This window comes from Myripristis murdjan, chromosome 5 (genome assembly GCF_902150065.1).
Source record: "Myripristis murdjan chromosome 5, fMyrMur1.1, whole genome shotgun sequence".
NCBI classification, from domain to species: Eukaryota; Metazoa; Chordata; class Actinopteri; order Holocentriformes; family Holocentridae; genus Myripristis; species Myripristis murdjan.
The window spans coordinates 16,410,213-16,482,301 of record NC_043984.1 but is presented as its reverse complement, the minus strand read 5'-3'; the positions used below and the strand labels follow the sequence as shown (position 1 = coordinate 16,482,301).

Here is a 72,089-nt window from a genome sequence, read left to right as displayed (position 1 = left end):
CGAATACAGAACCGGGGTATTTACATTCAAATGGTGTTTCGAAATTTGGATTTTGTTTTTCATAATGCCGGATCCTGGACCCAGCGGGCAGTAAGGAACTGCAACGTTGTAAGCAGCAAACAGAAATGTTAATTTGGAGGAGGCTTCTGCGAGCCCCCGCCCTCCTGTTTTATTGAAGTCAATAGCCTCGTTAAAGAATTTAGCTTAGCCTAATCAACCAGTACTTCTAAACGAAAAACAATCTGACACCCTCTCATTCCTGTAGAACGTGTGCTCCTGTGTGCTGTGCTACCTGCATGGCTAAAAATGAAAACAGGAAATGTAATGATATAATCTGTAGGCTGAAACTGCAATGTTGTGAATGCAAATCCCTCAGTTTAGCCTTTCTCCTGTTTATTCAATGGCTTGCCTGTTCTCCGGCACTAATTCTCACTGATGCAGTTTTGATGCAGGGTAGTCCTGCCTATGCCTTTGCTCATCTATTACAATTGATAAGCTATAGCTCATTGAGAAAAAAAAGAGAGAAAATCAGGAATGGCAATAACGATAACAATACCTTTGTGAGTTGTTGTCATCTCGCACTGAATCAAACCAGCGCCTACCGCTCTTTCAACAATCAATCCGGTGGCAGAGACGGAGATGAAGCAGTAGCTTTTAAAAAAAGGAGCACCGTTATTGGTTTATTATTGCCGGGGTCTAACCCAATCCATGTCACCCTCCTCTGCCTCCGACATGGCAGACAGATCCTCAGCACGATTTATTGGCTACCTATTGTCTCCGCTCCGCATATCGCCCTACGGTTTTCGCCCGGTGAAGCAGGATCAACAAGTATGCCGAGAGCCCTTTCGGACAGACTACCTGTGTTCCCAGTCAGCTGTGTGAAGGGGCGACGCATCTCCGTCTGAAGCTGGATCCATGGCAGCTCCACCATCTGCTTCCACATCTGATTAACCCTTTCAGCACCCTCCCTTCACGCTCAGCTGTACAACACCATCTCCTCTCTGGCACCAGTGAAGACGTATGAGCAGTTAGGCAGTGTTATTTAAAGCACCGACGCAGTCCCAAATAAAAAAAGTGGGTAAACTACGACCTCCAGTCATGGTGTGTGTGAGGCAAATACACGTAAATAATAAATAAAAGTAAACAGTCTTTTCAGAGGAAATGATTAAAAGACCTTTTCTTGTGGATCTTAAATTAGTTGAATGCTGCGTATCATGAAGCATAATTTGTGCCATGAGTAGTCTATTTATGTCAGCCTCATATGATTGATAGCTTATGATTTATGTTTTGCAAATACATAGGGTGGTAAACTGAGTTAGGTGGGTTTAATGTTCCTACAACATCCCTATCCATCAGTTGTATTCATCCATTTATTCATTTTCAAACTACATGATATGTAGGTCATCAAAAATGAAAAGTACAATTAAAGGTTTTCTTTGCTTGTCTTTTTTATTACAAAACTGTGCACAATAAAGTTAGAGTTAGTGTTACAGAAGCGTCAAGTAAATGCAATATATTATATATAATAAATATATAATAAATACCGCTATACATAAGGAACACATATACATAAACAGTGCTGTACATTAAAAACAAAAACAAAAAAAACAAACAAACAAACAAAAACATCTACATCTGTTATTTGAGCTGAAACAGATCTTAGTGCCATGTCCTCTTGAGTCTGTAGCGGACCTGCAGGTCTCCATCAGGCTGGAGCATCCCAAATCCATAGCGGCTGGGGTTTACTGGAGGAACTTTAGCCTGAGGGTCGCATATCTCCAGATCAAGATGGGTAAGGACCAGGAACACAAACCTAGAGAAGGACAGGACAAAAATGTTCAGACCGGGTGACAAGCCAAATACTGACATATGTTTTATCACACCAAGAGCGGCTGGGATGGTATGAGTTTATTTATGATAAAATAAAAACATATGATTAAAAATCACATTCCATCAATCAAATCAGCCAATCAGATATGAGTTAAATACTTAAGAATTTCCAATTTCCAAAGGTAGCCCTCCTGAAGGCAATCTGCAAATCAGAACTAACTACTTTGCTCCCAATTTTTCATTGTGGATTGCAGAGATTGACCATTACAACTGGATAAATAACTTTGTAACTCAATACATTGTCTGGCAAAAACCTCAACCACTTCCACACAATACAGTACAGAGTAAAAGCAATTACTATATTACAGCTAGTTGCCAATAATCATGAAGCACAGGAAAGCTGGGCTGAACAATAATGTGGGAGATGTAGTGGTTGATGTAGTGCTCAGAATGTGTTTATTGGGAATGCATTGCTCATTGGAAAATCCTCTGATTTAAAAACTCATGCTACATCACGTGATGATTTGAACCTAAAAACAGATTATTTTCATACTCACTGTTTAATGCCACGAATAGCAAACTCTTTCCCAACGCAAACGTTTGTCCCTGCGCCCCACGGCATGCTGTGGTACTTCACCCTTTTTCCATCCTTGTAGAATGTATTCTTCTCTGTCATGTCATCATTTAGGAAGCGGTCAAATTTGAATTTCTGTTGAGTGGAGACAGAAAATAAACACATGAATTGGATGCTGCATTACAATTTCACTACATCTTCTATAATACTGTACAAATACAAACTGTGAAGTCCAACCCTTTAAGACTCTTTCAAGAGAAATAATATATTGTGAACGATCAGGCTCTTTTATGAATGCTTGCCCTTCTGACCACATATTGCAATTTGATTTTTAATTGAAGACATTTACCAGCTAATCTCAATAAATAATACCACTTAAATCCTGCCTCCATTTAACAACTGCCTCGTGCATCATGTTGTACATTATAATGGCATCTTAAGATACTACACCGAAGGCAGAAAATTACATGCACTATGTGCTGATTCCATAGAGGAAAATGGTTTAATGATAAAGGCTCCATATCCCTCATCACCATCTCCTGCGCTTATAACACTGAGGAGCGGGGGTGCAACGCTTTGTTTACTGCATTAATAATAAATTCTGCCAATTCAACTGCATCAGTTCAAAGACACAAATAGACTGAATCGCTCTGACTTTGGCCTGAATTAAACTGAACTGAATGAAATTGTTAGAAAATAAAAATAATTATTCAACTGAATCACCAATTAGTGAATTGTGAATTGAATTTAACTTTTGTCAAAGAAGTAGCATATCAGTAGCATGTGCAGTTTTTAAAAACTTTACTACATTTCTTTATGTGTTGTTCATGCACTGATTCTGGCCGGCATCAGGACATCATAGTACCTGTGGTTCCTGGTGTATCTGTGGGTCCATCTGAGGGCTGAGGAATGGGAACAGACAAACCCTGTCGCCTCGTCTGAGGTGGTAATTCTGGCCATTGGCCATGTGCAGGGTCTTGTCCTGCACCACCTCTCTGGTGATGATTACCGCAGCGGTGAGCCGTAGGGTCTCACTCAAAACACTATCTGCAGAATGGAAGGGACAGCACAGTGGATGATGTCAGTGGAAGTTAAATCAGCGGCGCCCTCGGGCGTAATTTGGAAAGGCACAAACATTTGCACAGATATGAATATATGAAAAAAGCAATTATTGCTTTTCTAATTGAATAAAAGGTCAAACTTTTTTTCTGTTGCGTACACTGCACTCATCTTGTTTTTCTCAACAGGTCAAAGGAGCCTCTGTTCTTTATTTCCATCTCATTGGTTGGGTTAAGCCCTGAGGTGGGAGAGTTCAAGTGAATAATTGAAAAGACTGCTAGCAGCTCCGCCTTACCAAACACAGGTGTGCTGTGTGTTTCCAGCTTGTTGAGGGGGGGTTGCTGTAGGGAGCTGTCCTGTGGAGCGAGGCCTCTGATCTCTGCCTTTACAGCCTTCATGGCCTCAGGGTGAGTGAGCAGGAAGCCAAGGAGCCAGAAGGCAGCAGGTCCAGCATTACCCTACATAGGAAAAAAAAAACCATCCAATTCTCAGTCTTTGAGGTCAGCATGACGCACTTGTATGTGCAAAAGAGTGCAGAAGTTCTGGGCAGGTCAACATATGCTTTCAACAAGGAGTGACTTTCTCTAAATGATGATTTATTTCTAATGATTAATCTACTCTAATTGATTAAACTAATGTCAAATCTGTGTGGTGCTGTCTGAATATTGCTGATATGAGGAAACGCCACTGAATCCATCCAGGCTTTGTTGCCACTGCTGTCAGCCGCTCATGGAGAGACTCCTGAGCCTGTCAAAAAATAATTGCTGTGGGTTAAGGGAACTGTTCTTCCTATCTCTGTGCATCTCAGGTCAGCTCTAACCTGACAGCCAGGGCAAATGCCAAACAGTGAGCAGAGGCGCATCAAATTGTATCCCTGCCAGGTCACCAGACCTGCAGATCTAAAAGTGTCCCAGAGCTTGTACAGGAGTCATGGTGAGTTGGTACATGGCTTTGGCTAAATCTCAGCATTGTATTTCACACGCTCTATCTATCTCAGTCTGTTTGTCTGTAACTAATGTTTGCGTTCATTCCAACTAAATCACATACACTTTCTGGCATACATCACCAGTTTCATCTAATCCCTCCATATTCTCCAGTAGTGCTGCAGTTTCTGGCCCAGACTGGGATCATGTGTTCCAACATCCCAGCAGACATGATCACGACTATAATAAAAACGCTTAAGGACTGGCTGTCCTTCCAAAACAGAGCGCAGGGGCAGAAAGAGCCCAGAGTGAATGCTTTGGCCAAGGTCCCTGCCCACTTACATACACTAAGTTGCCTCCAGTGTCATAGAGTGTTCATGCAGTGTCCCAGTGAGAGTGGAAGATAACAGAAAGCTAAAGCTGTTGGAGCTAAAATGTAGCATGTCAGAGTAGCAGACATGAACACAGTCAAACAGCATGCTATCTCCCCCTGCTGGCAGCACCCAGCAGTGGCAGCCAATAGCTTTGGACTTGTTTGAACTAGTTGGGCCAAGGAAGTGTCTGCGGTTTCAGCTTCTCTCTGTCTGTCACACAGGCTTTAAACCTGCAATGCACTGCAGATAATCATACATTTAGTCACTTGCTTGACTAAATATATGTGCAAATTTCAAATGTATACAGTAACCATTTTCTGTACAAATAAAAGTCATAAATGTGGTTTAATTTTGCATTTCAAAAAAGAAAGAAAGAAAGAAAGAAAGAAAGAAAGAAAGAAAGAGTATTAGTGTATTGAAAATCTCTCCAAATATTTTGCACTGGATAAACAGCTGCTGGTAGAGCTGCTTACTAGAAAACAGTGAAACATTGGTTATACTGGGCAGCTCCCAAAGCATGAATATGTGTAACTGTGTGACTGTGAAGCAGAGTGTTGTTGAAAATCGGTCAGCATTCGCACCCAGCATGAATAAATGCTAAAAAAAAATAAATAAATTGCATGGGTTATACACTCCCAACCTACAGCTGGCTCTCCTCTGACCTGAGACATTCCAGCTCATTGTGCTCGGATGAGGTGATGCAACCTGAAACAACGGTATGTGTCATGGAAACTGAATCACATGATCAAAACTTGGCCACATTCCATTCTCTAATAATAACCACTTTGAAAACTGAGTCACAAGTTGAGGCATATAATTCTAAGAAACTGGTGGGGAGGAAGGCGTGGGGGTTCTCTCTTCTGCTTTGATGGAAGGCTGAGAAAAACACCATGGATGGGAAGTCAAGCATAACTTCGTTTGTGTGTTTACTTGGAATTTTGCCTACAAGTATCAGAAGCACACACAGGAAGAGAGAGAGAGAGAGAGAGAGAGAGAGAGAGAGAGAGAGAGAGAGAGAGAGGGAGGGAGGGAGGGAGAAAATAACTCTAACCTGGGTGGCCCATAGCTGTAAGAGTAAAGCTCGCTTCTGCATCTCGGCATCCACTCCCTCCTCCTGCAGATAGCACTGGTAGCTCTGCTGCCAGCAGCCGACCTCTGACCCTCTCCTCAGCCAGGTTGTGGACAGCAGCTCCCATAGTCGCTCCCGGGATGAGTTCGCTTTTCTGCTTTCCTCTGTTGGAGATTCAAAATACATGCATATTTACATACTGTGCAGTGTATGCAAAGTAAGAAAGTCAGAGCAAAATGACAATGAGAGACAAGATGGACGGTGTCTGTGCATGCATGCATGCTTACCTCGCTTGAGTGTGCAGCGTGCCATTTTTGAAAGAAGACCATCAAACTTGCGGAACTCTGTGTAGACAGCAGTGGCATCGTCACCCCTCTCAAACAATGTGAGATACCCAGCCCTAAGCAGAACAACAAAGTTGAAAAACAAACAAAAAAAGGTTTATAATGCTGTGTGCAGCATGTTGCCTGTGCTCTGGAAACCTGCTGAAGCACCTAAACCATGGCAGTCTTTTCTAGTGTCTTGCTGGGTCATGGAATATTACCTGAAGAGAAGGCTGTAGCAGAGGCTGAAGAGTCCATCCTGTTTCCACTCTGAAGGACTGCAGCCCTTCTGGTCATCCATGAGCAGTGTCTGGAGGTGGGTTTTCATGGAGCTGCTGAGCTTTGAAAGATTCAGACCATGGAAATGCCTGCGGGAATGCCATATAAAAACTGCATCTGAATGGAGATTTACTACACCCACTGAAACCATTTTTTTTTTTTTGTTTTTTTTTCTAATTTAACAATTCATACGGTCTGTCTTTAAATGATGCATTCATTACTCACCGTTCCATCCATTCCCTCTCTGATGTAGAGCTGGTGTTGGGCAGCTGCAGACTGAAGACCCTTTTGATAATCTGATTCTTGTAGCGGGTGAAATCCAGCGACTTTGTGTCATATAACACTGAATCATAGGAGTTTGGATCCAACAGTACCGTAACATAATGACCAGCAACACAGACCTAAGACAAGATCACTTCAATGAGTCATCTACTTATTGTTTTCATTCTATTTTGCATTAGCTCAGATACTCAGACCAACTTCTTTATTGCATCGCTAAGTAACAGCACTTCAGCCACACTATTTCATCTTAAAATGCACTGTTTCGATTTATTTGTCTTTTCATTAGAAGCAGTAAGGAATGGTCACCCATTTGAGTCAGTTCAACTTTTGCTCTGCAGTGCTACTTGTGGATGAATTGAGGATGATGTCCTTTTGTTGCAAGCACTTACTGTGAATATATCCCCATGTTTCTCTTTCATCCGTGTCAAAAACTTTGCGGCATCTTTCCCAAACTCCAAGGCGTGCCCCAGCCATGGCAGGAAGCCTTTGTCCAGTGGTGGCTCATTTTTCTGTCTGTCAAGTACAGGCAAAACCCATAAAACACAGCAATTCAACGGAAGAATGAAGTTCCTTCATACTCACTCATTCATGAATCTCAACCAGCAGGTTTGAAGTTAATGTGAGGTCATGCTCAAATGCTTCCTTTTGTGTGGTTTTATCACCGTGCAGTAACTGCCAGTTCAAACAGCGCAGAGTTTCAGCTCTGAAGCACATGATATTCTGCCCTTTAGTTCACCTTAGTTCATTTACAGGTGTCGACTTCCTCACAGATGACTGATGCACAGCTCCATTGAGAAAGAACGACTACAGAAATGTGACTGTGATCTAGGATGAGGTAATTTTCAAGACTGCATTGTTTGCTTTTTCCATGAGTAGCCTATTCCCCCACCAGAATATTGTTTTACATTCATTAATTTCACTGCAGCCATGAAAGTTCACACAGTATTTGATGAAAAGAGCATCAGTGAATGGCAACATCGGCAACATTTGTGCTTATCTGAAATTTACCGTCACCCTGTGGTCATTCAGAACTGAGCAATGGGTGTTACTTATTTCCTGTCATAAGATTAAAGGGAAATGCACAGAATCTTGCTTAACATCAAGTTAGCAAACACCACACAGCACTCTTCAAATACTCTTATTTTAACACTTGAATAACCACATATTCTGTCATGTTATAAATTAACTTACATATTGCTACATCATTAACTTACACCATTCATGAATTTTGCTCTTGTAAATTGTAATTTAGTCTTTGCAGAATATTCTTTTACAATATTTTTCAAGCAGCTATGACTCATTCAGGTTCAAACAGCCTAATAAATCATCATTTGTTGTTGAGGATTTATAATATACAGTAATGAACAAATGTATGCAAGACTTTACCTTGTGCGAGAGGAGTAAAGGAGAACAAGTAGGAGAAGTCCATTAAGCAGTAAGAATATTGTCCCGAACATGTTCCCGTGATACTCTGATTCATGCGCTCTGCCACAGCTAATTTATTCTGTGTGACGAGCCACACCTATGGAACTTGATTGACCAATAATCCGCTTCCCAGTGAAGTGGGCGTGGAAAGGTGTGGGTGGTGACACACAGTAGCATCCGGTGTGGATTAACTCAGGAAAACCAGAAACTCTACACCATCTCAGACAAGACAGATGAAGTCATTACTGTGAAAAACAAAATGTGCCTGGTAGAACAGTTCTAAGATCTTTTCAGAACAATGTCAGACTCGCACGGTGTATTCCTGTTACACTACACACACACAGCGCTCCCCTCACCTGCTAGAACATTCCACAGCAGTGACATCACCGAAGTGAAGGGACTCTTTGTTACGTTTGTACTGTATGGGTTCATGTGGATTGTGGTTGTTTCATACTGGTTATCAAACCCTCACCCTTTATTGGTGGTAAAATCGTCCATGACCACATTAAAATTTCGCTACAAATGACACTTGGTGCCATGTCTATTTTTAGTTACCTCAAGCACAGTCAAAGCTGTAAATATTGACAGTATGACTCTGTCACAGCGAAACCACTGATGAATGTTGATGACATCTTAAAATAAAGATGAATCAGTGAGTTCCCAAGCATGTTGAGCCTTGATTATCTCCGTAAGACAACAATACTCATCTTACCATTGATGATGATAAATCCTTTCATCACAACCAAGACTGAAAACATAGATACAGTTCAAGCGTACGTAAACAAACTGAGTGATTCATAATGCCTCTCTGTGATCCATGATGTCACTGTCTTCTGACGATGGCTTATGATTAATATTTTTTATACTTGATGATTTTTAGGATATTTTATGATTCTGTCAGTCATTTCTTATTTCCTGTAACATGCTGCATGTTAAGTGGTCATGAGCAGCTCTGCCTCAGTGTGTGTTCTTGATTGACTGGAGCTACCAGCAGAGGGGAGTCACGCACTACAGACTACCAGCAGTTGAAGAAGAACTGAATTTTTGAGTTCAAGTTACTGAACTTTGTCTCTGTGGTTTGTGGCAGAATAATGACATTCATGAAGATCCCTGGCAACACAAAAGAAAAATACTCTTCAAAGTAGACAATCTTCACATTGACAGTGAATTATTAGACTTTACAACATGTTGCAATAGAGGTTATCTATGATGTCAAAGATTCTGTCTTGTAACACATTTATTACTTAAGCTGCAAATTAATATTCGGCAAAATAAAACAAAATTATGCAATAGATATAACAAAATTCATGGAATAGGAAATAGCAAATCACAAAATTACAAGTAAATTAAACAAAGGAAAAAAGAAGAAAATTAAAAAAAAAAAAAAAAAAAAAAATGATAACATCCTTGCAATTTTCAGATGCCACAGGAATACATTATACCATTTTTCCTCTGAAGTTGATGGAATAACATTCAGCACTCCACAACATACATTCAAAACTTATGGTTAGCTGCCAAATACATGCCATTTTATGTCATTGCCAAAGTGTCTTGAGACAACCATGCTAGAGCAGCATGTTATTGAATTAAAGTTCCTGGTCCATAATGTAAGCGTGTGTTGGAATAGCTTTATGAACCAGAGGAGAAATCATGAGTTGGTCATGTTTTGTCATGATATCTGGACTCTATAGATGCTACCGATAAAACAATGTGATAATCAGACTGCCATCAAAGAGGTTTCGTCATGAAAATTGACTAAATGGAAAAATGAAAATGTAATAGAGAATTGGAACCCAAAGAAAACTGTCCAGATTCCAGTGAAGTATGAATGAATCAAGAGTGTGCGATGTGTGAATTCCTCATTTCTCTGTGCCTGCAGCTGTATAGACTGGACTGGAGTTTACTAGTTAAATAACTATGAAAAATGCTTGCAAAATGAAGTCCTTATCCATTTTGCTATTATCTATTAAATTATTATCACAGATGCACAGTTTTTTTTTTTTTTTTCTGGTGGTCACAGACCAACTGGAACATTTGGGAAATTTAACACCCTGTTCACAGGCACTGGGTTTTGAAGAAGTCAAGTCTGCTCCTCTTTCACTTAAATATTCCAAGCCTCAGTGTTGACTGAAATCCTGTGACATTATACAATCACTCTTCACTAATCTATAGCCTAATGCTAATGTTAAATGACTTGCTTACATTATCATAAATATAAGTTTTCTTAGTGGCCAAATCTATTACTTTCATTTCCTGTAATCCTCTTGACTTCCTTTAGTCCTTTTAACACCACAAATACAGATAATTATTTGTGCATTGTTATTATTTGTGGCTTCACATTTATTTTACTAATATATTAATCACTTCATGGTTTTAGTTGAAATATGACAGTAAGCAATTTTCTCACAGTTGTCTATGACTATACACCATATTGTTCTTTGCAGACGCCTGACAAATTAATGGAAAACCCGACATAAAGAGTGAGGTGATGAGTCACCACAAGCCTCCACAACAGCTTCACTGCTCCTTGGCAAAGACTGTCCAAGTCTCTGCACTCTACTGGAGGGATGGAGCTCTATTCTTCTTCTGTTTCCTAATTTGGTGTTTTCATGATGGTGATGGAGGGCACTGTCTAATGTATTGCTCCAAAATCTGCCGCAGGTGTTAAATTAGTTGAGATGAGGTGACTGTGAAGGCCACAGCAAAATATTTACATCATTTTCATCCTCTTCAAAACATTCAGAGAGCCCCTGAGCCCTGTGGATGGGGGCACTGTCCTCCTGGAAGATACCACTCCCATCAGGATAGAAATGTGTCATTACAGGATAAAGGTGATCAATCAGAATAACTTCATATTGTTTGCAGTGAAACTTCCCTCTAAAGGAATAAGTGGAGTCAAACCATGCCGGGAAAATGCCCCCACAGCATAACAGAGCCAGCAGACCCCTTCACTGTAGAAGTCCAGCATTCAGGCCTGTAGAGTTTTCTTGTTGTATGCCACTGGTATATTTGTCCACTTTTCTGGATTATGATGAAGTATGTGCATTTGTCTTTGTATCAATGGCTTTGTGCACGGCAGCCCTGATATAATATCCATCCCTATGTACAGTATCTTTTGGCAGAACAGAGCTCTGTTCCTCCAGTAGAGTCCACAGACTTGGAGAATCTATGCTGAGGTACATTAAAGCTGTTCCGGTGGCTTGTAGTGGCAAAACACCACATGGAGACACGTAATGTTGTTTTTTCTTTTAAGTTGTCATCCATCTGTAGATGGCTGGGTGGTTAGCATCCTGACATAATTTGTCTTGGTGGATCATGTGATGATCATTCCTCCAAGAAAGGCCTTATATGATATAGCATCAACATTTCTGTAGCTTAGGTGTTCTGAGTTTTTCCAGTTTCAAAACCTACTTCAAGTTTTTCCTCAGGATCACTCTACAAAGCCTTGTCAACAAGGAACATTTGAGCCTGAATTATACGTTTACGGGGAGATTCAATGATGTGACAGAGTAGTTCTCTTGCCTATAGTTTTGACAGCATGTTCTCACTCGTAAAAAAAAAAAAAAAAAAAAGACTGAAATCCAAGTCTTCCTGAAAACTGCTGACAAAGGCAGATTAGTATGTGCCCTCATTTTTTGAAACATTTAGATCAAAGTGGAATGTCTGCCTGGGTGCCCAGATGAAGTAAGCCCAGAAAGAATTTGCCCAGCAAACTTCATGCTCTGCAATCCTGTGCCAAGATGAACTTCCTTCATTAGACATACATATTTCTGAGCTATTAGAGGGGCTGGAGAAGGCAAGCTTTTGGCTCTGGCTGAGGAGACAGGACAAGGCATGGGGAGCGAGAGTCTCCTGAAAAAGGTTAGCTGCAGGGGGTGTCAGGGAGACATCTGTGTTCACTGCCCCACCACCAGGAGATGTTGATGTGTTGATAAGGAGTGAAACATCTATAACCAGTGGTCCCTGGCTGATGACCCTGAAGCCAACCAAGCAGGCACTGATGGCTAGAAGGAAGAACACCTCGCTGTGCATCTTAAAAACTGAAACTGAAACCCATTTTGAAATTACTTGGCAATATCTATCAGCAAACTAAAGTGAGCTGCACTGACAGGGCAAAGGCAGGGCAGAGTGGAATATATTGGGCAATTCTGACTTTCAGTGGAGAGGGAGGAGCTCTGAAAAGCAATATGCTGCACTTATAGTACAGGCCAAAAGTTTGGACACACCTTCTCATTCAATGCGTTTTCTTTATTTTCATGACTATTTACATTGTAGATTCTAACTCAAAGAATCAAAACTATGAATGAACACATGTGGAGTCATGTACTTAACAAAAAAAGGTGAAATAACTGAAAACATGTTTTATATTCTAGTTTCTTCAAAATAGCCACCCTTTGCGCTGATTACTGCTTTGCACACTCTTGGCATTCTCTCGATGAGCTTCAAGAGGTAGTCACCTGAAATGGTTTTCCAACAGTCTTGAAGGAGTTTCCAGAGGTGTTTAGCACTTGTTGGCCCCTTTGCCTTCACTCTGCGGTCCAGCTCACCCCAAACCATCTGGATTGGGTTCAGGTCCGGTGACTGTGGAGGCCAGGTCATCTGCCGCAGCACTCCATCACTCTCCTTCTTGGTCAAATAGCCCTTACACAGCCTGGAGGTGTGTTTGGGGTCATTGTTCTGTTGAAAAATAAATGATCGTCCAACTAAAAGCAAACCGGATGGGATGGCATGTCGCTGCAGGATGCTGTGGTAGCCATGCTGGTTCAGTGTGCCTTCAATTTTGAATAAATCCCCAACAGTGTCACCAGCAAAACACCCCCACACCATCACACCTCCTCCTCCATGCTTCACAGTGGGAACCAGGCATGTGGAATCCATCCGTTCACCTTTTCTGCGTCTCACAAAGACACGGCGATTGGAACCAAAGATCTCAAATTTGGACTCATCAGACCAAAGCACAGATTTCCACTGGTCTAATGTCCATTCCTTGTGTTTCTTGGCCCAAACAAATCTCTTCTGCTTGTTGCCTCTCCTTAGCAGTGGTTTCCTAGCAGCTATTTGACCATGAAGGCCTGATTCGCGCAGTCTCCTCTTAACAGTTGTTCTAGAGATGGGTCCGCTGCTAGAACTCTGTGTGGCATTTATCTGGTCTCTGATCTGAGCTGCTGTTAACTTGCGATTTCTGAGGCTGGTGACTCGGATGAACTTGTCCTCAGAAGCAGAGGTGACTCTTGGTCTTCCTTTTCTAGGTCGGTCCTCATGTGTGCCAGTTTCGTTGTAGCGCTTGATGGTTTTTGCGACTCCACTTGGGGAAACATTTAAAGTTTTTGCAATTTTACGGACAGATTGACTTTCAGTTCTTAAAGTAATGATGGCCACTTGTTTTTCTTTAGTTAGCTGATTGGTTCTTGCCATAATATGAATTTTAACAGTTGTCCAACAGGGCTGTCGGCTGTGTAGTAACCTGACTTCTGCACAACACAACTGATGGTCCCAACCCCATTGATAAAGCAAGAAATTCCACTAATTAACCCTGATAAGGCACACCAGTGAAGTGAAAACCATTTCAGGTGACTACCTCTTGAAGCTCATCCAGAGAATGCCAAGAGTGTGCAAAGCAGTAATCAGAGCAAAGGGTGGCTATTTTGAAGAAACTAGAATATAAAACATGTTTTCAGTTATTTTACCTTTTTTTACATAACTACATAACTCCACGTGTTCATTCATAGTTTTGATGCCTTCAGTGAGAATCTACAATGTAAATAGTCATGAAAATAAAGAAAACGCATTGAATGAGAAGGTGTGTCCAATCTTTTGGCCTGTACTGTATAATTTAGGATCCTGTGCATCAGTGGAAGGACTAACCCTCCAATGAATGTCATTGTGTTGTCATTTCAAACAGCACCTAAGATCACTTCTTCATCACTTCCCTGATGAAGCTCTGACAGTTTTATAAATAGTTTCAGAGAAAAAGGAAATAGTTTACGCAACATTTAATGACATTTGCTGCCACACACGCAATACCCCCCCCCCCCCCACCCCACACACACACACACTCACAATATTAATAATTTGTAACTCTATCGTTATTATGAAGTTTAAGATAAAGCCAAAGCTGTAGGACTTTGAATTTGCTCACTTAATTTTATAAGTCATTATATGCATTTTCTTTCATATGTCGAATGATTTAACTGATAATCGGATGATTAATGACTGATTAGGTCATTTAAATCCAGACTTACCCTACCCTGATCTCTGTATAAGCACTGTGCAGTCACTTGCAGTCGTATTTCACAAGTGATGTTTATCCATTTGGCCGCATGATTTTCTTGAGCATTCTTTGGCTGGCAAGCCATCAAACGCTGATCATCGCCAGGCTACATCCTAGTCGACTCAGTTTGCATATCAATACACTATAACGAATCTTAAATCATCCGCGGGAAGAGAAGTGCTGGAGAAGGGAGGGGTTGGGGGAGGAGTCTCAGACTGACTTTCACATCCATTCAGCCCTTTCTGCTGCAGCCTTGAACTTGCATAGGAAAAAAGGCAGACTGGATAGTCCTGTGGGGAAAGAGCACAGTTTGTTCACTGCGCTGAGGCCACGGTACACAGCCGCACTGTGCAGATCTTGATTCTTGGGTCTGTGAAATGCATATCAAACGTGGATTGCCTTCCGATTCACTGAAGACTGCTGGTCAAGAGGAGTGGTCAAACACGGATTTTATTATGCACTTTTAGTTCGACGTCGCCTCGGACGCAGCGCAGCCACACCGCGAGAGGCTCAAGTTCGTTCGATCCCGCGAAGTTGTGTCAACGCATGTAATGATTCACATCTGATTAGCTCCTCAAGTAAACCCAGAGAAGGCTGCACTCAGGCGACCGCTGCATTGTGCCAAGACCTTGATTCCTGCACTAGGATTGCACCATCCACTCTCCCCCCAAAAAACATGTCATCTCAAGCCAAAGTCAAGAAGGACAAAGAGATTATTGCCGAATATGAGACCCAAGTGAAAGGTTGGTACTGTACAAGCCTTAACATATCGCCGCTTAATGTCTTCACATACTATTGCGTAACTTTGCCAGAAGCTTGAGATGGCTGTCATTGCATTTCTTTGCAATGCTGCGGGTGGGACAGACTGTGTGTCTGTGTAGCCTGGATGACAATGATTTTAACAGATTCCTCGCAATTTCTCAGAGTTGCTTTGCGATAAATACACGCCCTTTTTTAATCCCTTTGTAAGCTTTCAGGATGAGGGCTATTTTAATGATACAATAAGTAAGATGTTACAACTTGGTTTAATTGGCTCCCTATCCCACTGATGATTACAGTGTGCCTATAAACATGGCACTGGAGCGAGCCTGGGCCTGTTTGTGCTCATTTGAGTTGTTGGAGGTTCATCATTTCTAGCAAAGTGCAGCTGGTATTTCAGTCAGGCTGTTGCCTCTTGCACAGACACTAAGGCAGCGTTCAGTAACCTTGGACAGTTTGGTTAATACAGTGGAGGTCAGGCACCTCAGGAAGGATACATTTACTCAGAGGCATGGGGATACACTTTAACATATCTATTTTCTGAGAGAAAGCTTTGCAGTACCTATGGAGAGCATATTAAAGTACGTGCATGGAGTTTGGTCATTAGTGAAATTTTAAAAAGACAAATGAGTATGATGAGTAGGGAGGGTAGTGTCCTGAAATGTCAGAACAGAGAAAGCGTAATTGCCAGAGGAAGAGAGAATGCTTGAGAAGGTCAAACAGCAAACAGTTGAGAAAGCCCATAAATAATGCATGCTCTAAGTATGAATTATAAACCATGAAAGGATTTCTCTGTCTGCCGATAAATATGTGACTAGATGAGCCACACACACACAGAGAGAGAGAGAGAGAGAGAGAGAGAGAGAGAGAGAGAGAGAGAGAGAGAGAGAGGAGAGAGAGAGAGAGAGAGAGAGAGAGAGAGAGAGAGAGAGAGAGAGAGAGAGGAAAAACATTAATGAAACTGTACTGGAACTGACACTGTGCAATGTAACATCATGGGCTAGATGCCTTGCTGTGTCTTTAAGAGACATTTCCACCCAACTTCTCACCATCTTCGTCCTATTTAATCGATCAAGCCCGCTTTCATAGACAGAGAAAGCTTTTTCCGAGGCTAAAATTCAGATTTAATTACACATATCCCCACATTTAGACATTAAAATAGTCTTAATTCCACACTTCATATTTGAGGAGTAAATAGGTCCAATATTGGGAAGAGTTGCCATTTAGGCTTAAAAGTCAAAATCAAAACAAAAATCATTTGATTCTATAATCTCAGTTAGTTGAATTCAAAGGTAGAAACCACATAGCTAAAGCTTGATTTGATCTGGTGCTGTACCACAGATCTGAGCTGGACATTCACTGTGGGTTCATGATATTTTTGACCTTCACACCCAGCTCTACTCTGTTTCACTGTGGCACCACCTTTACTTAGCTAACAAGAAAATGTACCTTGATGGTTACTGTTAGTCAGAGACTTGGTCTCAAATTCATTACTGAGGAAAAAAACGGTTCTTATCTTGGGCTCTTATTAACATCACAGAATTCATGTGGCCACTAACACAGTCCATCCACCCATCCATTCTTTTTCTGTAGCTACTTAAACATAGTCACAAGGTGTTGGAGCCTATCCCAGCAGGCACTGGGCTGAATGCAGAGAAACAACCTTGACAGTTTGCCGGTCCATCACAGGCCTCTAATCATTGTCCGAAATAGCCTTACAAAATAAAATATTATGTTTTTATGGATGGAATTTTGATATACGGGAAATGTATATTGGTGCATAAAATAGCCTACACAAGTACGCAGGCATGCAGCCGGTTTGCAGCAGTCATTATGTAATTCAAAAGTCATAAATTATTTTTTTAATAACATGTTTTTTTTTTTCTTTCTAATAAATGTAATGTTTTACATACTGCGTTGTCCCATACTGCAAACAATCTGGAACAGGACTTCTTCTACAGGAGCAAACAGTGATGACACTGGCACCTTGTCACTTCCTCCACGAGCAAGAGAGGCTCATGGCTGCTGAGCAAATCAGTCTATTGGACAGCACCATCTTGAGGTGTAATTAACATCTAGAAATAGGCCAGAAATGTGTACCCCAAATTCGATCTCCATTTTGTCCTGTACATGAACAAAGAAGATGAAAGTTAAAACATTTCACATATATTTTTATTTTACCGTACTCAGTTTTACAATTAGATATGGTATAGTAGTTGTAATTCAGTCATATCTTTTTCACAGTCTAGTTTTTCTCATTCTTATTTCATTTATAGCAATGCCCCTTTTTTAAACACACATTTCATAGTAGGTTTCAGTTTACAATGGTAGCCTCACTTGCAGTAGTCCTTGATTAAGCCTGGTCTTGAATGAATTATTACAGTTTCATAGCAAAGTACAATTACAATTTCATAGCAAAAGTAAAGGTGAATCCTTGATTATCTATGTTGTGGCTCCACATTCTGAGAGAATCTAATTCAAGTGAATGCCATATCTTGAAATCTTATATAAAACTGCCTTTTCAAAAGGAAAACAACACAGTTTTGCCACCATGGATGCTTGGAACAGGCAGTATTGGTGGTTTGATGTTTGGCGAACTAAGAAGTCTAAATATTCCCGCAAAGTGAAATGCTGCTTTAATGTACTGTAGATATCATTGCCGCTGCCCCATATTCGCACAGACAGGAAATGAACAAAGCTTGTGCTTGGAATGAAGAGTATTAGCATGTGCATGAGTGATTAGCATTCTGCAGACAAAGGTGTGGTTGACTTTCTCCCTGTTGCTGTTGCTATATTTGTCTGTTTGTGTGTCTCTTTTGATCGCTCTCTGTCTCTCCCTCTCAGTCTCTTTCTCTCTCCCTCCCTCTCTCTCTCTCTCTGTGTCATTGTGTGTTTATGCCAGTCTTTTGGCTGCGAGAGAGCCATCGCAGCTAAGGCTCTCGTCTCAGTTTCAGGAAAAGCTTTTAAGCTGACATCTTAAGCTCATTTGCAAGCCGGGCTTGGATCAGTTGGGAGCTATAAGGGCTTACTCTGACACTGGTCTCCAATAATGCTGAGTTGCTGACTACACAACAGTTCAGTCAGGCCCAGGCCTGATGCCCCTTGCATTTTTTCCCCCAACATGCCACACTTCAGCCAACAGTAGAGTCTCAGTCACAGAGTGAGCTTAAAGAATGTTTTGAGCTATTAATACAACGTGCTTGCAGCATCATCGGTTTGAGTCCGTCTTACAGCCTTCGACACACACCCTTCTCTTTGTCTAGTCCATCTACACTTTACAATAAAGATGATATTCTGAAACATGGCGCTTGTGTTGCAACTTTAATGAAATCATCATTATCATCCATCGAAATTAGCCTGTACTGTTTTTATGATCATCAGATGTTCCTCCTGACATAAACCTCAGCTTTACAAGAAATAACATTTCACAAGTTTCATTTTAGGAACTTGTTGTTATGCTGATGTTTTGCATTCCAGTTCTAAGTAAAGGCCCCATTTCCTATGGAGCCCAAAACTCAACCAGAACGACAGTAAATGGGGGATATCCTTAATCACATGCCATACTTCTAGCTGTAGGCCACGTTGCCTTTAATGTCGTTAGAGTTGTTTGGAGGCAAGCCAAGTCTTACAATCACATTCAAATTGCTGAAACATGGCATAACACAAATCATTTAATATAAATTTTGTTGTCGCTAAAATAACACAGTAACAAGTTGGGCTGAGTAAACATCACATTTTTATAAGTTGTTGGTCAGATAGAAAATACTGATGTAAACATTTTTGTTAGAGAACTGAAGGACAGGCTTTTCAGGCATTGCAGGGTTGTTTGTGCTGCTGACAGTATACTGGCCTGTTGGCTATGCTGCTGTCACAAAGAGGGACATTATTGAAGCCTCTCCTTCACTGAGGGTGAGGAAAAAGAAGCATCTTACTGTAGCCTGTTTTTTTCCTCCCTCCCAGCCACACCATATTTACTGCAGATATGCATTCCATGAGGATCGTCTCGACACACCCCTCTGTGTGTATTCATCCTAAAAGAATGCTTCGACTGATTCTGTCTCGAAATGTCATGGTTGCATTAGAGAAACAATGTCTTTGTTGCCTTTGTCATGACAACATATTGTATTAAACACTGGCTCATCATGTGCTCACATACACCCTTGAATTAAACTGTTCATGGGATTAGGTGATACTGCCTCTTACATGAGCGATTATTTTTGTCCCGTGGCTGCACAAACAGTGATGCCTGTCTTTGTTGGAAATATTTGCATCCAAAGAGAGAAGAGGAAATATGAATTCATGCAAATACTTTGTAAAGGCATACCGTAGTCATTACTGCACTCAAAAGACAAGTGCTCAAAGGACACAGCCTTGATTTGTGCCAGATTATGTCAATGTGTCAGTCTGCGTTAGGCCACATGCGACTAGCCATGCATGGCTAACTGCAGACACAGCCCCGGAGAGTGCCACTGGCCATTGCAATAGCTGGGCCCAGCTAGCTTGAATAGGCTACTTCAGCGACACTGACTCCTCACTATCTGATATTCGGTGATCTGTGCTGCAGTGATGCTGGAGCTTAATTGTCAAACCTGCAAGGCAACAGTGACCAATAGTTCTTTCTTTTTCACCGCAGATTATCTGTCAGATATCCAGACATGTAGCCTCTGCAGACATGATGTTTCTGAACTTTGAAACTGGACATTATTTGTCTTATTTAAGCCAGAGGGTTTGGGTTAAGAGGTCAAGCTCTCACAGCAGCTGAGCTCAGGCCCGTGCATGGCTGGAACAAGACATCCTTGATCTGAATGTTTCTCATGTCTGTGACATAAACCTTCAAACAATAATCACTATACAACATTTGGGTGATCATGATGAGCTTTCAGCTAGCTAACTTCTGTTTCTTGTTCTTTTGTACTATAATTTTGTTTTCTTTTGTGTCTAGGAATTCAGATCCTTTGACATGCCTTTGTTTACAACATGACCTAAACTATACAATTGTGCAACGCTATTCCATTGCTCAACCACAACCAAAACAGATGACTTAAGCAACCAGAGAAACTTTTTTCAGCTTACTTTGCTTCAGTGTTACCATCAGCTTTCTGGAAGCAATTAATTTTTTGCTCAAAATGCTTGTTAAAGTCACCAGAGCATACCAAGGTTTTAACTATTCTGGGTTTGGGAAAAAAAAATAAACATTAGTAATGGATAAAGTCTCATTAGTGAAATTTCCACATGCCATAGGGTGTGGAACATTTCAGTAACTTTGGCAAAACCCAGCACCAAGCAGCCAACATGGCATGACATTTGATTTGATATATGTTATCGTAAAACAAACAAAAATATGTGATATTATCACTAAAAGGAGAATATGAAAATATGTCGGGGCTTTCTTGTATGTTTTGCAGCTGAACTCCTTGCCAGCCTCCTCATAATTATGCATTACTCTGCAAAGGCTTGAATCATTCATCGAATGTAGTGCAGGATTGCACAGTCCCTTAGTAACCATTTAACTTCTAAAAATAACTTGCTCAGAAGAGAGGGAATGCAAATATGAGTCTGTGTGGTATCTTACTGATAATATCATATGATTAAACCCATTTAGATTTCATCATTAGGTCTTCTGCTTGTATGTTCTTTTACCCTGGCACCCAGATAATTAATAGCCTGATGAAAGAGTTACACAGGGCAAGAAATTGAGTTGTTCAGCGGTCTATTTTTGCATAGGAGCACATCACAGTGAAATTTCCTATTTTTGAACCTGATTGCTGCCCTGCTCGTCAGCACACACTATTAATTGAGTATTGAGAAGCAGAGAAAGTTGCCCTTGTCCTTGGCCATTATGCTAAACAGACAGACTGCTGAGACTGTCAGCACATGGAACTGGCCCGCTCCCATGGAGATGCCTCCAGAGGCATGTATCCAGGCAACTGGGCAACTATGGAGACCACGAGGGGTACATTTCCAAACAGCAAGGGGCTACATAACCCCCCCCCTTCTCTCTTGCTCTCTCTCTTTCTCCCTCTCTCAGTTCAAGTTAGTTCAACTCAATATGCTTTAATAGTATGAAAGTTAAGAGCAAAGCGTCAAGATAGAGATCACAGTTTGAGCGTGCGTTTCTGCTTTTGTTTGTCTGTCTGTCTCTGTCTTTCTTTTTCTCTGTCTTTGTCTTTGTCTTTCATTTGCACACATTCACTCACACGCATGGATGATGAGGGAGGCATTTTTGAAATCCTTTATTCATGATACAGAAACACCATTCAGAAGTGAATAGAAGAACTTTTCTTCTTCTGGGTCATTTTACCCCATTGATAAATTTCTACAGACTTCCCTTTCAGCCCATTGCAATCATATGCATGGCTGAAATTACTGAGTCCATTAGGGAGGAATACTCCAATGTTTTGGGCAAAATACACTTTTTGCTGACTTATCCAGACTGAGATGAGATGTTTGATACCGTTTTAGACCTCAGTTCCTGTGGGTAGAGACTGCTGTAGAGACTTAGCATAAAGAGTCATTAGCCTAGTGTCTAAGTGAATAAATAAACCTTACAGCAACTCTGAAGCTGTCTTATTTACACAGTGTATTGTGTATTTGAAATGTATGTGCTAGATCTACCTGTATCTTCAGTGGTGTGCAGATCACTGCAATGGATGGAAGGATACATGTGTTCAGCGGTTATAGTTCCACCAACTACCTCCTTGTAAAATGTTTATCTTTTTTTTTTTTTTTTTTTTTTTTTTTAATCCCAAGACATTGATTTCAAATGCACATGATACATTGTGTAAATAAGACAGCTTCGGAGTTGCTGAAAGGTTTCTTTTTTCTTTGACAGAGCCAGGCTAACGACACCCATAGACTTCAAGTCTTTATGCTATGCTAACATAAAATGCTACCCATAAGAACTGAACCAGTGGGTGTAAGAGAGGTGGAAATGATATTGAACAGCTTGTCTCAGTCTGGGTAAGTTGGAAAAAGGGAATTTTGCCCAAAACGTTGGAGTATTCCTTGAAGGGTTTCAGTGCTGCTCATCCTCTTCATGCTGTCTTGTAGAGAGAGAAACTTTTTTTTTTTGTTGTTGTTGATTCCCCTTCTGGGGTGTAAGTGTGCACGTGTGCAGTGCAAATGTGCACTCAGCCTACCAGTAGCACAATATATTCAGCCTAACTTGAGCTGTGCTATTTCAAATAGACAGCATTATACTGGTGGTTCTGATATGATTTACTGCGTATTTTTAGCCACACATTCAGCAGCTAGTTAGCCAGTGGAATTATAGCTGACTTTCTGGTTGAAATAAAATATAATCTCTTCCTTCCCAGTGGTAATGTGAATCCATTAAAGCGATATTATTACTTTAGGAGACATTTTTATCACCTGTAGTGCCAAATGCGCTGAGGCAGAGCTAAGCACCAGTATGGGCCGGCTGCCCTGGGAATTCTTAGTCACTGCGATAATTTTAAAAACCTAAATAAAATGATCATATGCTGAGCACAAATTAGATATAGCGGTGAGTAATTTTTCCTATTTCAGTTCCTAACTTTGAGAGAGAGTGAGAAAAAAAACAGCCTGGATGCTTGAGCACAAATTCACGGTTCAAATTCATACAGCAGCATATGTGAGCTTCAAACAGGAAATCTTATGCCAAAGTGAAATATAGTCTCTTGCATTTTATACTAGGAATTATAATATCAGCCTGTTTGTAAATACCATATTGACCATAATTTAAAATATCAGACAAAAACAGCATTTTTTCCATTCTCAGACTATGAATAGGAGCAGTAAGTTTCCAAACCTCATAAGCAGAAACCACAGCAATCTTGAATCCAAAGAATGCCTGCATTTTTTTAAGACTAACTTCACTGAAGTCTCTCTCAGCACAATGCATTTTGAGAGGCTGACCTATTTTATATTTTCCGTGCTGTCTGCTGCAATCATCAGACATGCATCTCACATGCACATGTGCGCTAACCCAGCATCTAGACACAAAACCCACCCCCCATTACACACATACACGCATATAGAGTAGACAGATCCATTTTGACATTCAGTTTTATCTAATTATTGCGACTTTGTTCTTTCATTAGTGTGCATGCTAGATTGTTTTCACGCATAAGCTGAATTTGTATTATCTGCATTATGGGCCTTTCTCTATCCAGTACTGAAGCACTGCAGCTTTAATGCTGACCTGCAGCACTGGTTTGGCAGGCAGAAGTGTGAGCTCAGTGTATAAGCCCACTTCACTTGAGGGGGTCTGTTCCTTCTGAAGGTGACGTCCCTTTTTGTTTTGCAGAGATCCGTAACCAGCTGGTTGAGCAGTTCCGCTGTCTGGAGCAGCAGTCAGAGTCAAGGCTGCAGCTGCTGCAGGACCTGCAGGAGTTCTTCCGTCGAAAGGCTGAGCTCCAGCTGGAGTACTCCAGAGGCCTGGACAAGCTGGCCGAGCGCTACTCCGCCAAAATCCGCACCTCTAGAGAGCACCAGCACTTCAAGTGAGTCTTGCTGTTGTCTGTCCACTAACCCACTGCAGCGTCCATATCAGATGTGGCGGGCTGGTAAACAACTGTTACATATTTCATACTGATCAGTGGCACGGCACAGAGAGAAAGAAACAGAAAGGGAAGAGGAAGAGAGAAAGGACTTGAAAGGAAAAGGGAGGGGGAGGGATGCAAGCAAAAGAAATGACCTGAACTGAAACCAGGACAGGGCCAAGAAAGCTTGAGGCCTCAGGCTGCTGTGTTTCTCCCAACTAGGTCAGACCACCCCACCACCCCTCCACCCCTTTTTATATGGGGCTGTCATTTCATTTCCATTCTCACACAACGTCACGCTAGACTGCTACCCAAATACTCACATTTTCTCAATGGACGCAGAAAATAAGTCATGGACTCACTCGGGAGCTTAGGGAAACAATGGGGCTGTTTTTCTCCGTCAGTGATTGTTCTTACACTCAGATCGACTGATATTGTTTAACTGTTTTTATAACAGGGACCTGTGGAGTTTAGATATACCTTGCAGCATGCTGATGAATTGCTGTTTAGATGCCTTAACCACCCTGCAGTGTGCTGTGACTTTTACTTCTTGTTCTTGTTGTTCAATTGGTTGAAGTTATTAAGAACAACCAGGGATGTAATCATAAACAGAAAGCAGACAGGAAAATAATTATTTCCCTTTAGAAATCAGTAGTAGTACAACCACACAGTGAAATGGAGGAAGAAATTGAACCTGGCTTAGAGAGTACTGTGGAACAGAAGGTATAATTGATAAGTAAGCATTTGCACACTCTTTCATTTGACCTAGCAATGTCAGTAGCATGCAACAGACTCATTGGTTTCTTCAGAGCACTCTCTCAGGCCTCCTCAGCCAGTTGGACACACAGTAAAGTGTAATCGTGGAGGAGAGCTTCGGTCACTGGGACACTGATATATGGAACATTCCCTCAAAGCAGGGAGACCCCTGTAAGAGATTCACATTGCGTGGCTTCTTTCTACGCCCCGGTGTCCCAGTTTCTCCCTGCTCACATTAAATGGTCATCATTTTATCTGTCTTTCACATTCACAGACTACACTGGACTGCTTAAGTCTCTATCATTAATAATTCCATAAAATCTTCAGGTTTCAGGGCAGACTCTCCTTCTACTACTAGGGATGCAATGATTTTGAAATTCTGGGCCATTACTGATGACTATCTGCCAATAGCAGATAGAGATATTTTTTTACTGAACTGTTTTAAAGTGTTTAGGGCTTCTTTATACTATGTTTGAATGAGTACAAATTCAGGCAATACGCATTTTTCATTATCGTAGCTTTAGTAGACACACTGTTAATGTTGCAGAGCAATTGACTGGCAAATTGTACTTTATGATCTTTAGACCTTGTCTTGAATCTCTTATTGTTGACCTTCCATCTGTACTTGAACTTCTTGTAGACTGTCAGGCTGCAAGCCATCTTTTCTATTTTAAACTACCCATGCAGCTGAGCAGCTTCTAGTATACAGTCTGATCTGTCATCTTTCATCTGGGAACTTAAAGTTATCATGCCTTGTAACTCTATAGTCTCTATAATGAACCAGAGAGAGCACAGCTGAAGATTCACAGTCAGGTTCAGTCAGTTCAGTCAGGTTCCTGGCATACGATGTCCAGGATCAAACACCTGCTCTACTTTAAAGCAGGACCAAGCGGAATAGCCTGTTCAAGTGTTTATTAAAGTGTTCTTGGATGAAAGGTGGAGTGAAAGGGGGCAAGAGCTGCTAAAGCACTCTGGATTACCTGTAACAGTATTTGAGTGCAGCTCTTTTAACTCATTGTAGAAACTGAACAATTCTAATCATCTCCACCAGGCAGCAGCCTGGAGGGGATTATGCGGTCCTGGCCATTTGGTCTTTGTGTGTGTGTGTGTGTGTGTGTGTGTGTGTGTGTGTGTGTGTGTGTGTGTGTGTGTGTGTTTCTGTTCGTGGCTAATCTCTCCAACCACTGGGCCTATGTGTGCACAGTTATGACTGTATGATGAAGAACCTCTCATGGCTGTGGTGATTGAAACCCTTTGCAGAACGTTTGTTTTGGCTACTGCCGCTGTCTTTAGTCACTATCTAACTCGCTCGACCACCACTGCTGTCTCTCTCTTCCAGAGTAGCTATGCTGCTTCCTCACTTAATTTACTGTCTAACTCGCTCATTTTTGTATTCTATTGTGGCTGTGTTCGCTTAGATCATGGGTGGAAAAAAAAAATCCAGCATGTATATGTATATATTTTTATGTATATATGTGTATATGTATACACCACTGACAAGGAAATCCAGTCAAAACTGCTTTGCTAGCTCAGTGTAGTTTAACAACAACAACAAAAATATTTCTCCATAGTTTGTTCAGAGGTAACACCAAAAGGTGCTCTCATACCTTGTACCGTCAGGCGCTGAATAGCGTTGAGGAGGACCAAATGCATGATTTCAGTGGGTGACTCGCTCAGTGATTGACCAGTCACGATACTAAAGTAGTTAGTCAAAGATTTACTGTCATCAGCATCAGTACTGCCAGCTGAAATCTGGGAGATAATCTGCTTGTTGAAGACAAGGAAGGACTGCGGGACTGTGGGAGTAAAAATTCAATTAAGGCTGTGTGACAATTCATAACCACATTAATGCTGACATAAGTGGAACTGCTTCTTTTATCTCAGTTAGATGCTACTCAGTTACCAAATACATAAAAATACCAATTGTTTTCTGAAGTACCATAAATCAGTTTGGTATACTGGTGTAAGTGTCTCATGATATCTGACTGACTAACTGTCTTGAAGTAAGTTCATACCTAATGATTGATTAAATTTGTTTTTATTTTTTGACATACCAAATTTATTACAAAAACAAATTTGTCAAGATCAGTTTTTGATAAAATGCAACGTTGGTTCGGATTCTATTATGAACACAAATTTTGTGCATTAGAAACTTTTTGTAATGGAGGCCCCGGATGCCCCACAAACTATTGGTATTTACAACGTCTAGAGCTGCATGCCATTCATTCACTGTCTAGTAGTCAGAGCTAGGCCTACAGCATTTGCTGTTGAACTGATTTAACACCATCTGTACTTACAATATGTTCATTCTTCTGAAATCGAGTTCTCAAGTGAACTTGCAAGAATGGCACCCGGGCAGCACAAACAAAAAAGCAGTTCATTTCTCTATCCAGATACTAGATAGATACTCATTGCTTATGTGATATGATACAAGGTGTTTAGTCTTAGTTCTTATACAAATCACCTGCTTGATATAGATGTGTTCGCTATAAGTAAATATTGCCAGTAATAAAAGGCACTAAGCCTATGACTCATGTCCATACACAAGCTGTATATGAAGGACATGATCCAGCAATGGGTCTTAAATATTTCAACTGCATTGAAATTGCTGTAATGTAGAAAAACAGTTTAATATTTGCTTAAGACAATAGCAGAAATCGGATAAACTCTGTGGTGTGAGAGTAATTGAACTCACATGCTCCCTCAAGCAATGTAGACAAGTGCACTCAGCATGCCGTCTGTGTGTGTGTGTGTGTGTGTGTGTGTGTGTCAGTCTGAATATGCTGCAGAGCTGCTCCCTTTTTGCTGATTCCTCACCACATGTGCAGTGACGCCCTGATCTCTGGTATGTGAAGTGCTGAACCTGGGACTAATTGACAGACTCACATTGAGCAGTCTGTAACAGAGGCATGTCATTCTGCTTTACCTTGAAGATTTGTTTTGTTCTTAATAGACATTACACAAAGCCTGAGCAGCAGGTGCTGTGACAAGAGTTAGGCTTGTCAAGCAATTACAGGTGTGTGTTCGATCCTTCCACTTAGTCTTGGAGACAATTATCTGTTTTTTTCCATTCATCTGTGATCTGCTCTTCATTTGTTGTGGAGAATACACTGTCCAGACACAGTGTGGTGTTTTCCAAGAAATCAGCAGTTTCATAAATGATGATTATTGAAACTGATCAAGCTCTTGATCTTTGGCGTGCATTACTTTAATCATTCCAAAATGGAGTAAAATCTAAACTCATTGCTTAACGCTCTTGCAGATGTCCCAGAACGCTGCTCGGAGTAAACCCCAGTGATTTTCTTCTTCTTCTTCTTCTTCTTATTATTATTATTCTTGAGTACTGTCTTCATAATCCAGCAAGATTTTAAAGTTCCTAAAAGGGAAGGGGGGTATTAAGGGCTGCATTTTCGACAACAATACATTCCAGCAGGGCTTGGTAGGGTATTGTGTCAACCCGGACAAACTGCCCAGCCACATGAAAATATCCTGCTCGTTGGGACTGACATAGGTACTGGTCTTTCTAGTGCTGCAACAGTATGTTAGCACCTGTTTTCATAGCTAGGCTTGTTATACTAGAGCTGATGTGAGAAAGTCCATGACTAATGCGATCGCAAGCTAAGGGTCCACATTAGACTGAAGCCCTCACCTTACTCTCTCTGTGTCTGTCTCTCTCTTTCTCCCCCTTTACATATATATCCATATCTATCTATCTATCTATCTATCTATCTATCTATCTATATGTGTGTATATGTATAGATATAGATGTAGATAGATATCAGTGTAGATATGTGTAGATATATAGATATAGATATATATTTAGAATACAAGGTATAAAATAAAACTCTTTTTTTAAAGACTAACAAATTCTTGTCCTCTTAATATTCCAGAAAGGACCAGAATCTCCTGTCTACTGTGAACTGTTGGTATTTGGTTTTAAACCAAACCAGGCGGGAGAGTAGAGACCACGCCACCCTCAGCGACATCTACAACAACAACGTCATTGTCCGCCTGGCCCACGTGGGCGAAGATGTCATCAGACTTTTCAAAAAGGTCAGAATTGGAATGAAATGGATGCCAGTATTTTAACCCTGATTATTTATGCATACAATCACAAAACGCATCCGGTCAAGTAGCATGACCAGTGTTTCCTTTACATTCATTTAGCTGTGGCGGCCTGCCTACAGTGGAAAGCTCGCTACCACAGCTGCAAAAATGTAAATGAAAATTCATTATCTGGTCTTATGTTTCAGCCCACCAAAATTATGTGTTACTGAAGGATAATTGTCTACATGTGATGACATCAGTATCCGTTAAGAGCCATTATCCAGCTGCAACACCTACTGGAATCCTGAAATGGACTCAGGAGTGAATTTGGATCTTTCAGTTATTTTCATTAATGATTATGTTCTTGATTGAGCACTTAGTTGTTTGGCCCATGAAATGTCAGAAAACGGTGAAAAATGTTGATCACAGTTTCCCACAGCCCAAAGTGACTCCTCAAATGTCTTGTTTTGTCCCAACCAACAATCTACAACCCAACGATATGTCATAGAGGACTAAAGAAGCCAGAAAATAATCACATCTGAGCGGCTGTATTCAGAAGAATTAGAAATGTCACTCATAAAAATGACTCAAAACGACTAATCAGTTATCAAAATAGCAATTAATTTAATAGTTGGCGGCTAATCGACGATACGACTAATCGTTGCAGCTCTAGATCTTATAGTACAGATTTAAAATTACCCCGACCTCCCACTGCTGCGTAACTGTAGTATTTTTCATTCTGTCTCATGCTTATGCAGTGTTTATTTCCTTTGGGATAATCTGAGGCAGTTTTCCCCTTGCCATGATGTTTACTGTTATCACAGTGTCTTGATGAAGCCAGCGATGCTTAATCGGTGCTCTAACTCTCAGAGGCCTTTTGCATGCAAGCCGTCAGGTGGATGCACAGTGCACAAGGGGTTCAGCTGAGTCTAACCCCTCTCTGAGGTTTTATCTGCCTAAATTAGCATCAGTTAAGCTTCAGTGTGAGCACATGCCTTGCTGTTGGCAAGTGGTCTCTTTACCTCACTTATCTTTTATCACCTCTCTCATTCTTCATGTGCACTGCTGCACTCAGCTTCAGTTTGCTTCCTGTTTAGTTGATCATTTTTTATGTTGCTCTTTTAACTTTTTCTTCCAAGCTTCTGCTCATGACTGAAGGTTGCTTCACCTCACATTTTCTTTTTACACTGAATTCACAGGGTAGTAGGTGAGGACTCATGCAGTAACCTGCTGATCCCATGAGTTGTGACTTGACTCTCATATTCTGCATTTTCACAACAGAATACTCTAACAACGTTGCTGCTCTTTGGATCTACCTGAGTACCTTCACAAGGTGTATTCTTGATATATCGCATGTGTGAGGGCAGCATAGGGCCCACAGTTCAAGGTCTATGATGAACAATCTGCCTTGGGGAGCTCAGATCAGTATCGATTGACAGCAGCAGGAGTCTGCTCTGATTTAAGCCCTCTAGGGAGCTCTGTGCTGTCAAGATGGAAGCCTTGATGAGGACGGGATGCCTTGTGGCCAGCACAAAGATGAAGGCTAATAACTGCCTAGAGAAAAACTGTCTCCCTCAGCAAGAAGTTAGCTCGAGTTGTGACAAAGGTACTCGGAATAACAACCCTGCAATGATAAAACATACAGAACGTACACATCTGGGAAGAAAATTAACCAGTTATGGGGTTTGTTGACACAAAGCTCAAATTTATTTGACCGTTTTTGAGTTAAAGTTTAATTTGCCTCATATTTGAAAATGCAAGGTTGTTGTTTTGACAAGTGGTCCCAGAGAGGTGCAAAAATAGGATTGATTGTGCAAGCTACACCCCATATCCCCTCAACAGGATTACCAGAGACACTCTTCACTGGCTCCATTCCTCTCCTTGGGCTTTAAGCTCCATCGTGGGACATGTCCAATTCATCATAGGCTCCTAGCCCCTGAAACTGAGCCGAAACTGTGACACTTTGCCCTGGAAAATGTTCTGCTGCTACAGTTCTATTTTTGTCTGCATGTACACTCAGAGCATTGTATTAGATCTTTTCTGGTGCGGAGGGAAATGACAGCATTTCAACCACTGCTGAGCTCCCTTACGCACAACATATTACTGTCACGTACCAGTCAAGTTTTCTCATATGGTAATGCAGTTTTATTAAATAACCCAGTTCCTTCATGTCTTCTCTACGTGTGATGATGTGTGAGATTCTCGCCTGTTTCTCTCTTTTGCAGAGCAAAGACATTGGGGTGCAGATGCACGAGGAGCTGGTGAAAGTCACAAATGAACTCTACACGGTGAGTTAAAAAATATTGTTGTGCCTATTTTTTATCTAAGCTTTCTCTCTGTACCTTCTTGGTTGTTATACATCTTACTGTGTCCCTCGCCTATCTTGGCTTGGTAACTCTGAAGCCGAGCATCTCTCAGTCCTCAGCCTTGAGGGTGAATACAGCCTGTTACCTGTAGAGAAGCTAGCCAGGTGCTGTCCACAGCAGATATGCCATATCAGCACTGCAGCCTCTAACAGGTCATTTCTTCCTGCTCCTGAGGACATGAAAGGGGAGAATTAGCATTTTTCCTCCCACTGTGAATTTGCACAGCAGTTGAAGGAGAGAGCGCTCTTGCCTCTGGCTCAGCTCCAAGCAAACTCAGCAGTCTGTACTGCAGAGGTGCCCTGCTCCTGGCAAAAGTACGCTGCTGTACATTCTCTGCCAGTGCTACATGTGACCAGACACATCTGTTTGAGTGTTACTGTAACAGTTATCCCCTGGTCCAACACCTGATGTTGTACATACACACAGAACACACGGGCAGGCTCACTCACATACACACTTGACAATGAAATATTAATTCCCAGAGACAGGATGTGTGTGGATGAACATTTTAAATAGCCGAATTCAGTGCTGGGGCCTCTTCAATTGACTGTGAAGAAGAACAGATGAAGTAATGGCATTTGCCATACAATATGTGGGAGCCATTAACTGTGGTATGGATGGACTTGGATGAGTTTGCACAGACACAGAAAACTGTTCCCTTTTGATTCTCATTGTTAAGTGGTACCATAATATTATGTTGCTTAATGTTAAAAAAAAAACTAATTTGCAAAGCTGATCGTTGGTATGAGAGAAAACATTTTAGAAACATGTGAACATGCCTGCCCTCACTGCTCTTGAGTTATAACTTTATCTAATCTACTTTCTGGCTAAATTTGATGACTAGTGTCGACAATAGTTTTGCCAAGTAAAGAACAGGTTCAACTTGAAATAATGTCTAATAGTTTCCAGGACCAAAACACAGTTTAAAAGAGCATTCCAGTTTCACAACAATCCATTTCGCAATGCAAGCGGGGGGTACTAAAGATTTCACAACTTATAATCAAAATCCCTCCATTTTCAAACATGACTTTTGGTTGAAACACCCACTTTATAATGTTTTAATGTCTATAATGTTTGTGGCTAACAAAGCCATCACCATTCATAAACCACAGAGCTGATAACTGGCTGTGTAAAGCAAACACTTCTCCAGGGATTATTTTCCAGTGGAAAGATGGTTCACTGCACCCAATTTCCAGTCATCAAAACACAACAGTGCTGATGCGTTTAGGAAAACGAATGTGGGGGACTTTATTACGGTGAATGAATGGAATGAATGAATGGAAACCTATGTCTGGATAAAAGGAAAATTATATTGAAATTGTAAAATATGACTGCTTGCTTTGGGAAAAGATCAGCAGAAATGTGAAGTCTATACATTTTGTAGATGATACGCTAAACATGCACAATCAGTGTTATAGTCCTGTAAGATACTCGAGACATGTACACTTTGAAAACTCTACTGATCCATGGTTTCTACTGACAGCTGCATACCTATTTCAGTTACCATGGCATCACATTTCTTTTTGAATGTTATCGGTAAACAGGCTATCAGTCAAAGATAATTCAAGAGAATCAGTATTCCACAGAAGTGTGAGAGAAAATCTCTTGCATTTGAAAGTCTCTCACTGACACTTGAAATTCATTATATTCATATGCAGCACTGAAATCCTGTTACATGCACTCCTGAAAACCACTCATACTGTTGAAACGCTCATATACGCTATCAAAAATCTCTTGCATTCCCTTTGGTAATGCACATGCTGTGTACACAATTAAAACATCTCACTGTCACTCCCTTAGCTTTTTTTCAGTAATACAAAAAAGTAAATAGAAATCAATAACAAAAAAAAAAAAAAAAGATTGCTGCGTCATGCACAGTGAATATGATAATGACACCCTCACAGACCTAGTTTTTTTGTTCAGTTTCACCAGTTTTTACATCTTGATTATAAAATATCTATTAGATAGATAGATAGATAGATAGATATACTTTATTGATCCCAACCAGGGAAATTCTGGTGTTCCAGCAGCAACAGTAGAACATACAATAAAGTTAAATAAAAAAAAGAATAAAGGCTAAATATATACAATAAAGACTATAAAGACTAAAAACTAAAATGTACAATAACGGCTAACCTAAGGAAAAGAGATATGAGATGTGAAATATACAGATGGTAATGAATATGACAATATACAGATGGAACTGAAGTATATACATGATTGTATAGATAAGGAGAGTTAGCATGAAACCACGAAACCAAGAACCAAGTGGCAGAACCAGTAAGTAAGTAAGGGAAAAAAAACAGTGCCAAGCAAAATAAAATTATGAACCTTAGGGCTCCTACACACCCTCACACAGACAAATATTTGATACATATTTGTGCATATTTCTATGTTTTTATTCAGGCCAGTATATGTGAACAGCAGCCTAGTACGGTAAATAACAGACAAGGTAATGATTAGATAGGAATGTGGTGCAGTCACTTTGTGAGTGTGTCGATACTGACATATGGCACAGGTGTGTCTGTGGTTTCTGAATCATTTGGAAACAGTCTTCAACTTGGCATCAGTATTATTCATGCATGGATTATTCATATGGATTTATTTAAAAAAAAAAAAAGATATGGACTGGATGCATGTGTGTGTTTCACAGTACTGATATGAGATTTTTGCAGATTTTGACAAAATTACTTTTTTCACAATAGTGAGATTTTGCTTTTTTTTTTTTTTTTTTTTTTTTACAGTGGACGTCTCAAAGAAGTGTTAAACGCTCAGTTAAAAGCCATGTTCTGGATTTTCTTGCTGACCTTCATTATAGTGTTTTTATTGTAGCGAAAGTGCCCTGACGAGTAAGGGCAACTCGTACTCCTTTTCGAAAGGATGTTCGAGGATTCATGAATGTGCATTAAATTACAAACAGATTTGAATTACAAATACTGACATGGTATAAACCACAAGAGAAATATTCTCACATGTAACATTATATAGCACTTTACTGTTATTGATTTTTCTTATTTTTCATTCATGCATTATTAAATGTCTGTCTCCCGCTCCCACAGATACAGCAGGCATCGTAGGCCCACTGTCCTTTGCATGTAGAGAATGCCGTAGCAAAAGGTGTTAAGAAAGCCAAATCAGTATGTTAAATAAAACTTATATACTGCATGTACACATTCATTACATTGTATTAGTGGAGAGTGTGTCGAAAATTAAATAGGGAATGAATCATTGCTTTTAGGCTTGGTGTTTTTTTGTGGCAGTCAAATAGTTTCTGGTTTCACACAAAGCAGGCAAGGTTGTTCGCTGTCACTTTGTAACCTCCCTTCCTCCCTTGCTGATTGATCTCTGAGTCCTTTGCACATCAATTTCAATCAAGGTTGCTTGGAAACCAGAGCTTCAGAGTGGGTAAAGGAGCAGCAGAGGTTGTTTATTTTTGCAGTTGGTTTCAGCGTTAGCAGTTTTAACAATTAGATGGGATCACTTTCAAGGCACATGGAGCAGGAATCTGGGTTCAATTTGCGACAAATTCCTCCAGTTAACAGGGAAATATGGGCAGGATTCATGCCACGTGAACAACAGGGGTGTACGCTGTATTTGTGAATGCTGCCTGTGCGTAATGTCGAACAACAGCAGCTGATCACGCAGCGTTTAAGGAGGAGGGAGCAAAGAGGCAATGAGGAAACATGGGTGAAGTAAAACAGACATCATCTTCTTATCTTTTTTGAATCTGCTAACATGCTCTGGTGAAGACAAACCCATGGCCCACCCTTGAATTGTCTCACACTGGGGACAAGGTCAGGACATGAGTTTGACCAGATTTCACTACAACCAGTCACATATCTGCCATTTATTAAAAAAAAAAAAAAAGAAAGAGAATACACATGTGCGCGTTACAGTCTATCATGTCTGAGCTGCCTTGAGCTGAAAAATAATTGTTAGCTACAGGAGTTGTGGAACCACACTGGTGTGAGCGTGTGCTCTGAGAGAAAATGATTTGAGTGTAAATGTAGTGTACACAGAATGGTACACTTCTAGCCACTTTTGATCTGTAGTATGTGTAGGGCTGGGTGATATATTGGTATTAGTACTGATATAATGATATGAGACCAGATATTTTCTTCAATGCTTGATATCGTAACATGATGATATGGCACAAGTGTTGTCTCTTCCATGTTTTAAAGGCTGCATTTTGATAAAGGGATGACAGTTTCTTAACTTACTAGACTGACAATCCAAATTGCTAATGACTGTTCTAAAAATCCCAAATCTTGTGTGTAAATATCTTATGAACGCACCATAATTTTTAAAACATCGTCACAATATTGATATCTAGGTATTTTGTCCAATATATTAGAGATATTGTATTTTGTGTGTATTTCCCAGCCCTACTTGTAAATGGAGACTTTTATGTTGGGATCATCCTTGAGCAAAGCACTGAAAAAAGTCCCTTTCCACTTCCTGTGGTATTTAACAGACATTTTTGCATGACTCTTGATGCTACAATAGTTATACTTTGATGACCTTGATACTGAGTTAGTGTGTGTTTTCGCAGGTGATGAAGACATATCATATGTACCACACTGAGAGTCTTAGTGCGGAGAGCAAGCTGAAGGAGGCAGAGAAACAGGAGGAGAAGCACATCGGCAAGGCCAATGATATTAGTGCCAGCCTGCTGCGTTACGGCCATGACGACCGCCCACAGCGACGCAGCTCCGTCAAGAAGATGGAGAAAATGAAGGAGAAGGTCTGTTTTGGTTTGTAGGACTGTGACACATGTGGGCTGTACTCTGTAGCCATGTCTGTCCCCAAGCCCAAGTCATTAAACTGTAAATGCTAGAGTAATGAGCCTCTTTAATATCACCACTTAATTAAATTTAGTAATTGGTGCAGTACCCTCTTCTCCACATATTGCCAAGTATTAAATAGTCACTTTCCACTTCCTTTAATATATGAAATGTTCTGTAATAACATTATATTGAAAAAGTAATGCATCATTTAAGTGCAGTAAGAATCCATTTAGGTGTCTTATATTGAAGAAGCACTTTCTTTTCCATCTCTTTCCATAGAGACAGGCAAAGTACTATGAAAACAAGCTGAAATGCACAAAGGCCCGGAATGACTATCTTCTGAATCTGGCAGCCACCAACGCCCTGGTGGCCAAATACTACATCCATGATGTCTCAGATATGATCGATGTAAGTTGCAAACAGCCAGAGCCAAAACGCAAATAATATAAAGACTAAGAATCGTGTTTTGGTCTCAGAGCTGCCCAGTTTTTTTCACATTTACTGTAGAAGTATTTTTATGGAGTTACACTGACTGGATGTTTTACTTCTTGTCCCCAGTGTTGTGACTTGGGTTACCATGCCAGCTTGGCACGCACCTTGCGAACCTACCTGTCTGCAGAGTACAGTCTGGAGACTTCTCGCCACGAGGGTCTCGACCTGCTGGAGGGAGCGGTAGATGCCATGGATATCAGAGGAGACAAGCTTAAGGTTATGGACATGCACAGCCAGATCTTCTGCCCTCCAGCGCGCTTTGACTATCAGCCACACATGGGGGACGAGGTAAGGTTACTGCAAAAAGACAAGGGCATCACAGTGGTTTCATTATGGGGGTTAGATCTGGGTTTTTTAAACTATTTCTGGACCTCCAAGTTGACTTTCAAAGAGCTGTGGACCCCCATTTGAAATTATTTTACCCCATAGCAACCTTATATTAAGACACTGTGTGCATTTGTGAGAGGAAAAATAAATACTTAATGCTAATTTTGTTTTTTTTCCCCCTGATTTTATGGTTGCTGTACTTTTGCTCTGTATGTTTTAAATTGTCCTGATCTGTTTCCCTCTCTCTGTGCATGCCAGGTGTGTCAGGTGAGCGCGCAGCAGCCCGTCCAGACCGAGCTCTTGATGCGCTACCACCAGCTGCAGTCCCGCCTGGCCACGTTGAAGATAGAAAATGAAGAGGTAAGGAGTGCAGTCCTGCTAATCTTGGAAACTTGAAGGTAGCCATTAATTTTTTACATCACCTTTTCAGTGGAAAACTCAGCAAACTGTTCACCAATGTGGTATTTAAATTAATACATCCTTGTGCCTGTCAGGGGAGAACAGTACAGAAGGTACAGATAGGTGAAAAAAGTACAGAATTAATAGTTAATACTTCTGTCTCCATATATTTTCAGTGGGCAGTGCTTTCCCTAAGTGACTTATGAGATTATACGCATGCACAGCAAAAGGGCAAGGGTGTGCGTTTAACACAGTTTCTCTAGAAAGCGCCTGAAAAATAATCATTGATTATCTTGATTAATTTGCAACAGGTAAATCATTAAAGCTATGAGGTGGTAACACTTCAGTTTGTAAAGCTTGGATTACCAATCATATATAATTGTTCAAAATCTAAAATTCACAGTTACCGGTTATCAGTTAACACAGTCAACACACATAGCTATAGTGAGAATTAACTTATTCACAAGTTGCATCAGAAATTTGGGTACTTAGTTACAGTAGAGAGTTTGGGAAAGCTGGTACACTGACAAATAAAGCAATAGACAAGGCAGTAGGTTCACATGTTGTTCAGACACAGGCTTAATTTACTGTCTGAAAGAGAAGGAGAATGCACTGTGCATTGCCAAGATATTGCAAATATGTGTTATCATTCAAGTTATCAATCACATGACACCAACTTTTGCAGCACAGGTCTCATTTAGTCATGGTCTTAAAAACTGATTTCTGTAGGAACATCTTATGGAAATAACTTTAATTGCAATTATCAAAGTCCTGGTGTTTTGTCTTTCTTGGTTTGGTGTTGCTATATTTAAAATATGGATTGACGCCTGTAGATGACCCCAACAACCTCCCGCTATAGACGCTGTTTCCTCTGTATCCTTTAACTAACATGCACTGTATGTACATAACAGCGACTAGCAATCAGTCTTCAGAGCTGTCAGCCTGCATTTGTATTCATCTATAATCGTGACATTGACCTGTAGGGTTGTCTCTCATTGTTCATCCAGTCTGCTGCCATGACAGGGGGCCTATCATTGCACCCAGACTCTGGCATGCTGGCCTGGAGTCACCAAGGCTGCTGTGACTCACGCAGACCTGTTTAAAGGTCACACGTGTGTGTGTGTGTGTGTGTGTGTGTGTGCCTGTCTGTTATGAATATGGAAAACCACACTCCCTCCCTATCTGTCTCACTTTATAATCTTTCATTTCACAATCTTTCCTGGTCCGAAGCAGTTTGCCCTATTTTTTTTTTTTTTTTCTCACAGTGCTGCACTCTCAAGATGCTTCTAAATTAGCCTGCAGTCTAATAAATTTGCTTTACTGTGTACGGTATATTGCATGTTTAGACCATGCAACCTATTTGTGACACTGTAAAGCTGTATAGCATGTAGAAATATCTGCAATAGGTGTGAGAGCAAATTTTCACCAGAGTAGATTTTTCATACCTTCAAGTCAGTGGTATTAGATTAGATTAGATTAGATTAGATTCAACTTTATTGTCATTGCACAAAGTACAAGCACTAAGACAACGAAATGCAGTTTAGCATCTAACCAGAAGTGCAAAAAAACAGAAAGTGCAGTGGATATAAATATATGCATACTGTGGTCCCTCGTTTATCGCAGGAGTTACGTTCTAAAAATAACCCGCAATAGGCGAAATCCGCGAAGTAGTCAGCTTTATTTTTTACAATTATTATAGATGTTTTAAAGCTGTAAAACCCCTCACTACACACTTTATACACTTTTCTCAGACAGGCATTAACATTTTCTCACTGTTCTCTCTTGTTTAAACACTCTCAAAGTTCAAACCTTCGTAGAAAAATAAGTCCAGTATTATAGAATGAACGCATTCTGTGCTGTACAGGAGACATGGCACGGAGGAGATTGATTGACAATGGTCTACAGTCCCTTAGCCAATCAGGACGCAGAACACAATGCGCTGTTAAAAAAAAAAAAAAAAGCATGCAAAATTGCACTAAAAAAAATCCACGAAACTGCGAGGCCGCGAAAGGTGAACCGCGTTATAGCGAGGGACGACTGTATTATCTATAGTTTATTTTATTTAACAGATTTTACATGTTGCATGTTGTAACTACTATTTTTGAGATGATACAGAATCATATTACACTATAGCTTTCCTCTGCTGTTGTTGTCAGGTGAGGAAGACTCTTGACGCTACCATGCAGACTCTTCAGGACATGCTCACAGTGGAGGACTTTGATGTTTCAGAGGCCTTCCAGCACAGCCAGTCCACAGAGTCAGTCAAGTCGGCTTCCTCTGACTCCTACATGAGCAAGGCCAACATTGCCAAGAGACGAGCCAATCACCAAGAGACTGAGGGCTTCTACTTCACCGTATGTTCTCAGAAAAATAAGCCACTGCAGCGTGGGACCCATATAACCAGGAATAACCCTGTTGCTATTTATTTGTTCCCTATGCAGAAATATAAAGAATACCTGAATGGCAGCAATCTCATTGTTAAACTTCAGGCCAAGCATGACCTTCTGAAGCAGACTTTAGGAGAAGGTGAGACTTTAGTTTGGAAAAATGTTAGCACAAATGATTGCTTTTACAGCTGTTGTCCAGGTAAGCAACATACTGTATTAAGCAATATGCTCAAAACAATTTTTTTCTGGTAATAGCAGGACATTACAGCTGCTTGTAGTTTAAAATATATGTTTGCTTTTCCTCTTATGGCTGTAGCTTGATATGATCCTTCTTGTAGCTAATTTAAACATTTCTAAACTTAAACGAAAGCCTAACCGTGTTGTGGCATAAAAAATATTACCTCATGAAATATTAATGAATGAAATATTATTTCTTATAACTACCATACTGTTTAGTCTATATACAGGTACAAATGGGAATAGGTGCTAGATGGTGCTACAACTCCATAAAGTTTCATATTTTACCTTTAAGATTCAAGACAAAAAGGGTACAAAGAATCAGTAATGGGGAAACTTCATACAATTAATTAGTTAAATTAATTAGTTAATACAAGAATGATTTAGACATTACACTTTACACTAGACATTATAACAATACACTTTGGGGCTATGTTAACTTATAGCATGCCATAATTATGCATATATGCCTTATATTTATTTTGTGTTATTCTGAGCTAAAGGAATGAATTAGAGTGCATACATTTTCATGCAGTTGTGTTGCTATTTCAAAATTATGCAAGCATCTGCTTTTGGCTAGGGATTATTTGAGGTTGACATGAAGTAGGATTGTGCTGGAAGCAGTTTTTACACATGACATGATCACAGAAAAGCATTTCTGATTGACTGATCAAAGTGCGGCAACTGAGTTTGAGTACAGTGGGATGTGTGTGTGTGCTTGTGTGTGGCGTGCAATGTTATATATCATGAAATCATTCTACTGTATAAATCAGCCCCCACAGCCTCCTACTCTTGTTGCCCCTGGATACATTTTCATTTTGCAGCGAGAGTAGACAGGCCATCCCCTTCTGGGGCTCTTGTGCTGTTTCTAGGGCGACCACTGAATGACCGCTGCCTGGCAGTGAGTCAAAGGCAGCTATGGCGTTCACCCCATTGAGCCTGTCTGAATAGATGCCCGTTTTCTCATAACACCCCTTTCCGTCTCCATCTGCCAGCCTTGTATACCCAGCCAGCACTCAACCGTACCACTAACTGCTGTCATTGTAAAACTAGCTAATACTAATTTTCTCTTTTCCCTCTTTTAGGGGAAAGGGCTGAATATGGAACAACAAGGTAAGATCTCCTGTGAAAAGAGGGTGAATAAAGTAGGCAATGGTGTGTAAAATCCTTCCTGTGTCCTTGGATGTGGCAGAAATGCCATCACAATGTGTGAATAGCAGTTGTCCTATTTGTTAAACAATGGCTTGAATTTCTAATGAGATAAGGTGCTGTTAATAGTGATACTTCCTTACTTTAATCCCAAGGACATGTGAAGAAATTAAATGCCAGTGAGATGGATAGTGCCTTGATGTTTTGTTTTGTTTTTTTTAGTCATAAACAATTCAGTGTGCAGAAAATGAAGTATTGACAAGGCAGTGTCCTGACTGATTTAATACAAAGTTTTTTTTAAATCTGTTTGATCTAGGGTATAATTCATTAAAAGCAGTCAGATCGTTATTGACTGTGGTCTTTAATAATTCCCTGTCGTCATCCTCACTGGCTGTGATAGCTGCAGCAGTGAGAAGTTTCGATTTAAGATTTAAGATTTGCACATTACTTGGGTGAAGAATCCAATTGCATAACCTCAATATTTGTTGTTGCATTTGAAAAGGAAACATTTCAGTGTTCTGATTTGCAGGCATACCTATTTTATAATCATTTGATAATTATCATTTATCAACCGTACACCCCACCATCTCCCCAGGCCCCCCACTCTTCCCCCTAAACCCCAGAGAATGCGGAAGTCTAGACCTCGCTCCATTTTTAACCGTAAGCTGTTTAACGGCAATATGGAGGCCTTCATTCAGGTATTAGCCCATCTGTGCTCTTTGTCTCTTCATGAGCTCAGCTGTTCTCACTAGCAGTCCTTGGGGGTTTTCTTGCCTTTGACCACTCTTTTACCCACAACATTGGCTCACTCATGCACTGACTTTCCCTCTTCCTTATTGCCTTGTCTACACAGTCGGTCATCCTGCCATTTAGAAAAGACATGGTCAGCCTCTCCAGGGAGGTGAAAATCCAGCAGAGTTTGACTAGAGATGGTTTATTTTAAAAAGCAACGCACTAGTGTGGGTTTGCTTTTAACATTCTTACTCCTGTGAACCCTAGCCTCCAGACTCTGAACAAATTTGGCTTCATGTCAACTGGCCAAACACCAGCCATGTCAGGCTACAAAAATAAACACATATGGCCACGTCCAATCTAAACGCTGGATCAAACTGGGGGCAGGCAGAGAGAATGTGCATAAACAGCACTGGACATCAATAGCATTCTGCCTTGGATTTAGTTTTTTTTCTCTTAGGTCACACAGTCATAAGTCTTCTGGGTGTTAAAAAAAAAATGCCTTAAGCAGCCCCTTCCCCTCGCACAGCCTCCCCCAGCCATGTCCTCATGTCTCACACCCCATAAGGCACAGTTGCTTGGGCCAGGCCTCCTCTTTCTGAAAGATCTGTCTCTGTCTCTCTCACTAACCTGTTGTGGTTCTTGCCTCTCTTCCTCTGCCTCCGTGCCTCACTGCTCTCTGCCCAGGGGAAGACGGAATGTCCGTGCCAGGAGTCAGGTACTCTGTCTTATAGAGAGGGCGGGACCATGATGATGATGATGATGATGATGATGGTGTTCAGTATGCTAACAAACATCTCTGTGCCTCTGTCTCCTTGGGTGTTTCCGATGTGTGAAAATGCTCCAGTATTAAAGCCAGAATGAAATGAAAAATGCCTTTTTTCATCGTGTTAGCTTATTTTTCCTGTCAGAATATTCGAAGCTGCGCCATATGGAATTGCTGAGCCATTTAGAATTGACATACAAAAAAAAAAAAAAAAAACATGGAATAAGCATGTAATTTCATGGTTGAGTCTTTTCACCAGTAGATGACATGTTTATTCCACATATTTGTCTGTTGACTCTGAAGGCTCCTCACTTCATTGTTCATCACAATTTCACAATTTTGCATTGTGTGCCTTTCACAAAAACCAAAATCTCATTACCTCTGCATCATGGAAAACAGTGAGTCTTCAATTGAAGTAGTCACAGTAGTTGTAAACAAACATTTCTGTCAATAAAAAAACATTGCATTTTTTTGAACGATTGCCCCCCTTCCAACTGTTTGTTTACAGTTTTGATTGATGCTTCTCTGCTGTAAGCCCCGCCCCAGTAACAACAGGAAATATATCAAGCAAGGCGTTCACAATAGTGTTTCATTGTGACTTTAATACTGCACATGGTGGTCTGAATGCTAACACTTATGTTTGTTTTGTTCCACTCATTTTTGCTCTGTTTATGTTTCTGCTCACACATAACATGTTATTAGAAGAATTCAGTAATTTAACAAGGTTTTTCTCATCTCTGTGAGGTAAACACACTGTGTCGATGGCCTCCTTCTAAAGGTCTCTGTTTATACACTGCCGGCATGATCATTTATTCTTTTGTATGTGAATCTATTAATGTGTTTTTACTCATCCCACTCCTGACTCTGTCTGGTAGGACTCAGGGCAGCCCATACCAGTGGTTGTTGAGAGCTGCATTAGATACATCAATCTGTACGGTAGGTAGATATATAGTGTTGTACTGTCAGTCCCTAAATTACTGTCCACCTAATAATCTGTCTTGATCTCTCTCTCTCCCTCTCTCTCTCTCTCTCTCTCCCTTCCTGTATCTGTGTATAAGCTGACATTTGATTTTATCAGGGAATTGGACATCTTCCCAGACTCATATGTACGTGTGTGTGTGTGTGTGTGTGTGTGTGTGTGTGTGTGTGTGTGTGTGTGTGTGTGTGTGTGTGTGCGCGCACATACTGATATATATTTTCTCCATCTTACACTGATTCGGCTCTCTCTGTCCACAGGTCTTCAGCAGCAAGGTATATTTCGAGTTCCAGGATCCCAGGTCGAAGTCAACGATATTAAAAATTCATTTGAAAGAGGTTAGTCCCAGTGCGCCGGGCCATCTCCTCTTGATTGTTTTTAAATTGCATTTTGTCTGCCTCAAAAGCCGCACACCCTCCCACAGGCCTGCAAAGTGCAAATAAAGAGCACATTTGTCACATGCAACCCAGTAATGGACATGTAAACTATTTTAGATGCTCAATACATAGGCACACAACCCTGCAGCAATAATGGGTGTGTAAACATAGTGCCCTCTCAATGTACACATTAAACACCTGTCTACCTAAAAGCAGACTATGCAGTTTCAAATGGGAGGGCACAGCACTTTGTTCACTAATGTTAAAGAAGGGACAGAAGAGGGATTAAACCCCTCAAGTTCATGCCAAGACTAATAACCCATACAGTTAATATCACACTTTTAAAAGCCTGTCTTGAATTGAATTGAACCGAAGTTAATTGAAGTTCTATTTTTGATGCTGTGTCTGTAGGAGAGGACCCACTGGTGGATGACCAGAGTGAACATGACATCAACTCAGTGGCAGGGGTCCTCAAGCTCTACTTCAGGGGCCTAGAAAACCCACTATTTCCCAAAGAACGTTTCGTCGACCTCATATCAACCACCAGTGAGTATTTCAGGATTAAATACAGGGGGTTTATTTTGTGTGGATTTCTGTAACCATTCCCTTCAATATTTTTTTCCTTTATTCTTTCTTTCTTTCTTTCTTTCTATATTTCTTTCTGTCTTTCAGAGCTCGATTCAGGTGCAGAAAGAGCTCATCACCTTCAACAGATAATCGTGACCCTTCAGCGGCCTGTGATCATCGTCATGAGATACCTGTTTGCATTTCTCAATCAGTAAGTCGTATTCTAACATATTTAGTGTGAAAGTGTGTGTAAAACATATTGATTGTATTTTTTTATTATTTTTTTTAATCTGTGTATGTGCAGCCTCTCCCAGTATAGTGATGAAAACATGATGGACCCCTACAACCTGGCGATCTGCTTTGGCCCCACACTGATGCCCATACCAGATGACCAGGACCCCGTGGCCTGTCAGGCACATGTGAATGAAGTCATCAAGACCATAATCATTCACCATGAGGTGATCTTCCCAAGCCACCGTGAGTTGGATGGACCTGTGTACGAGAAGTGCATGACTGGAGGGGAAGACTACTGGTAAGTAGCAGGCGTTTGTTCTTTTAGCTTTTCTCAATTGTTTACACAGTAACTCTGGAAACTTTGATTTCATTCACACTTGATTTTAACAACCCTATCAGGTGATCTGATCACAAGTGGACAGGTGTGAACAGGGTTCAGTACACCTGGGAGACACATTGTGATGCCATCACTTAAATGTTCTTCAGAGGTGGTGAGGGACACATTCAGCTGATTACAGTGTGAACACTAATGCACCCCACCTAGTCGCTTTGGTAGAGTGGACTGAAATTCAAATGTGAACAAAATTTGTTTTTGCAATGAGATGACAGTGTCTTTGTCGGGTAATCAAAAAAAAAAAAAAAAATGGGCGCAACTGCTCTCTGAATGAGATAGCAGGGGAAATTGGGAACAGAGTGAAAGCATGGAATATAAAAGTGAGGAAGAAGAAGGGACAGCAGGAAAGAAGTAATTCTGAAGGGTTTGATGATGTGATCACAACTTCAAGCACAAGTGGTCACTAGAGATGTCTCAACAATCAGTGCCAAGGTGCACTGAAGCAGCTCTGGCAGCTCATGGTGGGCCAAAACCTTAATACGACACTTTGTGTTGGTTTTTCCTTCTAATTTGTCATCTGTCTATGTTCCCTGATGAGTTTTGCATTGATCAGTGTGCAAATTGTTCCTAGAAAGATCTTTTCATATGATAGTGTTTCAGAAGATCTGTGTATCATTTGGATATAAACTTCAATTTTGTGAGGACCACATGGTTTCAGATTTGTCTCCTTTTGCAAGAGACTGGTTGCATTTCACTTTTCAGCAAAAGATGAGGTTTGAGAAAAAGAGTCACAGACCAAGAGAATGTGTGTAAACTATAATAAATTGAGTTTTCACTTGCCATTCACGTAACCATTTTAATCTACATTTATATGGGTTTTGTGAAAGAAAGACCTGATTGCTTGTGAAAAAATAAAGGAGGGGAACCACTGTAACTGTATTTCTTTCTCTGTCTGCTTCATGCCATCTTCCTCCATCAAGTGAAAGCCCCCATAGTGAGCCAGGCGCCCTTGATGAGGTAGACAACGGTACAGGGCCGAACACTAGTGATGAAGGTGAGTCACCAATCACAGTCACTTCACTGTCAGGACTGTGGCAGAGGCAATAGGTGCCAGCAGACGAAAAGATCACTTTCACAAAGTGCATTTTTCCACACTCATGTCATTTCAGAGTTGGAGCAGATAGAAGCTATAGCCAAATTTGACTATGTGGGCCGAAGTCCCAGAGAGCTTTCCTTTAAGAAGGGAGCTTCTCTGTTACTCTACCTGCGTGCCTCTGAGGACTGGTGGGAGGGCCGTCATAATGGTGTGGATGGGCTGATTCCGCATCAATACATTGTGGTGCAGGACATGTAAGTAAAAGTCATTTTGTGCATATCTCTGGTGTGTTCTAACATGAAAGATAAACTGTAAGCATGGAGCCTTTTTTATTCTTACCCATGCATAGGTAGCCTTTTAAAACTGGGACAGAACAGTGATCATCAAGAAGTCTGTACCCTGCTTTCCTTTGCAGTACCAAACAACACTGTGCTGTGCTTGTCTATTATTTATGTTGCTTTATTTTGCCCCAAACTTCTGTTTTTGTTCCTTGCCTCTCCAATAACTATGTTGAAGTTACAAAAGCTCTGCCTTACAGAACATCTGTGCCGTCCTTTGAATCACTCTGACTGCAACGCATTGCTTCCTTTTCTCTTTGCCACCACTGCTACACACAAGTAGAAAAGCCAACCAAATGGATCCCAATTAGCTGGAGAGCTTTAAGGAGGAGCCACTTCTTAAATAGGACAAACATGAAGGTCACGATTCAACCACGCCCATTCAGTTTGTCTCCAGCCTCCTGCCTGATCAGCAGTCAATAGTCACATAGGACAGTTGGCATAAATAAAGACTGAGAGCAAACTCATCTAACACTAATATGCTACTTTCTCACTAATTACACAAGTGGCCTCCTGGAGCTGATAAGCATTGTTTGCCTATAGAAGTCATGATTATTGAGCAGGATTATTTTGTGTATGTGTGTGTTGATTGTGAATGGGCTTTTTTTGTTACGGATGTTAGTATGTAGTTAGAGGGGACAATCTTTAGACCAGATACCTATATGAATGTTTCTCACGATAAAAGCCATATTTCGTGTCCTTAGTTTACAGCACCTCTGATTGTGTGTTTGCATGTGTCAGGGATGATGCTTTCTCAGACAGCGTCGCTCATAAGACCGATAGTGAGGCGAGCAGTGGACAGCTCCAGGATGATAGAGCCCCATCAAGGAATGACCACCAGTCCCTTTGTGAACACACACCTGAGCACCGCTTTGCAGCAGCACTGGGAAGGTGATAGTTATTTATAAGCTAATTCACACTTCTTATACTCTTAAAGCAAATTCATCTTTCTTGCAATCTGTCCAGGCAGTGGCAATCAATGGCAATTTTACAAGATTGCGGCATGTGCGACTACCCGACTAAGTCTCAGCGCAGACGTGCACCTCTGAAACTCTGAAACAACTTGGACTGTGTCACAGAGGCCACATTGCAATCACTGGCAGGTTCTTTGCTACAAAAGAAATAATGGAAATGACCAGTTCCGCAGCACTATGTCAAAAGCAATTTTGACAACCAAGAGCCGTGAATTGACTGATGTCCATGGAGACCTCTAACAGTTCAGTATTTTTGGTGTTTACCACGGTCTTTACCCTTCTCTCTGTATGTAGTGGCACATGCTGATGTAAAACTGCCGTGTGATGCCGCATGCCAGACAAGACGCATGAATTGTAGTTAAGATAAATACAACTATTTCATTTGCTCTGCTCTTGTTGCTAGGGCAAGGTGATAGTCTGAATTCTCTAAACAACTAATTGTCCATTGAACATACAGTATACTTCAATCCCTGATCTATTCAAATATTCAACACAATCAATTTTTTGTCCCTATGTTTACTTAACTATTTCAGTCAAGGTAATTTAATGAAAGAAAAAAAAAGTCAGCAAGGGAATTGCCATTGATCCCAAATGTATATGTCTACTTGCCCTACACTACTTGATGCTGATAAATGTTTCTCAGGGTGAGAGTGCGTTCAGATGGAGCTGCAATTCCTCGCCATAGGAATGGTGCTGATAATCACAGTCCCACCAGAGTCACAGATCACCCCCCTAGAGTTATGCCCCGGCCTTGCAGTCCGCACAAAATGGCTGTTGGCAGGGGCCCGACAGACAGTCCAGAGAAACGACGTCTCACCACATTTGGAAGTGCGGGCAGCATCAACCATCCTGACAGAAAGGCGTTTGCTGACAGCCACTCTCAGAGATCATCACCTAGCACCACTCGGCACGCCAGCTTAGGGGACCACAAAACCCTCGAGGCTGAGGCACTCGCTGAGGTGAGTGTAATGGATAGGAAAGGCTTTGAAATTGTCAAATACAGGGCAAACTCCATTGATTCAGCCAACTCAGCCATGACTGAAATGACTTTTCCTCACAATACATAGCTCTTTAATCGACCGTTTTTTCTGACAGTACAGCCATTTTGGGGATTATGCAGTAGAGTTAATGAGAATTGTGTCATCCTTTGTAACTCATTTTGAGAGCCTGTCCTTTGCTTCTTTGTTCTTTTTGAAGTCCATTTTTACACTATCAACAGCCCTCAGATATGATTTCAAGAAGGAATTGATGTTTCTGTATTTCAAGGTTTGGTATGAGGAATATGTTTCTATAATTTTGGCACTCTCTTGGGTATTTTATTTTTGGCAGGGCGTAGGGATGTGCTTGTCAGTCCATCTGTCCGTTTAACACTTTACTCCAAGGCAACATATCTTGAATTCTATCCGTTGGATTACCATGAAATTTGGTGAGAACATTCATGCTCTCCAGAGGATGAACACTGTCAATTTTGGTGACGTCTTGACCTTTCCTATAGCGCCATCCTGAGGCCAAAATGTCAGCTTTGCACACAAGATACAGTATCACAAAAGGTAATTATTGGATATTTGGTGAGTGCATTCATACTCCCCAAAGGAAGATTCCTATTGATTTTAGTGATCATGTGATTTTTCCCTCAGTGTCACCCAAGTCTATTGGACATTTGGCTTGCACCCTGCCAACTTTGGTGACCTCATACCCATTTTCTCACAACTTGCTTCCCCCCATCACACACCACACAAGCAGGGCACCAGTGGCTCATGCTTGTTGTAGTTTGCTTACTCCTTACAATATTGTTTGACGCTAGCCGCTATTTCCAGATGTTGACATAATTGTCCATTCTGCTTGTGTTTGTCAGGACATAGAGAAGACAATGAATACAGCTCTCCATGAGTTGCGGGAACTGGAGCGTCAGAACGTGGCCAAGCATGCCCCTGATGTGGTTTTGGACACACTGGAGCCCCTCAAGCACCCAGGAGGAGCCCAGGAGCCCCCTGGCAGCCCTCTGCACACCATGGTGATTAGGGATCCAGATGCAGCCCAGCGACGTAGCAGCAGCAGCTCCTCCTCTGAGACCATGACCACTTTCAAACCAGCTCTCTCAGCACGGCGACCAAGTGCCCCTCTGAGGCCACCACCTGTCAGACCTGTCCGGCCTGCCCCTGTGCTCGGACAGGGGCAGGGGCCACACCGCTCCAGCAGCTCTAGTTCCTCTGGTCTGGGCAGCCCAGGCATCACCCCCACTGATCGGGTCTTCCCTAAGGCGCCCTCACCGTCGCCATCCACCTCATCCTCATCCTCAGACAAACAAGGTAACATGTAGTTGTGGTCAGTCCCAACTCAAGAGCTCAAACAAAACTGTGGATACCAAGTGATTGTGATCACGCCCCTACCCATTCTCTGCCAGCAAATGAACATCATCATCTGTACGATGAATATTTACCACTAATCTTGTATTTCCAGTGTAGGATACTGCTGGTATATTGACACCTGTCTGCCCTCATATTGACTCGTCAGTGGACCTTCAATCATAGAGAGATAGGACTAAAATCTATTCTACAATAGTCTTTTCAGAGATCATTTGTTACTCTACCATAGGTTGTGATCATGCTGGATAAAAAAGGGATGCACTGGAGATTACCTTTGTTCACTGAAGTCTGAAAATGAAGCATTTCTTTGAAAATGTTATGACATTACAAAGCTGCTGTGAGCTTGGACTTTGTATCTGGTTCCTTGGCACATTATGAGGGAACACTAAATATTGTCATCCCTCCATATCAAAAGATTAGCTGTGTTACCTCAAGAAACAAGTAAACACATTCTCTTATGATTAAAGTGACTAATGCACTTATAAAAACACTACAGGGAATCGTTCTGAATTGATAGGTTCCGTGTTTGTATTTTGATCAAGTTGTACTAGAAACAAGATATAGCACATCAGAGTATCATTGAAGCTTACATAATGGCTAGATTGCACACAATCAGTTCAGGCTGTGTGAGAATTTAGATGGGACTGTTTACTCTTGTTGGTGTTTGTTGTCTGTCTTATAAAGATTATCAATATATCTTTAAAGTGTAATAGGTCCAATGAATTGAAAATATACATAAAGTTAAAGGATACATGTATAAATAACATTGTATAATAGGAACAGGATATATTATCGTCTTTAGTGTGTAGATTTTGTAACTCTTATCCTTGCACAAACATTAACAAAATGAGAATAAATCAATGAAACCTTATGCAAATGTTTTGCTTCTGTTATATCCATCTGTTTCCATGAATAACAAATATACGGTGCAAAATAGAGGGATGGGAGCATGGCTTGTCCCTATCTATCCAAGAAACGGATTGCATAACTACATGGTAAATACCAAAATATGGCAGGCAGCTGGAGGGGGAAAAAAACAGCCAATGATCAGTCTTTATGATGGGAAACACATGCAATATCGGGTCTAAACTAAAAATAGTGACACTGAAAATGTTTGTTGTAGCTCTATCTCCCATCACACTTTGTGGTGCAAAGCTGCATGGTCATAGATCCACCATCTGACCTCGCAACAGATGACTACAGTGGGTTTGTACTGCCACCTAGTGGCCAGTATAGTACCCCTGCTTATCCTGTTATATAGAATATACACATAACTGTTAAAATAGAAGACACATGAACATTAAGTGAAGTACATTGGGCCACCGCAAGCTGCCAGAATAGCTTCACTGTGCATTGCCATAGATTCTGCAACTGTCTGGTATTATATTAGAGCAATGCAACACAATTATTCTGCAAGACATTTCATTATTTTATGTGTGATGGTGGTGGTGCCTCAGCTTCTAACAAAAACCCTCCCACTAGTGCTCAGTGTGGTTAGGATCTCAGGACTGGGACAGCCACTGAATATGGTTTATACACTTTACATGCTTCACAATTCAATGACCATGTGTGCCCTGTGGATGGAGGTATTGTCATCCTGGAAGATCTGACTCCCATCAGGAGAGAAATGCGTCACCATAGGATAAATGGGCTTGTTCAAAATGGCTCGTTATTCAGCAGAGTTCAGTGGACCTAATCCATGTCAGGAAAATGCACCGCACAAGAGAATTACCAAATCAACCTCACTGTGGGAAACATTGACTGCATTACTTTTTTTCCCCTCTCACTGCTTAGTAGACCACTGCCTGTATTCTTTGCGCCACTTCATTTGTGAAGTGTATTTTATGTGTAATATGGGGTTTATGCACTGTAAGCCAATAATCCCTCTCGGAGGTTCTGGACTGTTCAGCAAACTGGCTGGCATTCACATTTGCAGTCAGCTCATTCACAGCGCTTGTCTGTTTTTCATTGCATGTTGATCCGGTGCGTGAACATCATGGTCAAGGACTGTTGCCCTTAGCCGAGGATGTTTACCCTCAGTTTGCTGTGATGCCAGCATCCTAATCCCCCAACATCACCACAGGCACAAATAGCCTCCTACCCCAAGTTCATGCAAAATTTGACGTGGTAAATTTTGCTTTTTAAAAAAAGTGGGGGTTTTTGTGTATGTGTGTGTGCCTGAATGTTTCCAGTACTGTAACTCTTACATATCTTGAACTCTCCCGATGATGAATCAAAGCAAATCGTGGGACTGAATCATTGCAAAGTGTCCTTAGTGAAGCGGTCAAAGCTGACATTTAAGTGGATGATGTGCCCATGAGGTTGCTGATGCCCTGAGAGAAACCCTGTGCTGAGAGAATTGTCAATTATCTGCCATTTAAACATACGCAATGCACAGGAATTACAAAAAAAAAGCAGCAGAGATAAAACATAACCTAGAAGAGTGCATTCCACCCCTTTTCGAGAATATAGACTACCCTATGTGATGAACAAAACTCAACAGAGACTCAGCAGCCAATTGTATTGTCAAACGCCTTTCAAATTACAAATTAAATTACTGTATGATTCAAATATAATTCCTTGCAGTATATAAAATATACTGTAAAACTCCCAGAGCCTTTCGAGTTTAGCTTTTTCTTGTTTGTCATTATGAGTTCTTGTTCATTATTATTATTACATTGTTATTACACACATAGCAGCGGTCAGGAACCTATGACTCGCTGACATTTCTGGCTCTTTTTCAGAAGTCATGACTTTCAACAGAAACTGTTTTTCATAAAGAGCACAAATTAAAATAGCAAAATTCAAAATGACCTCTAACATCTCTCTCTCTCTCTCTCTCTCTCTCTCTCTCTCTCTTGCTCTCTCTCTTTCTCTCTCTCTTGCTCTCTCACTCTCTCACTCACCCACTGACATATGAAACAGGTTATTTCAACATGTTATCTTGATCAGGCTACATAACCTATTTTAACCCTGTCATGACACTTCTTAGTGTTTTTTTTCCCCCCTGGTGTGACTACTCACTGTTCTGATCACTTTCTTGTTAGCAGTGTGTAAACACAGCGCATGTCCTGGATTCTTTCACCCGCAATCTGAGCAAACATGGCCACAATACGGTACAAAAACGAGTGAGCTAGACAATGAATCAAGAAAGAGAGTGGAAGTAGCCAAAACAAACATTTTGCATAGGTGTTGAATCACTGCAACCACAAGAGGTTTCTCTTACAGTCATAACTGCACAAAAAAAACTGAGGCTGATAGGCCCAGTAGTTTCTGAGATTATTGGCTGACAGACACACAGGACCAGACACATGGTCCTCTCCAGGCTATGCCTTGTGGAGATAATAAATCAACCAAAAAATGCGCATCCAGCTTTGTTTTGCACCAGACCCATTGTCCTGGCTCTTGAGTATGCCACAGTGTATGTGGCACATTTTTGGTGCCTTTGATGTTTTTTTTACAGTTACTGCAACTCTTGGCTGACACACTTTGTCTAAAATTTCTTTCATCCAAAAAAAGTCCTGTTTTCCATATCTTGATCAAGTTGAATTCAGTTGGCTGTTTAACTCTGTTTTTTGTCTTTACACTGGACAGCACTCAAAGTCTGATTTAATTCATTTAGGTTTGTTTATGAAGATGAAAGTGAGAGTATAATCAGATTATGACCTTGCCTAAGGCCTGTATGACAGCCACGAGGGGCTGGGCCACCCATGGGCTAATACCCAGCTTTCTTCCTGTGGTTTCCTTCTTCAAAAGATCTTTTCATTAATGCTGAGATGATATTAAAGGGGGCACCACAGATTTAGCAAAGGCAAAGCTGGGAATTGTGGTACCAATCCTCCCTGTATTTCCGAACAATACATGATTCAGATCCCCGGGTATTAGAGTGTAAGTGTTGTAACACTCAGATTAATGAATAAGAAATATTGATTTGTAATTTACTGTCGCACCTCTTGATTTGCTGTTCTTCTGTCAAGCAATTTAGACAAATTGCATCTGGTCCAAAACTGACATTGCCAGCACACTGCTGTTTGAGTGTTTTGCAATAAATCAGTTCATTTTTTCAATCATTTGGAGTTTTTAATTCCCAAGGATACTTAATCTTGTGCTTGAACAGAAACTATTGCCATGGATATAAAAGCTCACAAAATAATCACATTGCTACTATAATGTAATGGGAGGAAGTGAGAAGGAATATGAACTGGTTGATAACAGATCCTCTGTGAGGACTTTTTAGCCAATCTAAGGAAAATACTATAGCCAATCTATGGGTGTAAAGCGGTTTGAATGTTTATTTATTTTATTTTTTACTAATCAAAATCTTAGCATTGTTGCTATGGGCCATGTATGTTTGTCAGTACAGTCACTCTGCCTGCAAACAGCCGTGCCTAACCTGAATTGACAATAGCCCCAGACTGTCATCCCTGCATGCTCTAATGAGCAAAATGCCGTGTGGAGAAAAACACTTTCTTCAGTAGCTGTTTTACCGACAACTGCGCTGTGGAGGCAACTGATCATTAAATATCAAAGTCAGAGAGTTCTAAGGTTGGTAAGTTGCTAAATATGTTGATTACCCAACATGTTGTTGCCAGACAGTTGGAAAACAGGAATAAATGCATCATTTTTATGCAGAGAATTTAAGTTATTATAGGTTATCCAGAATCCAGTATATTTCTATTGAAACTGTTTTATCTCTACAGTGGAATCAGTGGATATCATTTTGTTATGCACTGGATGTCTGTGTCCATTCTATTATAATGACTCGCAAAGCTCCAAGAAAATCTAATAATGTTACACTGTAGTTCAACTGGCTGCTGTTTCATAAAGGGAAATCATGATGTATTGTTTCCAATACAAATACAAAACAACATGTCTTTTATACAGGGTATGTTATGTTTTGATGGTAAGTAACGCATTTTCACAAAACACTGCACAGGTTATTTAGCCTCTATAATATCCAACGGCCACAACAAAATTGGTTTGTAGTTTGATTAAGTGTGTTTGGGTGTCTTCCATCTGTCCCTGATGGTCACAGATAAGGGTGTGTTTGTGTAACGAGTTGTTTGCCTCAAGGGCATGTGGTTTGTGGAATTTTTGGTTTGCTGTCCTGGTCCATTGGCTTTTATTCCCTTAAACCAATAAGTCTTTGATCCGTTACAACTTATTGTGTGGTTATAGTATGCAATGAATTGATAAGATGCTCATCAAAATTAAGCAAGCGGCTAAGACTTTGTTATGTGTGCTGCACTGAATTTACGGTCCCACATTACAATGAGTCTTCTGTCTTAATATTTAGGGAGTGAAATGCTCATTACATTAGTCTGGTTAAAAGTGCCCTTGATTGATTGTTCCCCAATATATAACAGTAAAAAGAGAAACAATTGAAAATGGACAATAAATAAGTGTTGTAGATTTGCGGATATGAAAAATAGGTAATACAATTATCCAGTTAATATTGTAGTAATAATATGGGAACGAGACTGCCCCTGTGACAATATCATGTACTATCATTAACCTAAGGATTAAAGTATTAGTAAAGTAGAACTCCAGCGTGAATCAAATGAATGATTTGGTCATATATTTCGCTTTTTTCCAGTTATTAGAAATATCCCACTAAAATAGCACTGATGTGTTACTTAGGAAAAAAGAAGTGTGTTCCTGTACAATAAGCAGATAAGATTGTCGAGTGCTGAAACCTCATGATTAAGGAGCTTTACACAAAGCAATATGGCAAGGCAGCATGTTTGCTTCAGGAGGCTCCTGTACATCACATGTCATGTTCATTACCTGGTGGATAAAGCAAAGCATTTGTGTTACCTCATTATTCTGACTGGCAAAAGCAGCGGCATCGGCACCTTAGCTGAAATGTGAAAAGCTGTTTGTTGCACTGTTCACAAATATTAACAAAATATGGATGCTTACTGTGAGATCTTTTAGTAGGACTATCATTATTTGTTAGTGTTATTTGTGGGTTTTCATGTTAAACATCTCACATATTTAACTAAAAAAAAAAAAAAAAAAAAAAAAACGAACTCTGTTGCAGATATTATTTATTTACTGACTTTGGAGTTGAGTATGTGGCTATATTTTGGTCTGTCCGGTCATTTTCCACAGCTAGCGCCTCACTAATGCAGGTGTGCAGTTAGAAATGCCTCAAATACAGCAATTCTAAGCACAACAACAAAAATAATCAATGAAAATGTAAACATTGTAAACCTATTTTTAATGTATCCATTCTAATGGAAGCAATCCAAACAAGAAGGCAACTATTAGAGCACAGACCCCCGCCAAGGTGGCAACTGGAAGTTACAGCGCTGTTTGTGCTTCGTCACACCCCTTTTGGCAATGCTGTTTCCACTGGACATGCCCCTTTCAGCCAATCAGCAAGGAAAATTCAGTCAGTGCTGCCTTGACTCATGACTAACCTCCTCATTGACTTTTATTATGTTATGTTGCTGCATTTGGAAACTACAGTCCTGTTTGTTTAGGCCCCACCCATTGCCAAGCCCCTTGAGGCCAGTTGGCCTGAAAAGTAATCACTTCTTTGTTGGCCCATGGCCCATGACCACCTGACTAGATTTCTTGGTTAGACACAGATGTGGTTGGAAATTATGGTCTTGTTTGTGCTAAGCCCCACCCCCTTTACTCAGTGTTGTTTCCATAAGACACTCAAGCCAATCACCTCAGACAGTTGGCTGCCCTGTTCAAACCAACTGCATGATGAAGCTCCCCGCAGATTTTCGTGATGTTAAGTTGATGCCATTGAAAAGTACGACCGCATTTCTGCTAAATCCTGCCCATTGTCATGTCCCCTTGTGGCTGATTGGCCCAAAAAGGTAGTCAGTTATTAGATGGCCCATGACAAACCTTCCCACCAGGTTTTGTGCCAATCCATCCAGTACTTCTTAAGTCATGCTGCTGACAGATGCACTGATGGCCAGTCAGCCAGACCAGGCAAACACTTGACCCCCTTCAGGAGGTGTCACCTCCTGAGTGGAGGTAACCAGATGATCCAGGACAGGTTCTTTCCTATAGTCTATGTCATGGTTCATTCACTGGTGCACATAACCCATAACCATCGCAGTGTCATAAATGTGATTAACTTTGATCAGTGCATGCATGCAAACGTGAACAATGTTCAACCTGCTGGAAAAAATGAAGTTTCAGATTCACACACACTGGGGTTGAGAATAATTGAATTAATTGGGATTACCTCCAGTCTGATTCACCCAAGTCTTCCTTGAATATTGTCACAAAGTTATTTGTGATAAGTTTTGCCTTGAGCAGTTTATGAAAGATGTATACAAAATACATGTAGAAATCAAAGTAATCCCTGCACTGAGGACCAATGAAGACCAATTCCACAGACACTTTCTCCATTTTGGGATATTTTTGTAAGTCCTGAGTTGTTGTATTTGCTTATTTTCGAACCTATTCTCTTAATTTATCCCCTCTGTTGTGCCTCTCAAAGCAAATCCCCTCCATCCCATTTTCCACATCATTAGGAAGGGAGTATGAGAGAGTTGACCTCAGAGCTTGTAGCAGTTACTCAAGTGAGTTTAAAACAAATTTTGACGCACACACCAGCTATGTAATGTAACTCAGGTTTATTCAGACACTGAATTTCACAATCTCATTCTTTTTGGGTTTGCTTACTTTGCAAAGAAAAGCATGCAGTTAAGTTTTCATTCCAGCTCCCAAATACTCTGCACTCCAGTCACAACTTATTTCAAAAGTCAAAATATTGTACAACAAGGATTCCTTTAGCTTCACAGTTATACCTGGTATACAGAATTATTTGTATTTCCATCTGTCCATCAGTCTTTCTGTCTACAGTATGACTCAAAAAGTACTGCATGCAATTATCATTATGAACTATGGCCTGTGACTAAACTTAAAATTACCCAGATTTGTTGTTTTTGATTTTTGTTGTAATCCTTAACTTTAATGTACCGCAAAAGGCCAGACCAAGAGCTCAGCTGTGTAGAACTCATGAACTGTCTCATGCCCTGCTCCACCGCCAAACTGTGACTCGTACATTCACATGAAGAAAGGAGGAACACATCCAGCAGGGTTGTGTTTTTTTAAGTAAAGGGTATTTGTTTGTTTTTATAAATTTGACTTGACTTGACCTGTATTTTTGTCTTGTGTGCCTTTGCTGTAAAATATTTGGCACCAACAACAGTCCTCATCTTGAGCTCTACAAGCAGTCCCTACTGTTTATGCTCTAAACCTCTTGGCTTCTCAGATCGAGCCCTTTGGCATCCTTTATCTAAATTGAGTGAAGTGGTTCACTCGTTCTGTAATGGCAGAGTTACGCAGTCCTGTATGTACATATTGTATATATTTCTCAGTGTGATATGACTCTACAGACAATTCTGCATTGGTACTACCTTCCCTGCCTCACATATGACGAGCAATACCAGAAAATTGCAAAATGCTGACTATCAACTGGGTTAATTTGCAGGCTATAACGGCCTCTACCTTAGATTCATGAAATCACTTTTTCTTTATTTGGGTTTTCATCATTCTGTATTGCATGGAAAGTCACAATACTGTGTTGCTGAATTTCTTTTGTGGTCAGGAACAGCTGCCAACACTATCTTGTCTTTTTCTGAGTGGCTTCCAGCACTAACATGTCTGAATACGCTCTTTTCATCTCTAACCTCCTCAACTGGCTGACTGGGTTAGTCTTAAATATAGCTGGTGTGAGAGGGTGAAAGTCTTTGTCTGTCTGTCTGTTTGTTTAACTTTTATTTAACCTGGAAAATAAGTTAGGAGTTTTTATTTTTATTCTGTATTTTTTTTTTTTTTTTAAGTAATGATGCGCAGGCAGAAGGCAAAGAGCCTTTTGAAAAGAAAGCAAAGGGGGGACGGAATAAAAATAATTCAGTTAGACACACAGACAAACAACTTGGAAGGATATTTCAGATGGAAGATGGAGACAAGATGGCATGTGAAACAAGATACAACACAAAAGTAAAATATAACTGACAAATTATTACACAGATCAAGAGAAAGATCAAAGGACTTATGCTGTCATATTTACAGAGACGGGGAGCAGCAGCGAGTCAAAGAGTAGGCAAGCCATAAAAGGAGGTGTTAAAAAATTAGAGGCTGCACACCTGCCAAATCCAAAATTCTGCTTAAGCCTTCTCACCTTGAGCAAAGGTATTACAAAAATAGGACCTTTGTTATCTTACTGCAAACTATCAATTAAATATTGGCTGAATATTAATCTTGGGCTTACTTTAAAACACTGAGCTCTCTCACCACAACCATAATATCTGCAATATAATTTTGTAAGTAACATTTGGGTTGAGAAATGTGGCAGTGTTGTTAGATGTGCAGTTGTGCTCACTGACCAGTAAACAATCACTGATCCCTCTGTGAGGTATATATGTCATTTTCTTGATAGGCCAGGTAGACTAAATACATTTTCATCATAAAATTAGCATCAACTACTGTCATTCTGTGTGTCTTCACCTCAGTCAGTCCTCTTAGACTGAAATCCCCCCGCCACACCCCAAACATCCAGCACTACTCATTCACTGCAAAGATGAGGAATATTGTGGTTATGTAACACAAACTGAGACAAAAGGTTAAGAGCTATTTTGACTTCACAATTACAGCAGAAGAGTACATTTTGTGAAAGCAAAAGGAGAAATGACTGCTGATTGACTCTCCCCCTCCACGCATCTACCTGCCTCCATTTTTTAAAATGTGTCATTGTTGTTAAATTTTAAAATTGAATTACATATTGTATCTGTTTTTGTAGTATTGTTTTTACTGTAAATTTATTGGTATTAGTATTAGTATTAGTAATAGTATTAATATTGGGGTGGCATGGCTCATGAGGTACACTGTAAGAAATAGGGGTACCTTGAGCAAGATACTGAACCCCAAACCCACTCCTCATGGGCAGCTAGGCCCCCTGCATGGTAGCCTCTGCCGTCAGTGTGTGAATATATGGGTGAATGTGAGGTAAACACTGTATAGCGCTTTGAGTGGTCGGTACACTAGAAAAGCACTATAGAAATGGAGTCCATTATCTATTTGAAATTAAATAAGTTATGTAGATTTGTGGATATCAAAAATAGCTCGTACAATTTTCCAGTCTATACTGTAGTTGTAATATAGGAACAAGATTGGTCTGTATAAGATACAGTTGTCGAGAGGACAAATAAGAACCCAGTGTCAAGAGTACAAAAGCTGGATCTTATAAGGTTCTGCCCCAGTGACAAGCCTTTGTACCCCTAAAGGTACAATTATGTGCTTTATTTTCTGAGAGTGTAGAGCGATCTGTCTGATAATCAGGGGGTTCCTGGTTTGATCCCCAGCTCCTCCAGAGAGCATGTCAAAGTGTCCTTGAGGAAGACACTGAATCCCAAAACCTTCCATGGTAGCCTCTGCCATCAGTGTATGAATGTGTGTGTGTGAATGTGCAAACATCGAAAAGCGCTAGGAGAGCACTGTAGACAGGCAGCCCATTTACTATTCAGACTAATTAGAGGAGAGGAAACTCACCTTCTAAACATTCAGATGACAGCTTGCTGTTTATGTGAGTGGGAGAGGGTAGAGTAAGGTCAGGGTCACTGGAATCGTGCCTGTTCATCTGATTGAATCTAAAGAAGGAGAACATTACAAGGATGGCTTTAAGGTCAGAAGAGCTCAAGCTAGATGAACACTGTATTCCCTCTGCAGCACTTACAGAACCACAGAGAGACTGCAAGCATACGATAAGATCTTTATGGAACGCAGGACTGCAAGACACTCTTAGGGAAATAATATTGTGTTGCTACACTTTAGCATGTGTGCTTTCATGCATGTCTGAGTATGTGGGCAAATTCTGTCAATAGCGCTATGGAAATGAAAAGGAGGGGAATGATGCCTGTTGTGCGGCCCTATTGCCTCTAAACTGCAAGAAAAGCAAACAGCCGGGTGTCTGGTTCTAATTAGAGAGACATGGAGTGGGTGAGTGGCCCCCCTCCAACCTGCCCCCTGGTCTGAGACAGACAGCACAGCGAACGAGGTGGAAGGTGCCGAGGTAACTGTCAGGAGACAGAGGCGCCCGATGAACTGCTGTAAATCTTCCAGAAGAGGGGAATTTCGGCCCAGGAGCAAGTATGAACGAGAAAAGTAGGCTATGACCAGTGACCACAGGCAGAAGTCAAAGTGCCAAAATACTTGGAGCAGATCACTGAGATTAATTTCTCATTCAGTTGGTCTCAGACTCCATTGCTTGTGGAACGAAATAAATATCTAAGCAAGGTATTGGACGAATATGTACCTGAGGAAAATGCAGACCCCCTGTCTCCTGGGAATGGAAAGAATATTTTGGAATATAAAGACAAAAAGACTTTCCTTAAAGTAGGGCTGAACAGTTTATCAATGGCAGTATGGACAGTGCAATATCTAAATTGCAGGAGCTGAAGTCTTTATGATAAAGATAAGATGTTTCAACATTGTGGGATCATAATACTTCATTTTCAACAGAGATACCCTGGCCCAGAAATTGTTTAACATGTTTGTTTGATACACACTCCAGCAAAAATCACACCATCATCATTTTAATAGCTTTAAAAAAAATCATAAAACAAAATTGTCATTCCTACTAAAATCATGAATCATATTGCAAGTACAATATATGTCAACTGCAATATAATTTTTTTCTTACCTACCTCCAAGTGAAATTCAAACTTATTTTTCAAGACTTTTTTTTTTTTTTTGTAACAGAAGGTGCCCTCTTGCTCACCTTAGAAAACTTACACCTACATGATGGGTATTACTCTGGTCATGAGATCTAAAAAAAAAAAAAAAACAGTAAGCAAACACCACGCCATGTTAGCTCCAAAGTGTGAGGTAAAGGTGAAGGTTGATGTGATACTTACTTCCAGTTTAATGCAGGGACAGACTGTAATCTTAGAAGTCAGTGCACGGTCAGAGGTGAGAGTTAGCACGTCTGTGTCTGCATGTCCTGAAATTACCCCTGCAAATGGAAATGGATGGGAGTTATGTTTTCGCCCCATTCTGTCTGTCTGTTGCAGGATGAAAAACGCTGTGGAAATGTTGGTCATGGGGTATGGAGGAATTGACTTGGCTTGAAAGATGGGGAGGTGGATGACCTTTCACAAAAAAAGCACCTGACATCCAAAGAAATTCACGCAGTACCGCAAAACTTTGTAAAGTCTGGTAATGGAGCAAGAAAGAACTAATTAAGGGCACTGCTGGTAGAATCTGAAACTTGTTGCGTCTGGCACTCCCTGGAGTCCCTAATTGGTAGTTTTACAAAAGCTGTCACAAAGGCCACTGTAGCGACCTTTGTGACAGCTTTTTTTTTTTTTTTTTTTCAAGCGCTTGCTCAATGCTAACGACACAGCATTCGTTAACCTTGTATTCAATAATGTGAGCTAACAAAGCAGTTTTGCCTGGCAGATGTGGAAACATTGTGACCATACTGAAAGACAGCTAACCCACTGGAAGACAGCAACATAGTAGAGAGTAGTTTTCTTACTTGCCATTGATGAAAGACATAGGTATCCTGACTATTTCAGCACTATGTAGTAACTTCAGCTATATCAACAGCCAACTTTTACAGCATTGTGAGAGTGGACAGCATCAAAACGTGTCTGTGTATTTGTTGTAATGTAATACTTCCTTGCTAGCTACAAAACAAGTAGAGTAAGGAAGTCTTCTTCCTGTTTTGGATGGGGCCCCCCTTTTGTGCCATGAGTCAGTACATTTCATGCTGAATTAACATACAACACAGAGTAAACCAGTTTTTACAATGATGGGCTCATTTTCCCACAGCCCACATTATTATAGGCTGTTAAAATTAACCAGAGAATCTCAGAATGATGTATTGAGGTTACTATTGTGCATGTGTGTGCATGCAGGGGCCCCAGCTTTTCACACTGATTGGCTGCAGGGGGTGTGACAGAGCATATGGGTTCTCACAAAAAGACACAAATTGCTAATGGATTCTATATCACCATTAAATTGGTCTATCAACAGTCATTCTGTAAGAAGGAGCAAACCATCCATTATTGGCCCATTAAAAACAGCATGGGAGTGCTGGAGAGCTCATCTCCAGTTTAGACATAAACACCCTGTTGAAATCTTCCAAAACTTTGTAGTAGTTACTGAATAAATATAGTGCTGCTTGGCAATGTGGTGTTGCAGTAATTGGCTAAAATGCTTAAAAATTGACTAAAATTGAATCAGGCATATCTCACATTCAATTTCAGGGACAGTCAAGAAATGTGTACCTGATGTCAAACACACTGATAATAGAGCATGTCAGAGGCTCTTAACTATTGATGAAAATGAAAATGTGGAACATGGCATATGCTCTCTACTGACTGCTATCTACCTTAGCATATATAAACATTTATCTTTGCTGTGTAACATGTTTGTTATGATTTTTTTTGCTGGACTACCAGAGCGTGGTCAGACTGGAATACTGTTTGTGTCTAACTGAGTGAGAAACTGATCCTTTACTGCGTGAAAACCCAGGTAATGAGCTTGAATTGTATTTAGCTTGCTAAGAGGACACCCAAAAGTTAAGTTCCAATTTGATTTAGTTTATCATTTGGTTTGAATCCTTGCTTCCATGTGCAGATGAGCGCTGATGTATTCAGTAATGACTGAATGTATATCTTGTTCAGCAGCATTGTTTACCATAACCATATTACAGTACCATCTTGAGAGATTATTGTTTATTATCTCACCAAGATCGGGGAAGTGACAGTGGATCTGGCTCCGTCAGCCCATCACAGGTGATTTCTGAGCCTCTGCTTGGCCTGTTTTGAACAAAAACAGGCCATCTGTCAAGCCAAGAGACACTGAAATAGCAGACCGGCTAAACTCGGCTTGCCTAGTCTTGTTTTTAAACTAGGATTATCTCATTGCATGAACTTATTCACTAACATTTTATTGCAGTCCCAATCCCTGATACATTTCTGATGTACGACAACGTCCCCTTGGTCAGTTACGTAAATGGCCAGGAGCGCCGCTTTGAGATTTGGCATGGATAGAGTTTCAGAAATCTCATGAATGGCTCCAAGCCGTGCCACCACATTACAGCGCTGAGAGCTTCCCCAGTATTGATTTCATGGATATCATCTTTCTCTGTGTATAATATGAGATACAGATGTACGAACTCTTTCCCACATTTGAGATTCCATGTGTTTTGTGCAATAGTAGAGGACTGTTTGTTTGTTTGGCCTCTGCTCTTCCTGTGAACAAGAAGCAGACAGATTGGACAGTGGCATCAGGCTATAGGAGTCTCATGGGTAAGAAAAACACACTGTGTTTACACATACACACATGCTAACAAATTATACTCCACATTCCAGACTTAACTATCGCCTATGGCTATTCAAGAACTTTCTAGAACAAGAAACACATACTACAACAATGGCAATTTTAGGTAACTAGCCCATGATCACTCTTAATTTTTTCATTATTTCACACTGTGTATTGTTTCTTGTACATTGCATTGAAATATTACACCTAAATCAGATGTCAGTTCCAGTTAAAAACTCAGTCATTTTTAAACTACATATATACTATAAGAAAGTACACTGTTTTTATTGGATGACTCTTCAAAGCAAAGCATAAAGTTTCATTGCTGTTGTTATACAAGAGCATTGTAACTTCAGTTTTTGTGAATTGTTTTGTTCTGACTTCAATTGAAGAGTTACATGGATTTATATGGGTTGAGAAAAATCTGCATTACTTGTTAAAATCCATTGGATAAACTCAGAATCAGTTTAGAAAGACAGATGCATGAATAAATGTCATTTATCAAAATCAATCAAGATACATCCTCTTTAACAAGACAGGGTCACATAAGGACATGACGGCCTGGTGTAGTCACTGTTTTTGTATTCAGAAAGGTTGAGTCACATGGGCTGAGATGAAGCATTCCCTGACCTCTGACTTGACAGTGTTTTCTCCAAAGCACTCATCTGCTTCCCTATCATCCTTGAAGCGTTAAGTAACAAGATCCAAACCCCTTCCTGTGGCTAAATGTCCAAGGATGGATTAAAGCTACATAAATGCTCCAGTTAACTCTTTTATTGTGCATATAGTATACAGTTATTGGTCCCTGAAGCTCAGCAAGATTTTTAGGGTTTTCTTGTTCAGTCTCCAATGTCTATAATGAGGGATGGACATCAGGGAACAGGAACAGACCCCCATCAGCTTGACTCAAAGTCAGTAATGCTGAGGAACTGAAGCATCAAACATCAGCTGAACCCAAATACAGCCAATTTATAGGCTGTACTTACAGGCAAGGCACAAAAGCCAAAATCAGATGTTCCAATATTTTATGTAGACTATTGTTAATGACCTTATCTTATACTAAGCTATTGTTTCAGGGAATTTAATTACATCGGCAATGAAAACATAAAAGTCCACGCCATAAATTATGAAAGACAAATCATTTGTGTTTGCCAGTGTAAAAATGAACGGGTTTTTTGCATGAATAAAAATATTTTCTCTCTGTATCGGACTCTTAATGAATCACACAAAATCATTAGTGTAGAACAGACTAAAAGCATCACAAGCTTTAGTTAGAGTGTAACAGAGTTTACTCTTTTCTCTTTTTGGCTCGGATCCAAAAAAGGGAGAATTGGAGAAGCTGATTACATTTTATTTGCTCGTTGAAATCACCACCAGTCTGCTGCTATCAGCTGGGAGGGAAAATTTTTAAGTTTGAGGGACAGACTGATCATCTGCTGACTGACAAAGGCCAAGGTGTTTGTCAGAAAGTTCCTACAGTTTCAAACTGTGAAGGAGTGCTGTTATGTATGAGTAATATTTATGAGAGTACTATCGGTCAAAGTGTCTCTTTGTAACTTGTGGAAGTGGAAATCATTTCATGAAATATCAGCTTCTTTAAGATCCTCCCAACTGAGGTTAACTTCCAGGACAAATTCAGATGTAACACGAGGAATGCATGACTTACTGCTGAAGTTGTCTAAAAAAATGAAAAATGAATTAGTTCTATTTTCTGTGTGAAGTACAAGGTGCAATGTAGTAGATAGTATTCATCATGATGGAAGGCAGGAATGTTCCACAGTCTGGACTCCTGGGGAGAAAACGAGCATCTGGACTTACTTTTTGCGCTGATGTCAACTTGTGAAGTGTGACACTGGCGTACCTGGAACATCTTCCTAGTCGCTCTTTGGAGAATGTGGAAAAATGGAGGTTATGCTTGCATTGTCAATCTGTCAGAGCTGGAGAGTGTCCTGCAGCTTCAATGTAGCTCCCTCTCCATCAATTTCATGTTTTGTTATTGGCTGGAGGGAACATACTACAGACATCACAGTATGAACTGCGAGCCCCAGTGCAGCAGTGTAAACCTTACACAAGCCATCCTTGAAAGAATATATCCTTTGTCACATGCTTACAAAATGGATTAGGTATTACTGCTGCTACAGCAACCGCACGACACTACATTAAAGATTTGCCAACATGTCAATTTGGTATTCTGGTCGATGAAAAGGTGTGAGTAACTGACCTGTCAGAGAAGTGCTCTCCTTCAACACACCACATATTAATGCACAAATCTCTCTCGGGTGGCATCGTGTGTTTTCTGTGCTGTGACAGTCAGGAATTGTAGACTGAGGCAAAATGTTGATTGACATTTCTGGGTCTCAAATACCAGATTAAATATATTTTGCACTTGTTATAGAAATAGTTTCCTACTTGATTGTCGATGCAAAATATGTCCGAAAGTCTTTCTGAACATTTTCAAAATCATACAGTCTAAAGAAGGCCTAGTCCGCTTTCTTATTCTCTTGTTAAGTGCAAGCGAAAATGAGGGAGAGCTGTTAATCAACAACTTTCATCACTACCAAGTTATTAATGGGTGTCGTGCATTGTAGTTAATGTGTGGGGATGAGAATCGACTTTGGTTCAGTTATGACACTCAGATATTGGTTTCATGTGTTTCATGAGAAAACAAACAAAATTCTTTGAGACATGAAATAAAGCCTGTCAGCCTAGTGGTGGTGGGAGTCATCATGTTGTCGAACCACTATCAATTCACTTTCAGTGCTTTTTTGAGATTTAAAGAGTTGCTGAGGATCAGGGACACAGACTTTGTGTCTCTGCTTTTGACTCAGGTGAATATGTCTGGATGCCAAAAAAAAAAAAAAAAAAAGAAAAGAAAAAAAAAAAAAAAGCCAAAGACATGAGTGTCAAATCTCTTTCACCTTTTGCTCCTGTGTGGCTACTTTTCTTTTCAGGGTTGGTCATGCGTAATCAAAACATTCTTTTGGCTGTGATCTATTTGAAAAAACTGAAGTGCATTTGAGCCAAACAGCAACAATGTCTAAATTTAGATTTCCCTGGCTTTGAGTAATCTGTAAGTCATACCACTATGATTAATGATTGCAAGCATGCAGTTTCTTTCTACAGCACAACATGTGTATAATGAAATAAGGAATACATTTCTATGCATTTACAAGTCTTTGTGAATGCACCATGCTTGTAGGAAACATACATTCAGATGAGTCAGGACATTGGCAGGACAGTGAGACAAGAGGAGTTACATAGATTGTGATCTTTCCAGTAAATATGTAAACTGTAATTTCCCTTCTGCAGCCCCATGAATATTGCTATCTTATCTTACTCCATAAACAGAATAACACTCTGTGACCAACACTCATTTCCTCCAGCCTCGTGTGATCTACTGATAGGTTAAAAACAGAAAATAAAAACAAGAGTTGATGAAAATCATTTTGACTTATTAAATCTAATTATTACAGTGTTGCCCCTTTCTGATTTTGTATTTTATCACCAGCAGTACTAGAGGAGAAAAAAACAACAACCTTGACTTGTGCATATGTTTATCCCTGCTTTCTAAGTGGCAGATATCAGTATTACCAAAACATGCCCTTTACTGTCCTGTCTGAACTGAATGATTGTGAGCCAGTATAAACTAAGTTGTTATAATATGTGACTTGTGGTCAATTAAAGTGGACTCCTACTGTATATAAATCAGGAGCAACCTGACTTGAGGATGCATAATGATCTGTTTACTATTTTGTTTTAATCATAAACTGAATTTTGATTGCATGTTCGCAAAGACTCATTTCTACTTCAAATATTTATGTTTTGACAACTACTTTCCATCTCAGGCATAACACCTCATATTACTTTAGTGGAATGGAGTTTTGATTTTTGATTTTCAGAGTATTATTTTCTCAAAAGGCAACTGTACTTTTCATATAAGCTCCATTCACTCTGCAGTGACATATTTGCATTGTTACTGTCCCTCACTGAAACATGGAGATGCAGCCAGCCGTGAGGGGAGAACAGGCAATGGTGAAAAATGTGTTTTATTTATTTGTTTCCTTGTTTTTTTGTTTTTTTTTTTTCTCCATCTGGAGCATAAATTTACATATTTGTGATGAGCAGTTTTGAGAAAGCTTAGTCTGCACCAGGAAGGTGTGCCAAAAGTGGAAGCACAGATTGTGACTAAATGCTTGTGCTATCTCTGCCGGGGCAGAGGCAGAATTACAGGAGACTACATGTGTGATCTGATATTTGCCCACTTCTGCAAACTGTGGGTCAGGTCACCTTTTATTACTATGAATGATTCATCTTCCAAAATGTGTACAAGATACGTCAGATTTCTTTCCACCAATGTGAATTGTCAAGAGAAGAAAAATAACCAGCAAAAATGATAGTTGGATATTGCTGATGATGTCAAGATAAGTTTCTTCTTAAATTAATCCCACATGTTGAAATACTCAGGCTGGTAAGAATACAATGGCTCACTGATGGAATTTCTTGAAAGCTTGGCTGCACTTGAAGGTTCAGCTGGTGGTGTGAATTTTATTTTAAAGTAATAGTGATGACTGGGATCCCTCATGGGACAGAGTAATGTGCTGAAAAAATATCTCTTGAGTAAATTCTCATAAAAAGGTAAAACTCATGGCTCAACTTATGCCTCAATAATACAAGTAAAAAGGAAGTGGTTAATAAGCTCAAAGTAAAAGTTACTTTACTTTTTAATATGTTTGGTGTGTGTAAGCTAGTGCAAAAATAATTCAAAATAACATTTATTTTTGCTAATAAAACCATGCAGTGTCATTATTGTAAATAAAACATACAGACAGGAGGTGATTATTAACATATATGAAGCTAAATAGTCCATGAATGATCATAAATATAGCAGAAAAGAGCTAGAACCACATGCCAGCCTTGATCTTCTTTGGAGAGAAATTTGAAATGGAGGGAAGTAGGAGAAACATTCTGAAAACACAGTTGTCTATTTATGTCTACTTCTCATTATTATTTATTTATGATTATTATTTTCTATTTAACCTTTATTTGAGCAGGAAAGGCTAATCAGGCCAAGACATGCAGCAGTAGCGATAACAGGGTTGCAGAGATGTAAAAACATACAAGTTGCAAGAAAAATAGGAAAGAAATTATAGCATCATAAAATATCAAAAATATTCACCAACCATCATCACAAGCCATCAGTAGCGGTTTTAGGCACGGGCGAAGCGGGCAGCCGCCCGGGGCGGCATATTTTCATGTCACGTGGGGGGCGGCATGAGCGCAAAAAAAAAAAAAAAATCATCCTCGCTGCAAAGCAGTTTTCTAATACCGTATTCATCTGAATAGAAGACCATATTTTTTCCACTGAAAATGCCCTGAAAAAACGCCCTCGTCTAATATTGGGGTCTAAGCAAATACACATGTATTGTGCTTGCATATAAACCAGTAGGTAGGCTCGCCTGATGCCGCAATTACCGGCGAATGGCCGCATTGCGCAGTCAATAATCAACCATGTTGTCTGTGTCACTGTCCGTTGTGCTGCTGCAGCCGCGTATGAACAAAAGTTGATTTATAATGAGAGGATGGCAGTATGTGTGCGCCGCTCACCTGTCAGATCCGGCAGACCTGACCAGGTGGGCGCAGCACCTGTAAGCATCAAGCCGGTGCCGCGACCGGCCCGCCTGATGCTGACCGGTGGCTTTTTTTTATGCAAACAAGATTTTGTCCATATAAAAAGTATTTTTCCAAAAAAAGGTATTTGTGCAGGTGTTGGCGCCCCTGCTCTGGGAGGGGCGCGTGTAGCCGCCAGAGGGGCACCGGTAGCGGCCGTTATCGCTTGGAAGTTCTTGCTCCACGCGCGCGCGCGCGCGCGCGCGCGGCTAGAACGGAAGGGCGCAAGGCAGTAATTTCGCCCAGGGCGGCAACATGGGCAGAACCGCCACTGCAAGCCATCAACATCATGGATGATAGAGAGGCATTATGAATGACTCAAAACATCTGCAGCCAGAACCACCTGCCTACAAATCATTAAGGATTACTTTAAATATATCTAAAGAGACTGTTCCTTAAGATTCAGGTCATGTTGCAGAGGGAACAAACATACATAACAGCCTTTTTCCCAATTCATTTCGGACTTTAGGGACAAATTGTGTGAATAAGTTCAAGGAGAAAACACACTAAGGGCCCTATCTTGTGCCACCCGCTATCCGCTGCCACTACCCGCTACCCGCAAATTGCGGATTTAGGAGCTTCCGCTATCCCTAAACGGTATCTTGCGCCACCCGCTACCCGCTATCCTTATGCCGACTCCGTCATTTGCGCCTGGAGGTGTGTCTGTGGGTGTGTTTCATGCGCTATCCCTAAAGTTGCTATCTTGCGCACACACTTTAGGGATAGCGGATAGCGGGTGGTCCTGACCACCCGCTATCCGCTATCCCTGGGCTGTTACGAGAGCGCGCCCAGGCGGCTTCAATGCGCGCCCCGACGGAGCCTCGCCACGCACACGGTCGGACTGATACCGGGACGCCGCCGGAATGGACTGAGTATATTACTCATATAGACTGTTTAGAGGAAAGACTTTTTTAATTGGACACTATCGCCAGCACGTTTTATTGTTTTATCATAAGCCAGCAGCTGTGCTATATTTTTATTATTATTTTAATATTTTATTTGCCCAATCTACCTTGTCAATAAATTAGTTTACACATAGTTCCACCTCTGCCTCTTGTGTGTGGTGTGTGACCCAGGGATTTTACTCAATCAGTACAACCTTGTGACATGTCCACTTGGACATCTCTCGAATTAACTCGCCTATAATATAATATATCATATGTATATAAAGCCAACTTGCTTTAGCCTCAGTAGAAGCCTTGAGGAAATCTACCTCCCTTTCTCCATCGCGGATTTAGGATTTAGGATTTAGGACAGCGCAGCCTGCCCTTAAAGGCAATGGCACCTGGCACACTGATTGGTTTAACTGGCGTAACGCCCAAAACACGCCTATACATAATATAGCGGGTAGCGGAGGTGTTTTGCGGATAGCGGGAGGTGCACAAGATAGCAACCTTTACGGGGGAACGCCTCTTCCTAAATCCTAAATCCGCAAATATCGGGTTTAGGGAGTCTGGCGCAAGATAGGGCCCTAACTTCCTGTACTTTCCTGAAGGATGTAGATCTGTAGGTATGTGGAAGCAAACCAAGAATAGCCTCGCCAAATATGCCATTAAGGCATGAATCAAAACAGCAGCTCGTATGAGTGAATATGATTTCACTTTCAGGTGAATCAATACAGTTTAATTATGGATGCAGCACTGTAATCAGCCAATACTCACTGCTTAATGACTTGAGCACACAAGGTCTAAAAGTAATGTACAATATAAAACAGTATTTCATAAAAGGTTTTGCAATAGAAGTTCACTCACTGATACAGGATATGATGATGAGGACTGAATGAAAGAGACAGCAGATAAATGGGCAGCGTAATGTGGACCATATGTACTGTAACAGACCTTGAGATTGCTTTAAGGATTAACCACTCTCTTGCACAACACAAGCTGTAAATTGAATTTTTCGGTTAAAATTGAATCAGTCAGGAATGTTAAAGAGGCTGCCATACATCCCTGGGTTTTTATTTTTAGAATATTTTGCTTAACATCCTCTTCCAGATGTACCCAAAAAAGAGCTGATGCTGCTATTGAGTCAAGAAGTGCATTTGCACCCAGCTGCTACTAAAAAAGAATAACGTGAATATGGTTCATCCATAATCAGAGGGTAATTTGAAGGGAGATGTCATGCTCCTTGTTAGCAAAATGACTAAAATGCACCCTGCTTGTTAACCTGCCACCGCCCCCCCTCCATCCCCTAGTAGCAGAGAGAGTGCAGGGGGGAGGAAGAGGTAAAAAGTGTTACTTTGGATCAAAGTAAAAAAAATTGCGTCAACTTGTTACACCTACATTTTTTAGTTTTTCTCAAATCAAAAAAATCAGTTTGAACAAAGCAAATGTGTAATGTAATGTCAATTAAAAAAATATTTAAAACCAATGAAAGTTTTCAAATATAATGAACTCATAATTTCAACTTGTTACAGCAAGTTAGTTTAGTTTTTCTCAAATTAAAAAAATTAGTTTGAACAAAGGAAATAATGTAGTAATGTTAATTCAAAAAATTAATTAAAACAATGAAAGTTTTCAAATACAATGAAATCATAATTTCTACTTGCAATTTTCTTTTTTTATGCTTTGCATTACCTTATATTTTCACCCTGACTTGAGCCAAAATCTTACAGAACTACAAAGTAATATGCTGTATGAATACAATGTATTTTTTTCACTTTCACAAAAACTAATAAAATTGCGTCGACTTGTCACAAGTTAGAGTTTGGCTCTAAAC

General features: G+C 40.5%; 2 protein-coding genes across 4 annotated transcripts; one reads left to right on the top strand and one right to left on the bottom strand.

Annotated features, from left to right (window-relative positions):
- Positions 1-1,609: 1,609 nt before the first annotated feature.
- On the bottom strand, positions 1,610-8,183 carry ptgis (prostaglandin I2 (prostacyclin) synthase). Its single transcript, XM_030051619.1, has 10 exons — positions 8,100-8,183; positions 7,103-7,226; positions 6,657-6,832; positions 6,374-6,520; positions 6,117-6,229; positions 5,812-5,993; positions 3,759-3,921; positions 3,270-3,451; positions 2,388-2,539; positions 1,610-1,813 (listed from the first exon to the last, which is right to left on the bottom strand). Exons 1-10 carry the CDS (start codon positions 8,168-8,170, stop codon positions 1,660-1,662), a joined length of 1,464 nt encoding a protein of 487 aa, XP_029907479.1. The 5' UTR covers positions 8,171-8,183; the 3' UTR covers positions 1,610-1,659.
- A 6,462-nt stretch (positions 8,184-14,645) lies between these two features.
- On the top strand, positions 14,646-50,268 carry LOC115359250 (SLIT-ROBO Rho GTPase-activating protein 3-like). Of its 3 annotated transcripts, none has more exons than XM_030051618.1 (22): positions 14,657-15,152; positions 23,456-23,651; positions 28,337-28,499; positions 30,719-30,781; positions 35,412-35,603; positions 35,926-36,054; positions 36,205-36,426; positions 36,724-36,825; positions 39,021-39,218; positions 39,306-39,390; positions 40,574-40,601; positions 42,057-42,087; positions 43,011-43,071; positions 43,372-43,449; positions 43,900-44,034; positions 44,161-44,266; positions 44,360-44,587; positions 45,604-45,677; positions 45,793-45,973; positions 46,799-46,948; positions 47,675-47,990; positions 48,887-50,268. In XM_030051618.1, exons 1-22 carry the CDS (start codon positions 15,086-15,088, stop codon positions 49,349-49,351), a joined length of 3,270 nt encoding a protein of 1,089 aa, XP_029907478.1. In that variant the 5' UTR covers positions 14,657-15,085; the 3' UTR covers positions 49,352-50,268. The 3 variants fall into 3 exon arrangements, 2 of the variants coding, with proteins under 2 accessions (XP_029907478.1, XP_029907476.1); XM_030051616.1 differs by lacking the exon at positions 42,057-42,087 and adding an exon at positions 41,233-41,335; XR_003928238.1 differs by lacking the exons at positions 44,161-44,266; positions 44,360-44,587; positions 45,604-45,677; ... (2 more) ...; positions 47,675-47,990; positions 48,887-50,268 and adding an exon at positions 41,233-41,335 and having other exon boundaries at positions 14,646-15,152; positions 43,900-43,963.
- Positions 50,269-72,089: the final 21,821 nt, after the last annotated feature.

Coding starts and splice junctions, on each gene's coding strand:
- ptgis (XM_030051619.1), bottom strand. CDS start 8,170: ATGTTCGGGACAATATTCTTACTGCTTAATGGACTTCTCCTACTTGTT. Junction 3,922..5,811: donor TACAGCTATGGGCCACCCAG/GTTAGAGTTATT, acceptor TTTCCTATGTAG/GGTAATGCTGGACCTGCTGC. Junction 3,452..3,758: donor ACACAGCACACCTGTGTTTG/GTAAGGCGGAGC, acceptor TCCATTCTGCAG/ATAGTGTTTTGAGTGAGACC.
- LOC115359250 (XM_030051616.1), top strand. CDS start 15,086: ATGTCATCTCAAGCCAAAGTCAAGAAGGACAAAGAGATTATTGCCGAA. Junction 39,391..40,573: donor GAAGCAGACTTTAGGAGAAG/GTGAGACTTTAG, acceptor TCCCTCTTTTAG/GGGAAAGGGCTGAATATGGA. Junction 46,949..47,674: donor TTTGCAGCAGCACTGGGAAG/GTGATAGTTATT, acceptor AATGTTTCTCAG/GGTGAGAGTGCGTTCAGATG.